The sequence below is a fragment of the Mytilus galloprovincialis genome, chromosome 5, assembly GCF_965363235.1.
Source record: "Mytilus galloprovincialis chromosome 5, xbMytGall1.hap1.1, whole genome shotgun sequence".
In the NCBI taxonomy this organism is placed as follows: domain Eukaryota; kingdom Metazoa; phylum Mollusca; class Bivalvia; order Mytilida; family Mytilidae; genus Mytilus; species Mytilus galloprovincialis.
In genome coordinates, this window is record NC_134842.1 from 62,574,391 (window position 1) to 62,646,479 (window position 72,089).

At 32.2% G+C, this 72,089-nt stretch overlaps 1 protein-coding gene and 1 long non-coding RNA gene across 2 annotated transcripts; both read right to left on the reverse strand.

Moving 5' to 3' along the window:
- Nucleotides 1-22,103: 22,103 nt before the first annotated feature.
- LOC143074632 (uncharacterized) lies at nt 22,104-27,948 on the reverse strand. The gene is made up of 3 exons (XR_012977979.1): nt 27,815-27,948; nt 26,069-26,131; nt 22,104-22,994 (listed from the first exon to the last, which is right to left on the reverse strand). It is a non-coding gene; the product is annotated as an uncharacterized LOC143074632 (long non-coding RNA).
- Nucleotides 27,949-62,173: 34,225 nt separating this feature from the next.
- On the reverse strand, nt 62,174-70,336 carry LOC143076218 (fatty acid-binding protein, heart-like). The gene is made up of 4 exons (XM_076251928.1): nt 70,067-70,336; nt 66,800-66,972; nt 63,845-63,946; nt 62,174-62,364 (listed from the first exon to the last, which is right to left on the reverse strand). The coding sequence occupies exons 1-4, from the start codon at nt 70,131-70,133 to the stop codon at nt 62,314-62,316; spliced, it is 393 nt and encodes a 130-aa protein (XP_076108043.1). The 5' UTR covers nt 70,134-70,336; the 3' UTR covers nt 62,174-62,313.
- Between the last annotated feature and the right edge of the window lie 1,753 nt (nt 70,337-72,089).

Below are 72,089 nucleotides of genomic sequence, written 5' to 3' on the forward strand. Positions count from 1 at the left end.
CTTTTATATCTTTTTCAGTAAGAACACTTTTTTTTAAAATAACTCGTCAAGAAATAAAATCTTGTTAATTGGTCAAGAACAGGCAAATCCATGTAATATTGCAGCAAGATGTTTTCTCGTTGACTTAACGTTGCACTATTGTCTCAAAGGAGATCCTCTAATATTTTATTATCCCAATTTAAATCTAGATTAGCCAGTTTCTACCTTTAACATCTTTTCTAGCATAAAGACTTTAACAAGAAAATGTCATATATATTTTCATATGTTCATCCGTATTAGAAATACGAAACAGAGTTTTCGTAAAAGAAATATCTTCTCTTGGATAACGATAATAGAAGTGTTATGGCCTTTCCAGATTGTTATGAAATAATCAAAATTTTCGAGTTTCTTTTTATCTTGCTATCAGTATAGTTAAGATTACAATGACTCAAAGAAATTTATATTTTCTATAAACATTTAATGGTATTCGAAATTTTCTTGACTAATACCTTTCACAGTAATAACAATAGAATGATGGAAAATAAAATTGCTTTTTGAACTATTTTAGCACCCATATAGCCATAGAATTTCATTACAAAGATTAATCATTGACTGCTGGACTAATTATTTAAAGCTTACTTTTGGCTGATTGCTTACATTATCGCCACCATTTCTACTCTAGTGGGTAGTTGTTTCATTTGCAATTATACCACCGGTTTTTTTTTTGTATATTTGTGTGTATTTTGACATGAACTTATGTACCTATCCAGCAAAGATGAGTTCAATATTTTAAGTTTCGGACATATGTAAAATGGATATTCCAGCAACTCTGAACCTGGTATTATATTTTTGAAATTCATTTGATTCAGATACAGATGCCGCGAGCAAAGCGCTGTCCACGCATTATGTTCCACTCTAGCTGCGTTTTTTGCTATTCCGATTGAAATACCTACTTTTACCAGGACTTGATGATGACTCATATAAACTTCATATTGTAAACATCTTAAATTTTCAAAATAGATCAAGATGAGTTTTAAACAAATAAGAACATGCACATAGACCACCGAGTTAAGGAACTATTTTTGACCTCGTCCATAAAGTTTAAATAACATTTTGTGTTATTCAATGATCGTTTATTAACACTCGCAGTTCTATTTTCATAACTATGCATAAATCATAATTAATTTCACAATTTAATGAAAAGTTCATCATTGATGAAATCGCTTTTGAAATACACTTTTTGTGTCTATGAAAACGGATTTTTTTGTTTGGTTTGCAAATTCCATGTCAAATAACGGAAGTTTACGATTGCCAATTTGGGATTATCCCAGGATGTCAAAGTTTGGAAGACCTGATACATCTGAACAAGCCATTTTATTTAGTTATCAGATACTAAAAGAGATTTCTTCTACCACAGCTTTTACTGAAATTGATGTCTAATTGTACAGTATGAATTATTTAAAGTTAGTTTATGTCAACTTTCCCGGTAGTAGAAATTTAAAAACTTCATGTAAGGTTCGAACATTGCGCCAACTCATAGGAGGCTTATATTTTGGAGTTAATAAACTCAATTAGGAGTGGCTGTGTATAAGGCATGCCAATACAGCTGGCACAACCAATCGGTCGGCGGACAAAACAATGCAACTTTATCACGAACTTAACCGTATTGTCTCTTGTAATTCTATTCTATAGCGTATAATGTAAATTTTAGAACTTTCCAATTACAAACATGAATCACGTTTTAATGAATATAATTCAAATGGTGAGACGAGAGATTAAGTACAATTTTAGTTGAACTTTTTCGGTATGTTTCTCCTCCGTACTTTTGAATATCCGTCCTATTCATTTTCTAAAAATGAGCATTTTTTTTTCACTTAGTCCAGTATTAACTATCTTTTGCATGCTGTTCTCGATTTCATTTTTCTCAATTTTGCATATGATATGACATTATCTAAAAAATCCCCAAGAAACACTATAGATGTGATATGAATGAGGGACGTAAAAAAGGTCACAGGAAATTCGGCATCATGTCGGCAATAGTGCAAGTAATGCACTGACAATATAAGAAACTAGAATATGCCGGAGTAGGTTCAAAAAGATTCCTTTAAATGTGAATGCACCATGAATCAAATTTGCAAAATAACAAATGCCATCTTGAAATCTCTCTTATTATTTTGTAGAAATTTGTGTGTTCTTCGTAATAAAATTAAGCTTTTTGTTTAAATGTATCTCCTCAATATCAGAGTAGTGATAACACCTATAACAAAACGTGTATCCACACAATTGACCCAGTTTATCAGGACTTATTTGAAGAAAACAGGTTTTCTTTATTGCGACTGTTAATTCAAATACATTACGTATTTGACGCAAATTTTGATGTGCAAAGTAAATGCATATGATTATTTCGAAAGAAGAAACTATATTTGATTTGTAACAAATGAAGTTTGCAATTACCTCATCGCCTTTAAAACAAAAGCCTTTTTCGGAAATTAATTCTTTATAGCATGATATTTTAAGATCTGATATAGATGAATGACCATTGCAATTAAACGAAAATGAAACATGAAATTGAATAAGATGCAAAGTTTACTTACTTTAGAAAGCTTTTCGATAAATTAAATCCAATATTTGTCATAAAGGCTTAAGGTTTTCCTCGGAGGTTTCAAGTGAAGAAAGTTCAGAAAATAGCACCGATAGCTAATAGAAAATTTAAAAAAAATAAAAATCTAATGTTCGTTTTTGATAAAATATATTGATAAGACTTAAAAAATATAATTCCAGATCCTTGAAGACAAAATTGTTAACAAAAACAGATATGTCATCTGTCCTCTTGATTCGAAGTACACACCATTGAGCGTAAGGATATCTTACATTTTAAAAATATATCTATTTTTAAAATTGTTTCACTGATCTCATGTATAAGAAATGTTAATAGTTTGTATAAAACATTTCTTCTTTATTAAATATTGAATTTTTATATACATAGCAGTGACAAAAAATGACTATTTATTTGTAATTTTCACGTTTTGATTGTATATTATTGTGAACATATTTGCAGATTTCTTTTGTAACAACAAACAAAAGACACAGTGTCCTATTATGTATGCATTTAGGCTAGATCTTACCAGTTTGTTGCATTTTGATGCAATTCTCGTTGATGTCATTTGCCGCCCTAACTACCTTGGCCTTTTCCCTTCCACTCTTGATATTTGTGTTATCAAATTTCGATTTCCTCAGGTGGATAGATATCGCAATCAATGGATTAATGAGATTTTTTTTTATTAATTTGTCTTTAATAATAAAAATCTATCAACCGAAACAGGAGTTATGAGTTTGAACATCGGTATACTACTGTTGTCTTTATTTTTCAACTATTTCACCTGATGATACGACCTTACATCTAATTACTGCCATGATAAAATAGTACATTGAATAATAGTATTTAAAAAGCATTTGATTCAGTCGGTTTATATTTCAAAATTCCTTAAAAAATAATGACCGTGTTAGCAGTAAAAAAAAATGCATGACAGATCATTTGATTCGTTAGTGTATCATACAATCATATGTTAATTCATTCTTTTAGTACACAACATTGTTGTCTTGATATGGTCATTTTTATAGATAGTTGGTATATTGATAACACTATGAACTTTCGAACCACTAATGACTATATTTTCTACCCCATAATTTTGGGTCATCAATGCTTCGTACTTTCCTGGTCTATTTTACATTTTTGATAACCGCTCGTTTTGCGTACTTCATTCTAAAATACAAATGAGAAGATGTGTGTGATTTCTAATTAGACCACACTTTACTAGAGACAAAATAGCATAGTTCTAGTAAACATCCATAGGTCACCGTACGGCCTTTAACATTAAGGAAAAACATTACCGCATAACCAGCTTTAACAGGCTAAAAATCATAAATGTAAAACAAACTCAAACGTCAAAAATAACGGCCTGATTGAAATATAAAACATAATGGATGAAATATACAGCAAAAAACAAAAACTGCTGAATTATAGGCTTATGGACAGACTCATACACGATATGGCAGTTATAAACCTGTTTGTGGTTTAAAATAAATCATTCACATTTTGCATTAATTTCTAAAATAATCATTTGTAAATGTAATGATGGTTGAAGATCACATACATACATTCACTATTGTTAGTGTTTTGGTCATCTTTCAGAGTTCAGTCAAATAGAATTAAGTAGACAGTAGTTTGCCGATGTTAATTAGTTAAGAACAGGCAAATGAAAGAAACCATGCTGCTAGGTGTTTTCTCGCTAACGCTACGTTGCACTACTCCCGGCACAACTGTTTGAAAGGAGATATTCTAATAACTAGTTATCCCATTTTAAATCTAGATTAACCCGTTTCTTCCGTTTACCTCTTTGCATGCATTAGTGTTGTTTCCAATAACTCGTCAACAAATTAAATTTACTTTTTAGATGTTCATCCGTATCAAAAATACGAAACAGTGTTTTCGTAAAAGAAATATCTCCTCATGAATAACGATAATAGAAGTGTTATGGCTTTTCCAGATAGTTATGAAATAATCAAAATTTTCGAGTTTCTTTTTATCTTGCTATCAGTACAGTTAAGATTACAATTTTCTATTTTCTATAAACAATAAATGATTTTAGAAATTTTCTTGACTAATACCTTCCACAATAATATTAACATTAGAATGATGGAAAATAAAATTGCTTTTGGAACTCTTTTCCCACCCATATAGCCATAGAATTTCAGTACTACGTTTTGGCTGATTGCTTACAGTATCGCCACCATTTTAAGTAGGTAGTTGTTTTATTTGCAATTATACCACATTTCTTATTTTAATATTTGTGTGTATTTTGACATGAACTTATGTAGCCATCAGGCAAAGATATGTTAAATATTTTAAGTTTTGGACATTTGTAAAAAGGATATTCCAGCAACTCTGAACCTGGTATTATATGTTTGAAATTCATTTGATTCATATACAGACGCCACGAGCAAAGGGCTGTCCACGCATTATGTTCCACTCTAGCTGCGGATTTTGCGATTCCGACTGAAGTACCAACTCTTACCATGACTTGATCATGGCGTATATAAACTTCACATTGTAAACATCTTAAATTTTCAAAATAAATCAAGATGAGTCCTAAATAATAACGTGCACATAGACCACCGAGCTAAATACTGCAAGTTACTATACTATAAATGATTGTACATCCATAAAGATTTTGTGTTATTCAATGATCGTTTATTGTCACTCACTGTTAATTTATTTACAAATTATGCATAAATTATGATATTCCACTATTTCATGAAAGGTTTATTTATGATGAAGTCGCTCTTTTTTTTTGTATCTATCAAAAAGGAATTTTTTGTTTGCTTTGCAATTTCCATATCAAATAACGGAAGTATCCTGATTATCAATTTGGGATTATCCCAGGATGTCAAAGTTTAGAAGACCTGATACATCTGAACAAGCCATTATCATTACTTATCAGATAACAAGAGTGTTTTCTTCTACAACACCTTTTACAAAAATTGATGTCCAATCGTACATTGTGAATCATTAAAAGTCCATCTATTTACACTTTCCCGGTAGTAGAAATTTCAAGACCTCATGCTGTTATATAATGCAGCTCACAAACAATAAGCTACATTAACTACTACTAAGCAAAGAGAAAAGAACTCGATCTTGAAAAATGGTATGTCCTAAGCAAAAAGACCTTTTTAATTCAATTACTTAAAATACGGTAGATATATCAGTTGGACACATTTCTAATAGCGGCTTAGTTTAGTGCACATCTTGTGCTTTATTTGAAATGGTCTGTTTATCTTTAAAAAAAATAATATACAATAGAATAGATTTGCAGTTGTTTAAGAAAAATCGTATTGAACTGAAATACTTCGTTTGTTAATGTCAATATAAACGTACGATATTCATTTCTGGGGCACAAATAAAACAACTATTTCCATAATTATTAGAATAAAAAACTAAATATATGTTTCACTATTTCCCCCTTCTATTTTCGTAAATTAGATTTGGTGAATTCTATTCTATATAATTTTTATCATATTATCGGCAGCATAACCAACATTTTCCGATTAATGGTTCATTTAGTTCAAAAATTGACGTTACAATAATAAAGAATGTTATCACAGTAAATGCGTAAATTTTTCCACTTAATAAAAAGATCTCCATGGCGATGTGAAATTAATAGTTCTAAAACAGTAATCTTTGATTAAAAACAAATTTATTCATCTTTAAATCATGTATCAAAAGTTTAATAGACCATACTTAGTACAATCACTTTCCAATAAAAGTGTTGGTTTGAGCAATAGTCTTTCAAAAGTCGTATCAGCTTTCTACTAGTATATTTTAGAGATAATATCATCGATGAGGCGTGGCTGTGTAATTGACACGTATAATGATACTCGCGCAACCAATAGGTCAGCGATCAAATCCAAATTATGAACATATCATCTTTTGCAATTGAAATATACCACTTATTATATAAGAATCATTTAAAATTATTCTGTTCTAAAATACTCAATATGATTTCCTTTATTTTAGACTGCCATAATTCGCCTTTTGATACTATCAGCAATGATTTTAAAAGTTTATAGTACTAGTGATAATATTGGAGAAATCAGAAACCGTAATATCGCAGATATCTTTCGTTCGAAAAGATCATCTCAAAATTGCATTCCATGTCATGACGATATTATTAAAGACGCCGTTTGTCCATGGATACCTAGAATAAATACAGATGACTTCAGACAACCATACGTTATTCCTGAGATGGTTTGTTCCAGTACTGTACCAAGATTTGGATTTCAGCGTGGTTTCAAATGTCAGGAAATCACAATTAATATGGATGTAAAACGTCAATCCTTTATTACGGGCAACTTTACGGCCACAAAAGAAAGAATCAGAGTGGGATGTACGCCTGTTATGGATTGCTCCTCTAGAACCAATACTTGCTGATAATATATCCACCAATAACCAACAATTCATTCAGGGAACAATTTCATATAGATTTCAAATTTATTTTTGAACAACAAGGAACCAAATAGTTTATATTTTTGATATTATCATGATATTTTGTAATGTACTTCATATATTTTGTGCAGGCTTACTTTCAAGACGTACTAAATTATAATCCTGGTACCTTTGATAACTATTTGATTACATTCTATATACGTGGCAAACAAAGTTAAACAAAAATACTCAAGCAAATTCAAAAGTTCTTCAAAATTGTCAAAATTAAACGCTATCAATCATCGGATCTTTTGAAAACAACCGCCATTTTCCTGACTTGAGAGGCATTTTCCGAATGAAATTTAGAGTTGGTTTAATAATTGGCTAAACCTCTCACTTGTATGGATTTATTTATAGTTCCGTATCAATACAGTTGTTAGAGTAAGTAAGAACTTATTTGAAGAAAACAGTTTTTTTTCTATTTATCTTAAATATAGTTGTAGATGATGTTTTGATACTCAAAGTATAATTAATATGTAAGAGATTAGGTATCAGTATGGGGGAAAACGAGAAATTATATATTTTTACCAATAAAAGTTTGCAGTAAGCAAATAAATTTTTTCACAAAAACTGCCAATATAAATTTGCTTAAAAAGAGGCGAAATAATCTTCCATAATATTTCAATATCTAATAAAAAAAGCTGTTTTTTTCGAATGTTTTTCATTTTTGATAACAAAATTATTGCTCATGCCAAATCATAAAATTGATAAATATAATTAACACCCTGGAAGACAAAAAATTGAATAAAAATGGTGAACATCTACTTCCGTCCTCTCAATACGAAGCACATCTATCATCATAATATCTTTCTTTATTTGTGTTTTTGTGCGTGTGTGTGTGTGTTTTTTTTTATATATATATTATATATATATATTCCTATTTATTATAAGCTTTTTTACTCATTATTTCACTGATCTCATGCATGTGAATTTCAAATAATTTTATTTTATTTTCACAATGCTCCAAATGTGTTTCATAAAGTCTATAAATTTATTTATTTGTAATTGTTATGTTTGTATTTGAATTTTATTGTCTCTCTCTCTATATATATTTATATTTTACAGCTATCATTTGCAATAAAAAAATTATTTATTTAATATTTGCGTCTTACATGGTTTTCCTTTATAGATGAAACGTTTTTTTCAGAGTTGTGGTTCTGTGTTACCTTTTAACATGCTCACAGGCAAACGCAAATGAGGTAGATAAGAACCACGCATCCTTATTCTGTATACATTTACTAATGTGGTACATCTTGATACACCACACGTTGATACAATTTGTCTCGCCAAATATTTAAATAGAAAATTCAACTATGATGACTAATGAATCCACGAGACATCTTCGTACGGAAATTATTATTGTACATTAAATAGGACAACTAGTATATCAACCACGGATAAACATATGTGACCTTTGATAAGTTGTGATAAGCTAACAATATTTGGATACACTTCCTATGAACTTATACAACAAAATTTACATGCTGATAACAACACAATACTACGTGTTTTTAAGCTGAACAGTTGCTTCCAGGTGTTTGACAATGAACGACAAAATTAATCATGCAATAACCCTCCATAGAATTATTTTATTCGTTTCTACTGATTGATATTTTATGAAGTCATAGATACTCCTAAAAAATGGTGCACTTCTTCACAATTCCTCATAAAAGTTCGATTATTCGTTTCCCGACAAGCTCGTAAGAGTCTTATCTGAATTGAATTACATATTCAGGCAATTATAAAGTATAGTGTGCAACCATCAGACAACAGTTGAGTTGTGTAAAGTGTTTTGGCAGTTTTTACTCTTTCCTTTTGTTTTGACTATGGTGTTTTTCTTTGATTTTATTTATTGATTGCACCTATTTATCTTTCCCCCTGTTTAAAATGTGTTTGGTAGTTTGGTAGTATCGAAATATTAACTGCAACCGGAAAAAGGATGTTAATAAATTAGAATAAATTTAGCAAAAAGTCAGTAATGAACACATCAGAAGATGATTTAAGAAGAATACTTAGTGAGAGCATGAAACTATCCGAATTTGATTTCGATGCTCCACGAAAACGTGACTCTATAATCATAGATATCGCAAGTCATACAGCCATATTAGACAGTGGCGTACGAGAAGAATGAAAAGTAGCGAGGCCCCGGACAAACTTCTGAATGTGTAAAACATAGAAAAGAGTGAATACAGTTGCCCTAAAACCATTGATCTGCTGCCTAAAATGTCAGGCAGCCCAATGCTTAAATACAGCTATATTGCTACAACCTTATAATTATTTATACGGAGAAGACTATCTACTAGTATCAAAAATCACGTAGAAAAAATCCAGTGTATATGCTGGGATTTGAATTCAAGACCTTTAGCATATCACGCCACGACACATACCACTTCACCAGGACTGGATACGAACCATTAGAAATTAAACATACTTAAAGGAAGCACGATATTTTTATAACTGGGGCGAGTTAGCAGACCTTTACTCAGTGGGGTTTAAACCCTTTTCGTTAAATAAATGAGTTGTCAGACTGATTGTTCAATTTGATTTTACACTTTTTTAAAGTTGGGCGAGTCGGTTACAAGAGTGGGGCGATTTTTTCATAAAGTGGCGATAAAGTGTGGGCCGATTGGCCAGTGGGGCGAGTTGACATGGTTTGATATCTACTCATCGTGTTAGGGGTCATAAAGGGTATACATCATATAGTAATATATAAAGTATATTATAATGGTTGTGTGGCGTTCTAAACTAGATTTTATGAATTGTATATGGGTTTTCGTCTAATCTAAAACAGCTGGGATGTAAAATAGTTATCCCATTCGGACTTGGTGTGTCAGTGTAAGATCACCCTCTGGCCTCCGGCCATCGGGATGATCTTACACTGACACACCGCGTCCTTATGGGATAACTATTAATTATTGTTGTTTTTTTTGTCATGATTTGTCGGTCTCTCTTTAACTTGTGAGTTTTGTTCTCTGTTTGTGGTATTATCCGTCTCTTATTTATCCTTCCTGAAAATAATGTGCACCCTCCCGGAGTACAATTCACACCCATATGTATTGGTTCATGTTATTCAAACTTTTGTTTACCGAGTAGTGTTTTGTGGATACTTGATTGTCTATTCGTTTTTTTCTTTAGATAATCATGTTGTCTGTCATACATTACAATCGAGTTTTTGCGTCGACGGATCTGCTTTTTAAAAGACGTTCTTCCTTTTTTTTTGGAACATTTGAAAAATGTTAATTTCTGTTAATGGCAGTTGCTATCTCATACTTCGTTTCTGAGTGTCTTGCATTTAGTGTTTCTGTTGTGTCGTTGTTCTCCTCTTATATTTCATGTGTTTCCCTCAGTTTTAGTTTGTAACACGGATTTGTTTTTTTTTCAATCGATTAATGAATTTCGAATAGCGGTTTACTTCTGTTATTTAGAACAATTTAGCAGTATCAGAAATGGAAGTCGAAGAGTTCAACAGGATTGCCCTTGTATTTTTATTTTTAGCCATGGCGTTGTCAGTATATCTTCAATCTATGAGTTTGACTCTCTCTCTGGTATCTTTCGTCCCTCTTTCAAGAAATTCTACCTGCAAAAACTTCAGAAATATAATTCTAAACCAGATTATTTTTTCTTTTTGAAGAATTGTGTAGCTATATAGAACATCAATGATCAGAGGCAGATGTTTGCAGTTCATTTTCATGCAATACTGGTCTTCAAAATTTCGACAATCCAATATAAAAGTTTTAAAATTCTGAAATATGTTTGTTATCCCTACTCTTATTTGAAACTAGGTAACAACCCTAGAATTATTTAATATTTAAGAGTCAAATTCATACTTTTAAAGATGAATTTCAAAAACTGCCTTCAGTGAATAATTGTGATATTGAATCTAATAGAAAATTGTCGTTTTTTTTTTTTTTCATTGATTTTGTTTCAATAAACAGCTTGAAAATCAAGTTGAAATTCCATGTCAAAATAATAGTAAAACTTATATAGGACAATCCCCTTCCCTTTCATGAATGTGACCCACCGAATTAGACTATTTACCGGATTTGTAATCACATAAGCAACACGACGGGTGCCACATGTGGAGCAGGATCTGCTTACCCTTCCGGAGCACCTGAGATCACCCCTAGTTTTTGGTGGGGTTCGTGTTGTTTATTCTTTAGTTTTCTATGTTGTGTCATGTGTACTATTGTTTTTCTGTTTGTCTTTTTCATTTTTAGCCATGGCGTTGTCAGTTTGTTTTAGATTTATGAGTTTGACTGTCCCTTTGGTATCTTTCGTCCCTCTTTCAATGTCATAAAAAAATATTTCACCATTTTCATTACAAACTAATAAGCAATCAGATTGTTTGTCCCACATTACCCCAATTGGTGATTGCATTCCGTCAACTTCCGACAAAAGTTTTCTGTAATGTTTTCCGTCGGGTGAAATAACGACAACAATATGCTTATACGCGTATCAAACATAAACGTTTCCTTCCCGTCTAATGCCATATAAAACGGGTTAGACAATTCGCCGTCGTCATCATTAAATTCCCAAATAAGTTTCCCGTCTAAGTCTAAACAGTTGATGCTAGGAACTACAGATCCACGTGCGTGAAACATAGGTTCATCTATAAATAATTTACCATCCTCAATTGTAAAGCTCGAAACACGTTTGATGTTCGGAAGTGAGATAGTGAGCACTATATTTCCTTCCTTTCTCATAACTTTTAGACGGTTGTCCATAGAAAGGACATAGACATCATCGTTGTTACATGCTATTCCTTCAGGTGTTACGGTGCATTTCTTAATATTTTCTTCTACTTTTGTAATAATGTTAAAAATGGCAATACGATCTGTGCTGACGTTATTGTCAGAATAAGTGATTCCAACGTGTTCTTTATCAATGACTGTTAAATTAAATGGTTTACTTGACAAATTGAAACGATCTTCACGAGTTCCGTCCATATTTTGCACAATCAAACCGTAAGAATTAAAATCAGCAATCAAAAAATCTTTGTTCATTTTACCTTTTTTGATAATAAAATTGAGAATGGAAATGGGGAATGTGCCAAAGAGACAACAACCCGACCATAGAAAAAAACAACAGCATAAGGTCACCAACAGGTCTTCAATGTAGCGAGAAATTCCCGCACCCGGAGGCGTCCTTCAACTGGCCCCTAAACAAATATATACTAGTTCAGTGATAATGAACGCCATACTAATTTCCAAATTGTACACAAGAAACTAAAATTAAAATAATACAAGACTAACAAAGGCCAGAAGCTCCTGACTTGGGACAGGCGCAAAAATGCGGTAAAAGGTAAAAGAAGACTGTCACTGATGAGTCGATGAGATGGCTTTGCTTACTTTATCTTAAAACACAAATGATTTCCAATGAGACAAGTCTTCACTAGAGACCAAGTTACATAGAAGAAAACAACTAGAGGTTACTTTACGGCCTTAATTAATCAGCAGAATCCTTACCTCATAGTCAGATAGAACAGGCCCCAAATCACAAAATATAAAACAATTCAAACGTCGAAACCAATGGCCTGATTGAAATACAAAATAATGAATGTAAACCCAATATGTTATATACAGCAACATACGAACCGCTGAATTAAAGGCTCATGGACAGACTCTTACAGAATGTGACAGGGATGAACATGTTTGCGGACGCCCAACCATACCTGTTATCTTAGACAGTGGTGTTACATCAGAGCATATGAACGAATTAAAAAATCAGACAATGAAGGGCGTAACTCGTCATATCGACAAACAACACAAAAACAAGTAACAAAAAAATTAATAAAAAAACACAGACCAGACATAGAGGGTATTGATACATCCCACAACAAAAATAGACAATTAATATAGATCTGAGGGTACTCACAGTTACAAGATCTTTTAAGAGTTTATATCAATATAGATCACTTTTACAAAACGTATGCACATCTTACATGATTACCTTTGAAAACTGTAAGAAATATTTTTTATTTCTCTCTATATATATTTATCTTCAAAACGGTTAAAAATAGTTGACACTTGAAGAATAACGATAAGTTAAAACTTAGGTATGTATGGATACTTTTCATAAGTTCTGATCACAGACGCATTTATATGTTTACCAGTGCTTTATCTTTTCCTATTGTTACAATTCAATTAAGCGAAAACAAATCCCGGTTAAAATCCTAGACGAATGGACACATATTAAAAGAGGGACGAAAGATAGCAAAGGGACAGTCAAACTCATAAATCTAAAACAAACTGACAACGCCATGGCTAAAAATGAAAAAGACAAACAGAAAAACAATAGTACACATGACACAACATAGAAAACTAAAGAATAAACAACACGAACCCCACCAAAAACTAGGGGTGATCTCAGGTGCTCCGGAAGGGTAAGCAGATCCTGCTCCACATGTGGCACCCGTCGTGTTGCTTCTGTGATTACAAATCCGGTAAATAGTCTAATTCGGTAGGTCACATTCATGAAAGGGAAGGGGATTGTAGTTACGACATAAGGAACATATCCGATATCATTTGTGAAACGGTTATTCCATAACGGTCAACCAACTCGTGATGGCGTCCGTAAAATTTACGAAGGGATGATTTCAACTTCACCATTTGGAACTCTTGGTTTAATAGCTTCCTTGTGAGCAGTAACCCTCTATCAAGAAAATCATGATAGGAAATGAAAGCACGGGAATATCGTATCAATTGGGCGATATATACCCCGTATGCAGGTGCTGCTGGAATGTTGCTACTTAGAAATGGAAAGTTCACAATTGGAAAGCTGAAATCATCTCTTTTGTCGTAAAGTTTTGTTTTCAACCGACCCTCATTGTCAATTTCTAGATGTAAGTCAAGATATGAAGCCGACTTAACTGTATCTGTAGTATCCTTTATCTCCAATTCGATGGGATAGATGCGTTCCACATAGTCACCAAATTTTGAATTGTTTAGTGAAAGAACGTCGTCTATATAGCGGAAAGTAAAGTTAAAGGATATTGCTAACTTCTTATCTTTCTTCCTAAGAAGTTCCTGCATGAAGTCAGCCTCATAATAATAAGGAAACAAGTCGGCAAGCAGAGGGGCACAGTTTGTTCCCATTGGGATGCCGACAGTCTATTAACTATCAGAGGAAAACAACGGAACAACAGAAACACTGAAACTAGACAGCAACAATAAGAACCTACATAGAAACTATTTGATAACTGCCATATTCCACACTTGGTACTGGACATTTTAAAAAGAAAAAAATGGTGGGTTACACCTGTTTTATGGCTTTCAAAAACTTCGGCTTATATGGAATTCGGGAATACAGTACAAATAAGTGGAATATCACTCAGGACAGAGAAATACATAATTTCATAAATAATATGATAAAATTGAGAATGGAAATGGGGAATGTGTCAAAGAGACAACAACCCGACCATAGAGTAGACAACAGCCAAAGGCCGCCAATGGGTCTTCAATGTAGCGAGAAACTCCCGCACCCGGATACTTCCTTCAGCTGGCCCCTAAACAATATGTGTAGTAGTTCAATGAAAATGAACGTCACACTAAACTCCGAATTATACAAATGAAACTAAAATTAAAAATGATACAAGACTAACAAAGGCCAGAGCATCCTGACTTGGGACAGGCCCAAAAATGCGGCGGGGTAAAACATGTTTTTTGAGATCTCAACCCTGGAGAAGACACACAGTCTGGAAAACCCAATTGTAACTTATAGAATATAAAGTAAAATCACAAAAATATGGAGGACTTTTTCCACGATAACAGATGTATTATAATTTTGAAAAAACTATGATAAATTAAGCAATTGCTTAAAACATGTACATTGCATAGAATATTTAATATATTATTAAATTTTGAAATAAACATCCCCAAAAAAATAGCATTTAGATATTAATTTTTAGATAATTAAAACTCATTTAAAAGTCACATTTTCACTCCTATAATTGAGATGAAAAGGCAGTAACAAAGCCAACTAAAACCTATTTAAAATTTAACCAACATCTATACCAATATCTACCTCCAATTCCATTGCATAATTATTTAATATGTTATAAACGGTTAATTCCTTTAAAAAGAAATTGAAAAAAAAGAAGAATGACGTTCTTACTTTGCTTAAAAATTAACCATTCCCGTATCATAATACTTCTAGAAACAAAACAGAACAAACTAAATTTAAGAAAAGAAATAATTTACAATTTACGTTCATTCCAAAAATGAATATTTTGTTAGTATAATGATGGTTAAAGATAATCGACATACATTCACTAATGTCAACAGTAATTTACCAATGCTAAATCTCGTTAATTGGTTTAGAACAGACATATCACGGTAAGATTGCTGCTAGGTGTTTTTTTCGCTTACTCTGTGTTAACCTCCTTCCTGCACAACTGTCTCAAAAGAGACCGTCCAATATTTTGTTTTCACAATTTAAATCTAGAATAACCAGTTTCTCCCTTTTACATCTTTTCCAGCATAAAGACTTATTTTAATAACTCGTCAACAAATAATATGTCATTTCTATTTTCATATGTCAATCCATATCAGAAATACTTAACGGTGTTTTCGCAAAAGAAATATCTCCTTTTGGATAACGAAAGTAGAAGTGTTAAGGCTTTTCCAGTTTGTTACAAATAATCAAAATTTTCGAGTTTCTTTTTATCTTGCTATCAGTACAGTAAAGATAACCATGACTTAAAGAAATTTAAATTTTCTATATACAAAAATGGTATTTAAAATTTTCTTGACTAATACCTTTCACAGTAATAACATTAGAATGATGAAAAATAAAATTGCTTTTGGAACTCTTTTCCACCCATATAGCAAAAGAATCTGAATGCAAGGTTAATGTTTGACTGCTTGATTCATTGTTTATAGCTTACTATTGGCTGATTGCTTGCATTCTCGCCGCAATTTGCACTCTAGTGGGTAGTTGTGTCATTTGCAATTAAACCACATGTTTTTACTTTTTATATATGGTTTTATTTCGACATGAACCAATGCACCTATGCGGCAGAGATGTGTAACATATCTTAAGTTTCGGGCATATGCAATAAGGATATTCCAGCAACTCTGAATCTTGAATCATATGTTTGAAATCTATTTATTCATATACAGATGCTGCACCCAAAGCGCTGTAGACGCATCATGTTCCGCTCTTGCTGCGGTTTTTGCGATTCCGATTGAGTAACGTATTTTTACCAGGACTTGACCATCTCGCATATAAATTTAACAATGTAAACATCTTTAATTTTCAAATTAGATCAAAATGAGTTTTAAACTAATGATAGTGTGCACATACTAGTAGACCACCGATCTAAATACTATCAGTTGCTATACTAAAAATAATTCTTCGTCCATAAAGATTAAATAAAATTTTGTGCTATTCAATAATCATTTACTATAACTCACTGTTAATCTTATGATATAACTATGCATAAATTATAATTAATTCAACAATTTAATAAAAGTTTGAAAACTTGTTTGGTCTATGACAAAGGAAATTTTTGTTTGCTTTGCAATTTCCATATCAAATAACGGAAGTGTCCTGATTATCAAGTTGGGATTATCCCAGGATGTCAAAGTTTGGAAGACCTGGTACATCTGAACAAGCCATTATCATAAGTTATCAGATAATAAAAGTGTTTTCTTCTACAACAGCTTTTACATAAAATGATGTCCAATCGTACAATGTGAATCATTAAAAGTCCATTTATTTAAATTTCCCGGTAGTAGAAATTTTAATACTTCATGCTGTTATATAATGCAGCTCACAAACAATAAGCTTCATTATCTACTACTTAGCAAAGAGAAAAGAGTCCGATCTTGAAAAATGGTATGTTCTTAGGAAAAAGAACTTTATAATTCAACTACTTTAAATACGTTAGATTTATCAGTTGGACACTATTCTACTAGCGCCTCAGTTTACTGCACATCTTGTGCTTTATTTGAAATGGTCTGTTCTTTTTCACACAAATTTAAATATACAGCAGAATAATTTTTCATTTGTTTAAGAAAATTCATATTGATCTGAAAGACACCATTTTTTTAATGTCTGTATAAACGTATGATATTAATTTCTGGGCACAAATAAAACACTTTCAAGCAAAGCAACTATATCCATAATTATTAGAATAAAAAACTAAATATATGTTTCACTATTTCGGGAACATAACCAAAATTTTCCAATTAATGGTCCATTTAGTTAAAAAATTGATGTTCCATTAATTTACAATGTAATCTCTGTAAATGCATAACTGTATTTTCACCCACAAAACATCTCCTTGGCTATGTGAAATTAACAATTCTTAAACAGTTATCTTTGATTGAATAAAACTTAACTAATCTTTAACGCATATATCAAAAGTTTCATAGACCAGACATAATACAATTACTTTCAAATGAAAGTGTGTGTTGGTTGTGAGCAAGAGTCTTACTGAAGTCATACCAGCTTTCTACTAGTATATTTTAGAGATAATATCCTCGATGAGGCGTGGCTGTGTATTTGACATGTATAATGATATTCAGGAAACCAGTCAGTCAGCGATCGAAACAAAATTGTCCAGGAAAGAATTTGTTTTTGAACTTATCATCTTTTGCTATTAAAATATACCACTTGTTATATAAGAATCATTTTAAATTTATATGTTATAGAATGCTAATAGTTACTATAATTTCCTTTGTTTTAGACAGCCATACTACGCCTGTTCATATTGTCAGCGATGATTTTAAAAGTTGTTAGTACCAGTAATAATATTAGAGAAATCAGAAACCGTAATATCGCAGATATCTTTCGTTCTAAAAGATCATCTCAAAATTGTATTCCATGTCACGACGTTATCATAAAAGACGCCGTGTGTCCATGGATACCTAGAATTAACACAGATGACTTCAGACAACCATACGTTATTCCTGAGATGGTTTGTTCCAGTACTGTACCAAGATTTGGATTTCAGCATGGTTTCAAATGCCAGGAAATTACAATTAATATGGATGTAAAACGGCAATCATTTATAACGAGCAACTTTACGGCCACAAAAGAAAGAATCAGAGTGGGATGTACGCCTGTTATGGATTGCTCCTCTAGAACCAGTACATGCTGATAATATATCCACCAATGAACAACAATTCATTCAGAGATTAATTTCAAATAGATTTCAATTTTTTTTGGAAACAACCGAAACCAAATAATTTATATTTTTGATATTGTCGTGATATTTTGTCATATACTTCATATATTTTGTGCAGGTTTACTTCCAATGTTTTGTTTACATTCTTTATTACGGGCGAAAAAAGTTTAACAAAAATACTAAAGCAAATTCAAAAGTTCTTCAAAATTGATAAGATATTAAACCCTATCAAATACGGATCTTATGAAAACAACTGCCATTTTCCTGACTTGAGATAGGCATTTTCCGAATAAAATTTAGAGTTGGTTTAATAATTGCCTAAACCTCTCACTTGTATGGATTTATTTATAGTTCCGAATCAATACAGTAAGAACTTATTTGAAGAAAAAATTTATTTAAAATATAGTTGTAGATGATGTTTTGATACTCAAGTATAATTTTATATGTACGCGAAAAGGTATCGATATGGGGAAAACGAGAAATTATATATGTTTACCAATAGAAATTTGCAGTAAGCAAATAACTTTTTCACAAAAACTGGCAATATAAATCTGCTGAAAAAGAGGTGAAATAATCTTCCATAAGATTTCAATATCTAATAAAAATGAACAATCTATGTTCTTCCATTTTGGAAATTGAACATGAAAAGATGGTAAAGTTGTCATCCGAAGGGTTTCTCCATAAACAATCACAAATGTGTTTCAACAGTTCCTGATATATTAATACATTTTGGTTTTACCAACTTTTAGCTGAAGGTATTCTTCAGGGTTCTTGGTGAAGAAAAAAAGCAGATGCGGGCATCGACAGATAGCGCCATTAAATAACCTGGGATCGGAACAAATGTTTTTTCGAATGTTTTTCATTTTCGATAAGTTCATAAAATTAATAAATATAATCAACACCCTGGAAGACAAAAATTTGAATAAAAGTGGTGAACATCTACTTCCGTCCTCTAAATACGAAGCATATATATCAATAATATCTTTCGTTTTTTTTGTGCATTTTTTGTGTTTTTTTTTGTGTTTTTTTTTTATATATTCATATTTATTTTAAGCTTTTTTACTCATTATTTTACTGATCTCATGCATGTGAATTTCAAATTATTTTATTTTATTTTCACAATGCGCCAAATATGTTTCATATATATATATATATATATATATAGTCTATGAATTTATTTATTTGTAATTGTTGTCTTTTATTCTCTCTCTCTCTCTATGTATATATATACTTATATTTTACAGATATCATTTGCAATAAAACAAATATCTATTTAATATTTGCTTCTTACATGGTTTTCCTTTATAGCTGAACCGTTTTTTTTTCTCAGAGTTATGGGTCTTTGGTACCTTTTAACATGCTCACAGGAAAACACAAATGAGGTAGATTAGAAAAAAAAGATCATTATTCTGTATACATTTACTAATGTGGTATATCTTGATACACCACACGTTAAAACATAGAAAATTCAACTATTATAACTTATGAATCGACGAGACATCTTCGTACGGTAATTATAATTATACACTAAATAGGACAACTAGTATGGCAACCACGCATAAACACAGGTGACCTTTGATAAGTTGCGATAAACTAACAATATTTGGATACACTTCCTAGGTACTTATAAAACACAATACCTCGTGTTTTTAAGCTGAACAGTTGCTGACCGGTGTTTGACAATAAACGAAAAAAATATATTACACAATAAAACCTCCATAGAATCATTGTATTCATTTTAATGTTGGATACCGCATGAAAGTTTAAGATACTCATAAAAATTGGTGCACTTCTCATCAATTCCTCATAAAAGTTCGATTATCCGTTTCACGACAAACTCGGTGTTTTTATTTCATGTGTGGACTTGTTAAATATGGCAAATTGTGGAATAAGAGTCTTATCTCAGTTTGAATTACATATTAAGGCAATGATAAAGTAGAATGTGCAACCAGAAGTGTTTTAACTGTTTTTGCTCTTTCTTTTTTTTTGACATTGATGTTTTTCTTTGATTTTATTCTTTCCCTGCACCTATATATCTTTTCCCCTTTTTAAAATGTGTTTAGAAGTTTAGTAGTCTCGAAATAAATTACTTAAAAAAGGATGTTATAAATTATAATACATTATAACAAATTATAATAAATTTAGCAAACAGTCAGTAATGATCACACCAGAAGATGATTTAAGAAGCATACTTTACTTAGCAATAGCATGAACCTATTCAAAAAAGCAAGAAATTCAGATTTCGATGCTCCATAAATACGTGATATAGATCGCAAGTCATACAGCCATCTTAGACAGTGGCGTACGAGAAGAATGAAAAGTATCGAGGACCCGGAAAAGCTTCTGAATATGTCAAACATGAAAAAGAGTGAGTACAATTGCCCTAGGCCCCTAAACCCTTGATCTGCTGCGTACAATTCAGGCAGTTCAATGCTTAATTATAGCTGTATTTCTACGATCCTCTTACCAAGGGATGCTTAAGTTGTCATTTCTAAATCACATTTACAGTTTTGTTTATAGTATGTGTGTTGTCATCTTCTGCGTACCATAAACAGTTGACAATACGAACAGAAAATTGAACGAGCATGTCTTAATTTTACTATTGTGGTATTCGTTTTTATATAAAAATATTTCGTCAAAATTGGCAAAAGAAGTTAATATTTACCAGACTTTTTATTGTCCGTGTCATGGTATCTTTTGAAAAAAGGACCAAATGCTTCTCTCTGCAGACGTATTGCATTCGCCACAATCAATCGTTGACCATAGTGAAATATCGATATCTTAGATAATTCTAAACCTTGTTCTTTTATTCTCGTTTATTACATTATCGAATTTAATTGCGTACCACAAAAGATGCCACGAACGCAGCAATAAATGTTCAATTGCGAATCAGATCACTCCCGATTTATTGTTGAGTTCGTAATGCCCAGCTTTTATGAAGGTTTATGAAGACTTCTGTATATCATATTATCGTTTTTCTTTTTGTCAAGACTTGTCGGTCTCTCTTTAACTTGTGAGATTTGTTCTCTGTTTGTGGTATTATCCGTCTCTTATTTATCCTTCCTGAAAACAAAATGTACACCCTCCCGGAGTACAATTCACACCCATATGTATTGGTTCATGTTATTCAAACTTTTGTTTACAGAGTAGTGTTTTGTGGATACCTGATTGTCTATTCATTTTTTTCTATAGATAATCATGTTGTCTATCTTACATTAAAATCGAGTTTTTGCGTTGGCGGATTTGTTTTTTTAAAGACGGTATATTATTCCTCCTTTTTTTTGAACATTTGAAAAAATGTTTATTTCTGTTAATGGCAGTTGTTATCTCATACTTCGTTTCTGAGTGTGTTGCATTTAGTGTTTCTGTTGTGTCGTTGTTCTCCTCTTATATTTGATGTGTTTCCCTCAGTTTTAGTTTGTAACACGGATTAGTTTTTTCTCAATCGATTTATGAATTTTGAATAGCGGTTTACTACTGTTATTTAGAACAATTTAGCAGTATCAGAAATGGTAGTGAAAGAGTTCAACAGGATTGCCTTTGACTTTTTATTTTTAGCCATGACGTTGTCAGTTCATTTTCAATCTATGAGTTTGACTCTCTCTCTCTGGTATCTTTCGTCCCTCTTTCAAGAAATTCTACCTACAAAAAGTTCAGAAATGTAATTCTAAACCAGATTATTTCCTATTTATGAAGAATCTATAGAGAACATCAATGATCAGAAGCAGATCATTTTCATGCAATACTGGTCTTCAAAATTTCGACAATCCAATATAAAAGTCTTAAAATTCGGAAATTTGTTTGTTATCCCTGCTCTTCTCTGAAACTAGATAACAACCCTAGGATCATTTTAGATTTAAGAGTCCAATTCATACTTTTAAAGATGAATTTCAAAAACTGCCTTTAGTTGACTTGTCGTGAATAATTGTGATATTGAATCTAATAGAAAAATTGCGGTTTTCTTTTGTTTTTATTGTTTTTGTTTCTTTTATATCAATAAACAGCTTGAAAATCAAGTCAAAACTTATATATGTCACTCAATGTCATAAAAAAATATTTCACCATTTTCATTACAAACTAATAAGCAATCAGATTGTTTGTCCCACATAACCCCTATTGGCGATTGCATTCCGTCAGCTTCCGACAAAAGTTTTCTGTAATGTTTTCCGTCGGGTGAAATAACGACAACAATATGCGCATATACGTCGCAAACATAAACGTTTCCTACCCCGTCTAATGCCATAGAAAACGGATTAGATATTTCGCCTTCGTCATCATTAAATTCCCAAATTAGTTTCCCGTCTAAGTCTAGACAGTTTATGCTAGGAGTTACAGACCCACGTGCGTGAAACATAGGTTCACCTATAAATAATTTACCATCATCAATTATGAGGGTCGAAACACGTTTGATATTCGGAAGTGAGATAGTGCGCACTATATTTCCTTCCTTTCTCATAACGTCTAGACGGTTGTCCATAGAAAGGACATAGACATCATCGTTGTTACATGCTATTCCTTCTGGTGTTATGATGCATTTCCCAAATTTTTCTTCTTCTTTTGTAATCGTGTTTAAAATAGCAATACGGTCTGTACTGACGTTATTGTCAGAATAAGTGATTCCAACGTGTTCTTTATCGATGACTGTTAAATTAAATGGTTTACTTGACAAATTGAAACGATCTTCACGAGTTCCGTCCATATTTTGCAAAATCAAACCATTAGAATTAAAATCAGCAATCAATAGCTTGTTGTTCATAATTATACAACAGTAAGTTATGAAATCACTCTCTGTCTGCTTTATCTTTTGACGCAATTTGGCTTTGGATGGTAACGTTGCCGAGTCTGAAAAATACACAATCCACTGAAATGTTGTGATAGTTATAATAATGCACGATATATATAGATTATTACATTGATACATGTTGATTATCGGATTTATCCAATCGAGATAGTTAAATTATCAATTTTAAAGTCCGAGCCTTGGCGAGGACTCAAAAATTTATTATTTAACTGTCGAGATTGGATAAATTCGATAATCCACGCGTTACTATGTAATAATCTGTTTCTCTAATGATTTTTCTAAAACAAAATTCCCTTCGAGTGCCTTCCACTTTCCACGAAGTTGTTAATTTCATTGACACCTGTTAGAACATTTTGATCATTTCAGGGAGCTGAGAAAGGTTATGACCCTTTGACTCAGCCAATCATCTTCTGAGATTACCGACAACCACACGTTGATTAATTTTTTTTTTTATACAATCGGTTCGGAAAGGGATATATTTCCATAGAGTTAGAGAAACTCATTAAATCATGTAGTCATTTAGGCTCGATCAGTACCTACGTGTATGATTTTGACTATGAGGCAAGATGCTAATGACAGCATGGCACTTTTTGCATTTTTGATTAAGTGAAAGTTTTGTTTTTTTTTATTTGAACTTTTGTTAGCATTAAATTGTAATAATGATGTACTCTAGAATGAAGTTTTTAACAATAAAATAAACTTTTGTAAAGTGTTTAATTAAACCATGTGTCTCACGTGCAATGACTGCTACTAATGTCCGTAAAAAAACACTTCAAATATTTATTGTCATAACATCATACATTTATAGCTTGTGATACTACATAACAAACAAAAAATAAACAATATAAACATTAATATGCATGATTAAAATGAATATTTCAAAAGACCCCTGTCCTTAGTTCTATCAGAGACATATATACACATGTGTATATATGTCTCTGGTTCTATAGACTGTTAAAAAAATTACCCGATCTTATTTACCTGTATGTGAGATCTTGGGATGAATATATATGTGATATTATCTATGATGGCGTGCATAAAGCTGAGTTCACAAACGTAACTTCTTCAAATCATTTACCTAGTCACCAGAAAACAAACGCGTAACAAAAACGCTGGACACTGCATTTATCAAAATCAACATGTTTCTTTTTTTTTCGAACAACAAAGTGCAGAAAATGTACATTCTAGAAATATAAATATTGAGAGCAGTGTAATGGAAAAGAAGTGACTACGTCGTAGGCCCTATTAAGAAAATAGCGTTAAAACGTCATTTCTTTAAATTGTAAAATGGTAGCTGGACATTAAAAAAAAAAATCAGGTATTCAGCTTGGACAATCGAATCATTCGAGTTATTTTGCAACAAAAAAATAGCAATTACATATTTTTCTAACCGATTCTTCCATTTTTGAGTCTTAATTCTTCCAAATTACTACCTCTTACACATAACGAGTTACATTCCAAACTCATCCACCATTGTCGTTTTTAATTCATTTGCGGCGAATTTCGTATAATGTCATAGTCTGAATCCGAAAAAAAAATATTTTTCGATAATGTGGGAAAATTTGATGAATTTGTACTAATTTTAGGTCAGAAACTCTATTTTTTACTTATTTAATGTTACAAGTTACATATATTTTTGCCGTTTTCTCTACGTTAGTTTCATACTTTACATATTTTATTTTTATAGCCTAATTAGTGATTTAGATTTTAATGGCTAGCATTCATCATTTTATCATAAATACAACTTCCATTTTAAGAAATGTTTCAAACATGGTTGTATTAAACATCTTTTAAAAGCGCATTTTACAGTTGCCGTCAACTTAGTGCACGCCGTCATTTAATTGTGTAAAAAACAAAATAAAATTGAGAATGGAAATTGGGATTATGTCAAAGAAACAACCCGACCAAAGAGCAGACAATAGCCGAACCCTACTCAATTTAGATAATCAAGTATCAGAAAAAACGAAAATACGAAAATGGAAATGCGTTCATAGGTATTTTTATAAATCTGTTTCAATATTATCACCTTATCATAGAAAAGCTTCCGTCCAAGTTTATAATAGAGTTGACTGAGTTATTGATGTCTAAAAAAAAAAATAACACTAATCCCACGACTGCATTTCTATATTAAGGAAGTTCACTTGTCATGTTTTGGGATTTTTGTCAGATTTTCGGAATCCTCTGGTTTTATCCATTTGAATGCTTAAAAAAGAAATTGCCCATTGACCCCTTTTTTCTTTTTATAAATCTTTTAAATAGGTAATGATAAGCCATCTGTATTAGTCTTATAAAATTTTAATTAGTTTTTAATAGTTTTTGAGAACTTAAACTTGTCAATGATAAAGCTATGAAAAGTCAAGAGATAATATTTTCCAGCCAAAATTTCAATGGCTAATATTTCGAAAACAAGCACATTGACCTATATATTGCTCTTTTGATTCTTTCTTAATCCCTTATCAATATAAACTAGTGTTTTGAAAAGTTAATTATTTTGAAACTGAGAAGCGAACTTCTTTAACCACAGAAGAGGCCTTCAAGTTTATCAATAAAATACGGAAAGCAATAAACAATATCTCAAAATTTGCTACGGATACATTTGAATACGAAGAATCTTACCGAGGTTTTACCAACACATGAAGAGCAACACGACGGGTGCAACATGTGGAGCAGGATCTAACTTTTGAGGCATTGTTTGGTATTCCATTGTTTGTCTGTTTGTCTTTTCTTTCTTAGTCATGGCGTTGTCAGTTTGTTTTCGACTAATGAGTATGAATGTCCCTCTGGTATCTGTCGCCACTCTGTTAGACCAAGATTCGTAAAATCCGACGAGGGTTTGACATAGTAATTGAGTTCTTATAAAACGACAATTAATGGTTACGTGTATGACTCACTTGAACTTAAGGTCCATGCAATTCCTTTATGTTACAATATATGACGGTTCTATGTATGCAGATCCAATTATTATTGACAATGCTGTCATGCGCATTGTCATGAAGTAAACGACGCATAATCCTGAAACGTGATAACCAGTATTCATAAGCGTTTTTTTAATAATTCATTGTTTAGATTAATTATGATTCATCTCAATTTAACGTTACATGTTCAAAATACGTACCCATGGCTTAGGATATGATAGTTAATAAAATCCAGTCGTCAGTAAGCTGTAATATCTTATTTACTGAAAAAAAAGTAAAAGAAACATATAATTTTTTATCTAATTGCAGTACCGGATGACAGATGCTACAGTGTGTCATAGCAAACTTCTGGAAAAGTACAAACATGTATACCTACATGATGTATCCGGTGGCAAATGTTAGTGTGTTACTGGGAACAACTATAGTACTACATTAGTACATGTACCTACATTCACCATCGCATGACAGATGCTAGAACTTCTAAAAAAGCAGTATCGCTGTGTTGAAGACCCATTAGTGGCCTTCAGTAGTTGTTTTTGCTCTATGGTCGGGTTGTTCTCTCTTTGATACCTTCCCCATTTCCATTCTCAATTTCATACATATATACCTTCATACTGTACCGGGTGATAGATGCTAGTGTGTCACAGGGAACTTAAAAAAAGTAAATATACCTACATGCAGCACCAGATGACCGATGTTAGTGCGTCTTAGAGAACTTTATAAAAGTACGTAATTTTTATACCTACATGCAGTACCGGGTAACAGATGCTTGTGTGTCGTGGAGAAAGTATAAACATGTATATCTTTATGTTGTACCGGGTGAACGAAGTAACTAAAGTACGTCATCTTGAACTTTACAAAAGTACACCCGCCTACATGTAGCACCGAATGACAGTTGGCACAACAACTACTAATCGTCATTTTGTCCCTATGTTCTATTTTTTTAGCCATACTGGCCGTATGAGTTTAAACCTTTTTATTATAGAGGATTGGGTAACAAGTTATTGCAACTTATATTAATCCCTTTTATCTTTGCGGGTCCGAGTGCTGCCTTTCAGCGGCAATAGCCTGCTTTTTTTCGAAATCTACAAGAGTGCCTTTCACGTGCAAGAGTTGACTCTCTCTCTTATCACGGGCAATCATTTATCGTCCCCTCCTGACGGACTATAATCGTTTCTCAAGACCATACTCGCTAATGGTTTCATGTTGGCCGTCTTTGTGGCAGGTGGGGTCGTCGGACACATTTTAAAAACTACATAAACTAATGATGATTGTTTAAGTTTTGATAAAGTTTTGTCAAATTTGGCATAGTAGTTGTTTTGCAAAAGTTAACAACGACGGACGACGGACACCAAGTGAGGAGAAAAGCTCATTTTGCCTTTTTGGTATGAGACATACATACAAGTATCCATGGTTAAATAGTGTGGTTATTTTTAGCTTTTTAAAAATGAACAAGTCTTGAATACCTACTATACCTCGCGTTTGTCTTCTGATGCTTTAAATATTATAGTTTTAGAATTTCTGACGTACATTTACATCTTATGCAGACGATAACGCCTGCTTTAACTACACAATCATAGCACACTTAATAACAACAGTAAGAAAATATAATAACATAATGAGAAAATATCAATATTATACATAATTTGAACTTTTGACATTGGGTCATTGCCAATAACCCCTCAGGTATTTGTATATACTAGTTTTTAAGCTCAATAATCACTATAATAACAACCAATAATTCATGCAAGTATGATGATACATTTTTGTACAATAATTATTCAAATAAATAAAGATTTGGTATGGACCTTTATTATATATATAATACGATATACCGCCTTAAGGTTAAATACATCAGATGTACTTTAATATTAACCCTCGACATCAATTACTAAGTTTAACATAATATCTTGTAAAATAGAAAGTAAAATACATTTGCGGCTTACCTGTGTTAAAAGGGAGTTTTCCACAGATTTATAAATATTCTTCAGTAAGCAATATTCATTGAATAGTTTATAGTTTCACCTCACTTTCACTTTTACATATTATGTATCATCGCATCATGTATCAAATGAAAGAAAGATAACTCTAGTTTCTTAAACGTACAACTTTTAAAGGAATATACCAGAATAAAAATTGCCATTACCATTATCTCGATATAAGCCGATGGTAAAGCCGTTCAGATAAAAAAAAAAAAGGTGTAACAAAAAAAGATAAACCCGAGACTAGGTTCTTAGCAAAATATTAAACTTGTCATTAAATGACATTTCCCAAATTTCCAACGAAATATTTTGTATATATTAATGGGGGGCCGGGCATACGTTTAAACAAATAGCATTGCGACAAAAAATATCGTTTTGTCATCCCTGTCAAACTTGTTTTTCGTTACCTATATTTTGTTATAAATTAGACTGTTAGTTTTCTCGTTTGATTTGATACACATTTTCATGTTCGATAATTTTATAGCTGCCTAAACTGTATAGTTTACGGCCTTTTCTCATTATTGAAGGCCGTGCGGTGACCTATAGTTGCTTTTATTTCTCTGCATGTAGATTTTGATGGTGAAATCAAAATTTGATTGGTTGAAACTATCACACGTGACGTCGAACAAAACTTCATATTCCCCTCTGAGTATCATAATCCCCTTTGAACATCATATTCCCCTCTGTAGAACGGGACCTCTTGTATGACGTTACGCGCGGTTAAAGTGCATACCATTTTGAAGGTGGATTTATCAAAATAGCGTTAGAAATGTCATTAACGTATTTAAATTTATTATATTCCAGCGTTAAAAATAAAAAGACTATCAATTCACGTTTGATCCGTAATGTTTATCAATGTTTATGCTATGTTTCATGGCATGGTATTGGTTGCAAAAATTCTATATTTTTCATTCAAATGCAATATTTTATATTTAATTGGTATATTTCTTCATTTAAATGCAATATTTTTTCATTTGAATGGCATATTTTTTCATTTAGATGCAATATGTTTTATTTAAGTGATATAATTTTTCATTTAAATGGTATAATTTTTCTTTCAAATGTTATAATTTTTCATTCAAATGGTATAATTTTCATTCAAATGCAAAATTTGTTTTTCAATTGGTATGAAAAATCATTTACATGCAATATTTTTTTATTCAATTTGTATAATAGTTTTTTTATTTATATGCAATAAATGCATTATGCGAAATTCTTTGACGTCTTAGGTCAAATTTGTAACAACGTTTGTGATAATTGTTTGGATTTCTCCCCTTTCTTTCTAAACATGTGTGACCAATAATTTAAAAAAACCGCTTTAGAATAATGCCCCTCTAACTAAATCTGGCGCTCGTATGAGTCCTGCACTTGCTGTTTTATTAAAATCTTGTGGTCCTACATTTTTTTTGTAACTAGTATTTATATTGCAAAATTTCGATGGTCACAACGTTCGGGCCACTTTTCAACAACTTCCATTGTATATAGATATATATGCAAGTACACCTTTTTTTTTGAATAGATCAGACTTTAAATAGTTTCACACTAATCATTTTTTGGGGCCCTATATGGCTTTCTGTTCGGTTTGAGCCAAGACTTCGTGTCGAAGACCGTACTTTGACCTATAATGGTTTACATTTACAAATTTTGACTTGGATGAAGAGTTTTCTCCCCGGCACTCATACCACATCTTCTTATATCCTTATACAACGTAAACTAGACGTTTATCAGACTGTTTTCTTTTTTTAAATCCTTTGCCGCGCGTTGCGACAATCTGGAAGAACAAGATTGATTTCAGTTCTAGTTGTTGATTAGCTTTGATCAAATTTCCAGTAATTACAAATACTCTTATGTCGGTGTACCCCTCTTTTCGCCTCTTTTCTATTTTTGATATTTTAATCAAAATTTTAAATATCAAAATTTCAAAAAGTGAATTGCACGTTCAGTTAAGTATTTTGAAAGTTTGATCAAATTTCTAAACTATCAAATTTAAAAATGATATTTAAAATTTTAATATTTTAATTATTTGGTTAAAATTTCAAAATTTCAAAACTTTTACACAATTTGGAATTTTGATATTTTAAAACTTTGATAAAAATTCCAAAAATCTAAAATTTCAAAACTTTTTAAAACTTTGAATTGATAAGTGTTATACGGAACCAAATGAGATATGCTTTAAAAGAGCCGTCGTGTAGTGGTTAGTGCATCGGAAAACTATTACAAGGGTTCCGGGTTCGATACCCGTTCCGGGGAGAAAATATCAGGAACTGAATTTTCTGCTCTCCCATGACATCATTTGCGAGTATTGTCTTGACGAAACAATGATAGTCCGTCGAAAGAGGACGACAAATGGCTGACCCATGTTAAGTGAGAGCCATACCTCTTCACTTAAAAAACACCCTTGTAGATTTAAAAAAAGAGTAAGCTAATGCATGCTAATGCCGCTCCAAGGCAGAACTTGCACCTGCAAAGTGGAAAGGGATTAATACATATTACAATAACTTGTTTCCCAATCCACTATAAATGAATATGCTTAAACTAACTAAGCTTCAAAGGTAAATTTAGAAAAAAATAAAATAAACGAATGTGTTCCGTAAAAACGTCTGTGTTAATGGACATCATTAACCAAAATGAATTACTCTATATCTAAAATACAATCCATATCTTAACTATAAATAGACAGTTGTCTTTGAATAAGATAGCCCTTCATTATTTTTCTATTGTTATAAAGAACTTTATAAAAGTACATATTCCTACATGAAGGACCGGTTGACAAATGCTAGTGTGTCATAGGGAACTTTACAAAAGGAAGATGTGGTATGAGTGCCAATGCGACAACTCTCCATCCAAGTAACAATTTATAAAAGTAAACCATTATAGGTCAAGGTACACCTTCAACAAGGAGCCTTGGCTCACACCAAAATGCAAGCTATAAACGGCCCCAAAAATTATTAGTGTAAAACCATTCAAACGGGAAAACCAACGGTCTAATCTATATAAAAAACAAGAAACAAGAAACGAGAAACACGTATGAACTACATAAACTGACAACAACTACTAACACCATTTTGTTCTAATATTTACTTGTCCATGAGTTTGCATTACAATATGAGGACTTATGAGCTCAATATTTATGATACATTTATAATTATGTGTATATCTGGGTTCTATAAAGTTAAACATAGGGTAAGATATAAAGAAAGCTGTGGAAATTGAGGAAAAAAATGATTGAATAATAAGGGATTTTAAATTTGCGTTCTGACACCTAAAGCAGACACAAATCTCTTGACATCGCTTATATGGTCATAGAAGGTCAACTCAATAGTTAACTAGATGGCGTCTTGGCTAAAATTCTTACGAAACGAAGCTACATTTTATTGAGACCATGTCCTGTAAATTGTTTATTTTATAATTTTGATAGTTTGGAAAAATGTTTTACATTGTTTTAAACAATATATTAGATTTGAGTCAAATCAGTGAACATGAATTTGGCAACTAGTGCCCCTTTAAGACTTAAATGTTAAATGATTCATAAAGATTCCATCATTTTGATTGAAGACTTTAATGGCGTTTCAAAGTGACGTTTTATGTTTCAAAAATAAAACGCTTTGAACACCAATGACCACCCATGCTCTCCAACGACATTTAGTCACAAAAATGCATTATTGTCTGCTCTATAGTCGGGTTGTTGTCGCTTTGACACATTCCCCATTTCCTTTCTCAATTTTATTATGATATTTAAAATAAAAACAAACGGACTGCTTGATTTAGCACGTGATTTCTTGTTTTTGTCTTGAATGTAAGTATAAGAATTTTAATTTTATTCTAATAGGTCTGCTGTTAGAGCGTTGACTGGTTCCACATTAATGTATGAAGCGCTCAATTTTGCCAATGATACAGAATGTGCTTCGGTGAACGCTTTTATACACCATAACAGACTGTCAGTTACTACAAATAGACGAGTTCAAATAGAATGTTTTAATCAGAATGAAAGTAATATATATCAATGTATATCTTATTGGATACTTCGAGCCATTTCCACACCAGTATGCTTTAAGTATCTTTCAGTGAATATCTGGACTTCATTATTAGCCGCAACTCCATGATATCTTTTTAACTTTGAAGTCAACAATGAACGGATTAATATAGATTCTATGTATTACAAATATTTATTGCATATTGAAGTCATTTTAGCGAATACATTACTGTGGAAACTATTGTCATTAAAGTAAGATCTTATAAAACATAATGCCAATTAGACAAAGCGAGAAGATAAGTCTTGTACATAGTTTTATTCGCTTTGCTTAAAGTAAAATTTTCAAAATATACAAACCAGTCAGGAAGAAAAACAAACACAAGAATAAAGATCCATCCGTAATAATATAAACAAGCCATACCATGCATATAGAACGATGCAATTTTCAACATTGAAATTAATTCGAATTGTTATGTTATCTCTTAAAAAAATACACCAGTTTATAAAGTTTAATTTTCAGAGAAAAAATTTAAAAACAATATCTTTTGTATACATATGATTAATAGGCACATATTTATATATCAAATGTTTACTTTACCTGTAGCAATAATTTCTTTCACTTGTGTCGATAAGATATGTTCCTTTTAATGGACAGTGTTACACGCATATAATGAACCCTGGGTGAACTTATGGACTTGTTAGGTTGTGACCGATCATACGAAATTACCGTTCAGTATGTCCTTTTTTATATAAAATTTCAAATAAGTCATTCATAATGTCTTCCAGAAAATGTACAGCATACGACTTAACGCTACAATGCTTAAAATTGGCTTTCTGAGCAGATTTTTTTCTTAATCAGACTTGTCCATCTGTTGTACGTTTTATGTAGTAATTTGTTCAACCGATGCTGACCATTGTGTTTGAAACCCGACGAATACGAACATGCACATCCATTGGCATGTATATTTTTATGTTCAGCATAAGAAATGTAGAATTTCACCACTTCTTGAACGTCATAGGATGTTAATTGTTTCAGTTTACGAAATATTATCGAAAGAACATCATCATATGTCATGACAAAAACTCAAAGACTGCTCATTTCGGATTTTGAATAAATCGTTAATTTAGTGCCCTCATGAAGTCAGTAATTATATGACTATGAATTTGACAATATATTACTCAAGGCAGACAATCCACTGACCGTAAAGACTTAATCTGAAGCAGTAATGTTTGCGGTTTTGATTTATTTATCAATAGTGGAGTGACGAGTGTAAAAAAAGTCGCTGAGTTGACGAGTTTAAACTACCTAAATACCTCATTAAATTGTCTCTTGATTATTTATTTTTAGAAAAATGTCGTAAATATCAAATGATTATGTGGTACAAATGACGTTAAAACCAGCCATAATTGACGTTACCAAACTTGCACTGAATACCCCACTGCTGATCCGGTAGACAAATCTCATAAATAACACCTTCTATAAATAGTTATAACGAAATTGGTAAATACAGTTACTCTTGAACCTCAAAAGTAACGTTCCTCTTGCGTGCACCTAACGTATACGGACCTATGCCGGCGTCACACATTGGCGTATAGAGAAAATTGGCAAAGTCCGTATACGTTAGTTGCGCGCCAGAGGAACGCTAAACAATCGTTAAACGCGCGTTGCATAAGTCTAAAGTACGTCGAAATGCAAAGGTATACGCTTGCATGGTGAACGCTATAACTCGAGGAAATATTTATTCAGCTTAAAAAATTTCATCTAGCTCAAGCGTTTGTCAAGCGTATACCTCTCCGCTACACGCACGTAATATATACGCTACAAGCGAGTTGAAAATGCTACAGATACGTTTGATACAAGTTAAGGTCACGTTGTATACGCTCTAGATCGTGCGACTTTAACTAAAACGTATGTAGATGTGTTAAACGTCCCAGACACGCTGAATGCACGGATTATTGTCCCAGACACGACTGGGACGCGTCTCAAATATGTTTCAAGGGCATTTTTTCCTTCGTAGCGTGCATTCCATCAACGTTAGACAAATGCCAGACATACGCTATCATACGTTAATTGAACGCCAGATAAACGCTTATGTATGCTTCTCGTACTCCCAATACACGCTTAATGCTCGTTGTGCATATACGATACAAATATGATTGACAAGTTGAAGGCATCCAAAATTACTAGCGTATTGGCAGTGTACATGATTTGTTACCACGTCCGACGTACGTCGGAGCTATACGCTGATGTGTGACGCCGGTAACACTTAATTATCTCTAAACTGGAAATCCGCTTGTATTTTCGCTACACTCAATGAACAAAGTGTAGTAGTCAGTCGAGAACAAGCTTACATTTTCTCCTAACGTCTGGTGTACGTCTGTCTATACGCCAATGTGTGACGTCGGCATCATAATTATGCCGGCGTCACACATTGGCGTTTAGACTGACGTGCACCAGACGTAAAGAGAACACTGAATATGTCCGTATACGTCAGTTGCACGCAAGAAAAACGCTTAAAATTTGCTAGACGCACGTTGCGTAAGTTTGAAGTACGTCAAATTGTAGAGGTATACGCTTGATGAACGCTATATAACTCCAGAATTTTTTTATGCAGCTATAAACTTTTCATCTAGCTCTAGCGTTTGTCAAACGTATACCTGTTTGTTAAACAAACGTACAACATACAACAAGCGCGTTGAAACACGCTAAAGATACGTTTGAGACACGTTTAGGTCACTTTGTTCATACACGCCTCAACATCGTTCGACTTTTACTTGGACTTTTACTTGGACGTATGCGGGGCGTGTTTCTAACATACGCCTGGCGTAGTTTTAGCGCTCTATGGACGTGTAAAACACAAACATGTACGCTTTTCGTATGCCCTATACACGCTTAAAGCTCGTTATGATACGATACAGATATGACTTACAGGTTAACTGCGTCCAAATTTACAAACGTATTGGGAGTGTACATGTTTTTTTATATGCTGATGTGTGACGCCAATATTAGCTATATTTGATAAACCTTTCGGAATTTTGTTCGATCTTTAATGCTCTTCAACTTCGTATTATTTTTTGATTTTTTAATCATTTTCTTCAAGGGTCACACAAGAGTCTTTGGTAGACGACACGCGCGTCTAGCGTTCAAAACTTCAATCCTGGTTTCTATAATCAGTTTATTCGTTAGTTTTGTATGTAAACATTCGACTGACATTGTTTTTCTTACGATTGTGTTGTACATGTCCATGCTTGGTGCATACTTATCCCTTTTAAATAGATTTGAAAATATCTACTAGTATGTAAAAATGTCATTCATAATGTTAAACAATGAACCAGAAGGGAAATAGTTTTAATGATATGTTGGCATTGGTGTGTGTAGCTAAGACCTACCATTGGTTTGAAAGTTAACACACAAGTCAACAAACCGTTCTAAACACTTCAGGCATTATCAACTTGCAAGCTAAAGTTTGATAATGAAAATCATCTTCCTGTCTACAATGATAATGATACACTATAATATTATATATCATATTTTATGTTGAATATTTCTTTCCTGTTCGATAGTTTCGTTTTCGGAATCTATAAAACATCTATATAGTCAGATTGGTGAATGATTTGTTTTGTTTTTTTTACAGAGAAACGATTGAAAATTGAAAACAATGACTTTTTTACTATTCATGTTTGTTTTAATTCATTTTTGGCTAAAGATGTTCTCCAATGGAAAATTTTAGAAAAAAAAATTCATGTGAGATTGTTAAATTGTAACATTAAAACTTCATAGATTTATTTCAAATTATTAATGAATCAAAATCAAAATATACCAATCAGATTATTTACGATTTAAATTTCAGACGGCTATAAACATCTTTCTAGGTAATATAAGAAAAAAAAAACATGAACTATTTAAGGCAAAGTTGAATGTAGATAAATTTGGCTTTTCTGTTTAGATCTTTTCTTTTTGTTATATAGCTCCCAACGTTACAGCGTATCAATTTACACATTCATGACTTTCAAATAATTAGACGAGATACATCCAGAAAATCTATTCTATTTAATGCAATTTATAAATTGCTTCTTCCATTTACAATCATGGGGATCAACGATGCACTAGACAATACGTATAACTTAAACATTCCCAGTCATTGACTGTCGATTCATGATAAGAATTGAATTTCAAAACTATTCCAAAAGATAACATAAATGAGATATAGAAGTTATTGTGTAGACTTCCTCGTCCTCTGATAGACATGTCCCATTTCTTGACGTTTGTACAGGGGGATAACGGCTTTCCCGGGGTTGTCATCTTCAAGTGGTAGTCTAGTTTTTAGTCAATTTACCTGTTCAAAACTTGTAAATCTAACAAGTATGTTGGACTCTATCACTTGAAATGCATAATTCCTACCCATTTCATCCTATATGACGTGTTATTAGCCAAAACGTATGCCTTTATTTCGTTTTAATACTAAAAAGAGATGCCTTGCAAGGAAAACTCCATTGATTCATCAAAAAAAAAAATTACATTACAAAAAAATGTGACTCAGGTTCTGCGTTCACCTTTTGAGCAAATTATATCCCTTCCGGTTTGGTTTTTGCTCCATTCTATGAAGTGTTGGGCAGACTGTCGTTTGTCTTTTCGTTGGGTTCTGTTTTTTCAGTAATAAAATTGGTTTCTATTCGATTTGTGGATTTGTGGGGAATTGGAATTACTGTATCGCCCAAAAAGAAACGGGAAGATTGATAAAGTTTTCCCCTCTCAACACTTTTCTTGAGAAACACTATAAAAAGTAAAGCAAATGTCCAATGCTATACCTTTTACGTTTGAAGATGATGCTTTTTAAAAAAGTTTTAATAAAAGAAAAGAAAACTATGTCATTTATACCCCTCTAAACTGAATAGTTTATTCCGAGGCCAAGGGGGAACGTGCGAGATGTTTGTGATTGGAATCTACGACAATTTTGAATAAATTAAGCAAAAAGGGTATTAATGTTATGATACCATAATCCTCAGTTATATTCAAACGGAATACCAATATAGCTTCACAAATAGTGCACACAATGCAAGTCCATAATTCAAATTCGTTCACCTAGCTATATATCACATTGTTTAATATAGATTAAAACCAAACATTTCTATGTCAAATGACATTTTATTACAAAGTAGATATAACAGATTAAAAATATTAACAATAAGATGTACTAAAATGAGTAATACAATAATATAAAATAAATTATGATTATAAATAATGCTCTATCGAGATCACTTCCTTTAGAATTCCAAATGCCAATTATTTACTGTAGGACAGCTGTACATCCTACGCGTATATCAATATTTCGCCATTGAAAATGTCCATTTAAAACAAGTTGTTTAACATGAATTTGGGCTGATATAGGAAGACAGGATAATCCGTGGGTTGGTAAAATTCTGGGCGAATCACTTTCACAGATTGCCTCTGGTATACTTCTAGGGCGTCTGTATTCATTGAAGTTTATTCTGTAGTGCCACGGACAAATGGAATTCCGGGCTATACTATTGAAACAGTTATTATCGTCACAATCAGAGGAGCGTTTTGTTCTCAATAGATTTAGCAGAACATTGTTTTCCCTACTGGTCTGTCCAAAAACTGACAACATATGAGCACACATCACTGTCATTAACATCCATAAATTTGAACTGATATCCTAAAAATAACACAAGGATTAATCTAAATGTTAACATGTCAAGATACTTACATTTAATATTTGGCTTGGAATTTAAGCATTTTTGTCTATATATCGTTCGAATCTATTGAGTAGGATATTAAGTATGTGAATTTAAGATTTCAATTTTGATTCGCTTGAGAATATCTTTGCAATTAGAGACCAAATGCATGAACTCTTTTTTTCTTTCTTTCTTTGTTTTTTGTTTTCTTTGGTTTTTTTTTTAGAGTTTGACGATTTTTTCTCTTCATGCGTCTCTGTCAACGGTATATAATTCATTCATTCATTCATATTTTGAGCCATTCTTTATTCTCGTTATACAAAATGATAATGATAATGATAACAGTAATAGTAATTGTCAGATTTACCAGAATGGTAACAACGGTTAAAAAAAACTTTAATATTTAGGGATGACCATGTTATTGATCGTTAAAAATAAACACTATTTGAACTTTTCATTTTAACAAAGTTCTACATATTTTTTTTAATGTATTTACTGCTGTATTGATTAGTCATTAACAATTCATACATGAAAGATACAAGACTTATAGTATATAACACCAGAAGGGTGTTTTCATTTCGTCTGCATACGATTTGCCATGCAGTACCTCTCGCATCAAAACTGTTGCAAGTCAAAGGTGAATGAGGTAGTAGAAGAACTTGAAATAAAAACTTTTTACTTATTGTCTAAAGGAAGAAAACGATTTTGAATGAATTTAAACGCTTTGTGAACAGCAAATATGCATAAAAAATTACTTATTACCAAAATCCGTCGTAATTTTCCACCCTGAACTATTGGTAAAAAACGTAATAAGCGCAGAATTATTTTTAAAACTAATGGACGAAAACGTAATCAAACGTTTCTAAATCCAGTCGAGATTTTTTGTAATTGTACATTGTATATTCACACAGACAAATATGAACAAAAAAAGAAGATACGAAACAGTGTTTGAAAGAGATGCCTTGCTAGGAAGACCTGATTGATTCATCATTTGTTTTAGCACTTATCTCATCGACAACATGGATGTTCTTACCATTGTGTATATTGTATGTTCGAGATCACTTATACTTTTTGGACAGAGAGGCACAATATTTATATTAAAATGCCATCCTGAATTATTAATGCTAAAGAAAAAGGGAAATAGTTCCAATAAAAATTAAATCTAAATGTTTACAATCAAGGTCTGTCATTGGTTAGGTCTTTAAATTGAAAACGCAACGGACCGTATTCAACACTTCAACCATTATCAATTGGAGAGCAAAAGATTGATGATAAAAGTCACCTTCCTATCTATATAGATAGTATTTCATTGTTGAAGCTGACATATGAAATATATTAAATATTTATTTCCTTCTCCGATAGTTTCGTTTTCGGGAGCCCTGAATTTACCTTAATATCCATTCCGGATGAGATTGTGATTTAAAATTTATTGACCCTAAATATCTGCGTATTATCTGAATGATAATAATTCTCTGATCAGACAAACAACAAATTCAAGCAAAAGGGAACATACATGTAGGTGTCAGCTCGGCTATGTGTGTTCTCTTTGTGCATTATAGATAATTGATTTGTTCAAAACCTGCTTCGTTGTCGAAAATATCATGCTAAGAGATGACGGGTAAAAAATTTAGACTGCAATGAAAAAAGGGTATGTCGGATACAGATTGTATCATGACAATGCAATGTAAATAAGAAGATGTGGTATGAGTGCCAAAGAGACAACTCTCCATCCAAGTCACAATGTATTAAAAGTTAACAATTATAGGTCGAAGTATGGCCGACCGTGCAAGACCCTCAAGGGTAGTCAAGGTAGTTAAACAACACCCTCGTATTCGTTAAAAAACGGCCATCAACACGGAGCCTTGGCTCACACCGAACAGCAAGCTTTAAAGGCCCCCAAAATAACTAGTGTAAAAGAATTCAAACTGGGAAAAACAACGTTCTAGTCTATATAGAAAACGAGAAACTAGAAACACCTATGAATCACACCAACAAACGACAACCACTGAACAACAGGCTCCTGTCTTAGTACAGGTGCATACAAATGCAGCGCGTTCGAACTAGTTTATTTGCGCCAAACCCTCTTTAGTATAAATAGAATAGAGAACCGAAACGGGGAGTGTGTCATAGAGACAACAACCAGACCAAAGAATAGAAAACAGACAAAGGCACTAATAGGCCTTTAATGCAGCGATAATATTCCGTACCTAGAGGCTTCAAGTTGTTGCTGTAATGTTTCATTACTGAAAGAATAATACTCACTCCAAAACGAGGCATCCTAAAACAGACAATGCGATGCCCACTCTTCGGCATGGATTTATAAGGTAAACATGTGACCTGAACGACACCCTATAACACTTGAGTATTGCGAATTCGAAAGAAAATTAGCTTTAAATTGATATGAACATACAAATGAGGAACCTGCGCATAAACGAACATTTTATGCTAATTGATTGATTTTTTCTTCCTTGGTATAATTTTCTGAACTGAAACCCATAATTTTAAGTAAAACTTGTGGTTCGAACAGTAAAAGTCAAAGCCTTGAAATAAGACAACTACGGAATCATCAAACCATAAAGAGAGGGAGCGTGGAACTCTCCAAATACAAGACATAGACCAAACTGTTATAAATACATCTTATACAGCCAATGCAACTTTTTTGCTCGGGTCTTATAAAGAGACGAGAGATTCCGATAAATATATCTCTATATCACAGAAGCCTTTGAGTACTGTGAATAAATATTTGTTTCTAAGGATTGCTTCAAACACGCACTGCTGATTTTTATATAATATTCCAACCTTGCATTAATATACTTAGAATTAGGATTTCATATACTCTTGAGATCTTGATATTTTATTTATCTTAGATTATTAAGAAATAATGTTAATCAGAAAAAGGCTGGTTACATTTAATATCACAGATTGTGAAATTTTAGGATATCCGACAATTACATTTTTAATTTTCATGATAAGTAGAGAAAAGCACGAAAGCACATTAGTGCCACACAATTTTTTTCTATATTTCTCCCTATGTTATAACGCAATAATTAAAAAAAAAAAGATAAAACAATTGTTTTCGTATGCGTTATAACGCAAAGTTTGGCGCTATTTCCGAAAATGTTTGCTTTATAACGCAATGTTTGCGTTATTTTTGCAAGCATTGGAAGAAACATAAAAAAATAATTGTTTATCGCTAATACAAAAGATTTAAAAAATTTTAAATACACTGTTATGGACCTCTAAGAAAGGTAAAGTTTAATTTTTATGTTTTAATTTTTAATTTTTACGTTCCAGACTTATAGAGCTTGTATTTTATTTTATTGTTGGAATAATTAAAATTTTGTGAACTCCGGATTGCCCCTTTCTCAAATTGATCGACATTTTAATGAAATTTTGTGAATCAGTAAAGACAGGTTAAGTTCGTTTTCTCGTTTACAGATCTAGATTTAAGGTACCTGATTGGTAAACAATATCTATATTTTGTGGTTTCCGGATAATAAGTGAATAACACCTTTTCTAAATTGATTTTAATTTTAATGATATGTTTTTAACGCTAGACAAAATCACGATCTCTTAGTTGTTGCGGGTGGTAATGAATGTGATCACTAGTCCACCTCTCTAGTTTCGTTGTCCGATTTTTTTTCTCATTTAACAGATATGGCCATTTTCAATGTCAAACCAAAGATATATTTTATACATGAAAACAATTTCTGTGATTATTTAGTTATGTCTTTCTATTTTGTTTTATTCTTCAGCAAACGTTTTCTTCATTTAAATGATCATTGTTTTGTTGTTTTTATAGAACAGATCAAGATTCTTAAAAAGATATGTAAATAGAAAAGTAACAGTTTCGTTACACAACGGACCTTTTGATCAATAGACAAGGATACGACAACAAAAAGTTTTCTTCGATTTCGGATTCTCTCGACAAAATTGGGAAACAGCATGATAATGATAATCTAGGGTTACAATATGAAAATATAAAAGGATATATGGGATATATGCCGATGAGAGTGCCACTAATTAACAATTTTTCTTTAATTTCAGTGTCATCATATTTTTTTTGTATCACCTGCTGTCAAATCATCTCAGGCTTCAAAGCAAAAAGTATTTGTTAATATTCGATAGAAAACAGGTACTGCGGTAGGTTTATCCTTGAAAATGAAATTACAGATAGTGCAGTATGTTTATATACGTAAAGCAACGCAATGCAGGTTAATTAAAGTAAAGCATAATTATATACCACATGCTATACTTTCAACTGACAAAATCTAACAACAATGCAAATAACATTTAAAAACGTTTGTTTCTTTTAAATTTCATTTATTTCAAGAATAAACAAGTGTTTGCGAAATTCAAATTCCAGTGGCAAGTATGTAATGCAACATTTTACTGAGTTGGTTTGGATAAAGAGCGAGGAACTTGAAGAGCCACTGCGAACAATATGTTGAGAAGTGGTAATATTTTTTCTATTGCAATAAGTCCTCTATAAACCTCTGATTTTACGTACCAATTCCAACTGGACGTGGCTGCGTATAAACGAATCAAAAACACCAAAACGAATACCGTCAAGTATTCATCTATAACTCACAGAAGATTATTTACATAAGACACGCGTGTACTATTTGTATTTGTTATTTGATTTTGTATTTGCATAGTCTATTTTATATTTTAAAATATTTTCATGCCAAATCTGATTATTTTCTAGCGTCAAAAATAAAAGCAAAACTTCACGTTTAATTGAGTCTGTGAAAAATACAGCATGATTTCAAGATTGCAAGATGTAAAACAAGACTATTTAATTTACAAGAGAACAAAATGGACGAATTAGACTTATTGACGTCCCTCTCATAAGATCGGTGTTACGTGTTTGATGACTAGATTAATAAAGATAATGAAACTTTCAAATATTCGGACATTCTTATTCAAACTGGTGCAAAATCAAAATACTTAACGTTTTATTTCTGGAACTATGAATTTCAACAGCGAAAGCAAAGTTAATGCTGAAAAGTTTAATTTAATAAAAGCCATACCACATCTCCTTCATTTTATACTAAATTATTGCACATGCATACTTATTATGTTTATAATTTAACTTCGAGTTCTCTACCCTTTGAAGTAATGACTGTTTTAAATAGGTACTATAAGGAAAAAAGGTTCTAACTCCCTCAGGCAAAGTTGACCTTACATTAATTTGGCTTTTCCGTTTATGCCCTTTTAGGTCTTATAGCTCATAACTTTACAGCGTATTTACGCATCCCTGACTTTCTAATGTGTAGGTTTGAGCGTTTCTGCATGATGAGGTAAATCCAGAAAAGCTCTGTTGCTTGTAATGTATAACTTGCTTATTTCATTTACCAGTATGGGGATCAACGATGCAATACTTATATGCATTGTCACAATTTAGACATCCCCAGTCGTTGACTGTCAATTCAAAATAAAATTTTCAAAACTGTTTCTAAAGATAAAATAAATGAGATATAAAAGTTATTATGAATATACTTCCTCTTCCTATTTTATAGATGTACCCCATTAATTGACGTTTGCACAGGGCGATACCAGCTTTCTCGGGATTGACATCTTTAAGTGGTAGGCTAGTTTGTAGTGAATTTACCTGTTCAATCTTGTAAAACTATGTTAATATATTGGACTTTATAACTTTAACAAGAGCTGTCACAATGACAGTAAACCGATTTTTTTAACATTTATTAGTGTCCTGGCATTTATCAATATCACAAGGACCAAAACTTCTAAATGGTAAAAGTTACAATCATGAATATCAAACTTGACCTCAATTTAGTCATCAGTAACACCATATTGCAATTTGAAAAGCTTTGGTTGAATGGTTCAAGAGTTAACGCACACACACAACTGGAAGCAACCGTAACTCATTTTTTTAATCTTTCAAGAACCATAACTCCTGATCGGTAAAAGTGAAAATCGTGAATATCAAACTTGACCTCCATTTTGTCATCAGTAACAATATATTAAAATTTAATAAGCACTGGTTGAACGGTTCATCAGTAAATGCACAGACACGACTGGAAACGCCATTTTTTTCAATATTTCAAGAACCGTACCTCCTGAAAAAGTGAAAATCGTCATTATCTTACTTGACCTCCATTTTGTCATCAGTAACAACATTTTAAAATTTGAAAAGCTTTGGTTCAATGGTTTATAAGTAAATGCAACGACATGACTGGAAACGCCATTTTTCAATTTTTTAAGAACCATAACTCCTGAGCGGTAAAAGTCAAAATCCTCATTATTAAACTTGAACTCCATTTTTTTGTCAGTAACAATATATCAAAATTTTAAAAGCTTTGGTTGAACGGTTTATGAGTAAATACACGAACAACATTTGGCTGCCGCCCGCCGTACATCCCCAAATCAATAACCGATATTTTCCTCGAAAATCCGGTTAAAAATTATAAGAACATACAGAAAAGAAATAGCATTGCCTTGTCGAAACACATCATGATGATAAGATTCCGTCAGATGAACATTTTTAACGAACTTAATCTTTAGGTACAATCAATGTTTCACGTTATTAAATCAAATATAAAATTTTGGATTTGCTGAGAGCTAGTGTATTTGTCATGTACTTTCTTCAATCAGATCAATTTCGTCTCTGTCGTGGTTTAAGAACAAGGCTATCTCTTTTCACCCTATATGTCGTTGTATTAGCCAGAGCGTATGCCTGTATTTTTTTTAACCCTATTGTTCATTATACGTTCATACTATCTAACAGTCTAGTAGTCTATTCACCCACACATGCACTTTAAGTTACAAATCGAATTACGAATAAAATAGGAATCTGCTGGTTCTGCTTACCCTTCCAGAGCACACGAATTCATTCCTGTTTAGGGTTTTGCTCAGTTCTATATAGTGGTTTGTAGTCTGTTATTTTTTCCTTTCGTCATGTTTCGTTTTTGTTATAGTGTTGTCAGTTGTTGTCAATTCGTTTGATGTGTTTTGTCATTTGATTTTGTCATTTGAATAGGGACTTTCCGATTGAAAATTCCTCGGAGTTCAGTATTGTTGTAATTTTACTTTTTTCTGTTTGATGTATGAAATGGAGGAATTGTAATTGCTGTATCGCCCTTAAAAAAGCTGACAGATGGATATATTTACCTCTCAACACTTTTTTTAGCCAAAACTTTAAAAATATAGTAAACTAAACATCCATTGCTATACCTTTAATGTTTTAAGATGATGCTTTGTATTTGTTTTTAATAGAACAAAAACAAAAAGAAATAATGTAATTTCATAGTTTTCCCTTTTTACTGAAAAGTGAGTTCCGAGGCTAAGGGTGTTTTCTACTATAATCATGATATGCACGTACGGGTTGTTTGCCCAAGGATTCTGCGAAGAATCTTGAATAAATGAAGTACAAAGGGTAAAAGAGGCAGACGGACCTATGCTATATTACAACGGAAACCAATATGGCTGCACAAATATTACACACAATGCAAGTCCATAACTGAAATCCGTTTGACTATATCTCACGTAATTTTTATATACATTTAATTTCAAAACGAAAAATATCTATGCCAAATAATATTTTATTAAACAGTATATATATATAACGGACTACAAATATTAACATTAAAAATTCACTCCTAAATGATAAATGCAACTATATAATACAAATGAAAATAAATAAAGTTCACTTCCATTAAGAATTCCAGACAACTATTATTCACCGTAGGACGGCCGTACATCCCACGCGAATATCAGCATTTCGCCATTGAAATTGTCCATTTAAGGCAAGCTGTTTAACATGGATTTCGGCTGATATTGGAAGACAGGATAATCCGTGGGTTGACAAAATTCTAGGCGAATCGCTATCACAGATTGCCTCTGGTATGCTTCTAGGGCGTCTGTATTCATTGAAGTTTATCCTGTAATGCCACGGACAAATTGAATTCCTGGCTATATCATTGAAACAGTTACTATCCTCATAATCAGATGAGCGTTTTGTTCTCAATAGATTTAGCAGAACATTGTTTTCCTCGTTATGTCCATAAACTGACAGCATGTGAGAAAACATTACTGTCATTAACACCCATAAGTTTGAACTGATATCCTAAAAATAACACAAGGATTAATCTAAATGTAAACATGTCAAGATACTAAAATTTGATATTTGGCTTTGAATTTAAGCATTTATACCGTACAAATCTATTGAGTAGGAAATTAACTATGTGAATCGAGATTTCAATTTTGATTTGCGTAAAAATAACCTTGCAAATAGAGCAAATGCATGGCCGTTTTTGATTGTCAAAAATAAACATTATCGAAACACATTTTATCAACGAAGCTCTACATTTAGCTTTATTACTGTTTTCATAGGCCATTAAAGCTTTATTTATCAAAGATACTAGACTTATAATTTAAGACATTAGAAGGGTGTTTAATTTGTGTATGCATAAGACTCGCCAGTGCCACTAGCACAAAAAAGTCCAAAGTCGATAATATAGTAGCAGAACATTGAAAGGAATTTCAAACATGTTTACTAAGACAATGTATTTCTGTAGGGAGACAACCATTTTGAATGATTTCAACACTTTATGAACAGCAAATTTGGATGAAAAATTATCCGTCTTGATTTTCACCCTGCACTATTGGGAAAAACGAAATAAGCAGAACATTATTTCGAAACTAAACGAATATATTCTTAATCAAACATTACTAAAACCTGTCGAGATTTGTTGTTATTGTATATTGTATATAATGAATAAAAAATATGGACAAAACAAGTAGATGCAAAGTAAAATCACAAAAATACTGAACTCAGAGGAAAATCCAATCGGAAAGTCCATAATTACATGGCAAAATCAAATGAAAAAACACATCAAAAACGAATGGACAAGAACTGTCATATTCCTGACTTGGTACAGGCATTTTGAAATGTAGAAAATGGTGGATTAAACCTGGTTTTAAAGCGCTAAACCTTTCACTTTGATGACAGTCTCATAACAGTGTTTAAAAGAGATGCCTTGCTAGGAAGACCTCATTGATTCATCATTTTGTTTTAGCAAATATAACATCGACTTAACTTGAGTTTCTTACCATTGTATATATTGTATGTTTTTGATCACTAATACCTTTTGGATAAAGAGGACACAATATTTATATCTAAATGCCATCCTTAATTATAAATGCTAAATAAAAGGGGAAATAGTGCCAATAGATATTGAACGTAATTGTATGCAATAAAGGCCTGTCATTGGTTGGATGTTCAAATTCAAAAAGCAACAGACCGTATTTAACACTATAACCATTATCAACTGGAGAGCTAAAGCTTGATGATAAAAGTCACCTTCCTATCTATAGCGATAGTATTTCATTGTAAAAGTTGAAATATGATATATACTTAAATATTTATTTCCTTCTCCGATAGTTTCGTTTTCGGGAGCCCTGAATTTACCTTAGTATCCATTTCGGATGAGATTGTAATTTAATTTTTTTATCTATTTTTTTTTAATTTGACCCTAAATAAATGCTTTTTACGTATTTTCTGAATGAAATGCTTGGATCAGTCAAACAACATTTGAGAACATACATGTAGGTGTCAGCGCGGCTATACGCAAAGTGGCATGTATGTTCAAAATGTGTTTCTTTGGCAAATACAGTATATCAAGATCATTGATCTAGAAGGGTTTATAATTTAGACTGCAATGAAAAAAAGGTATGTCGGATACAGATTGTGTCGTGCCCGTGCAATGCAAGTAAGAAGATGTGGTATGAGTGCTATAGAGACAACTCTCAATCCAAGTACCAATGTAAACAAAGTTAACAATTATAAGCATAGTATGGCCGACCGTGCTAGACCTTCATCATGTTAGTTAAGGTTGTAAAATAACACTATCGTAAACATCAACACGGAGCCTTGGATCACACAGAACAGCAAGCTTCAAAGGGCCCGAAAATGACTATTGTTAAACAATTCAAACGGGAAAACCCAAGTTATATTCTATATAGAACACGAAAAACTAAAAATACATATGAAACACACCAACAAACGACAACCACTGAACAACAGGCTTCTATATTAGTACAGAGGTTTCGAACTAGTTTATTTATGATAAACTCTCCTTCGTATGAATAGAAAAGAGAATAGAAAGGGTAGTATGTCATAGACACCACAACCAGACCAAAGAATAGAACAGCCCTAAGGCACACATGGGTCTTTAACGCAGCGAGAGACTACAAGTTGTTGCTGTTATGTTTCATTTACATAAAGAATGATAATCACTCCGTAAACCACTCTTCGGCATGTATTTATAAGGTGAACATGTGTACCTGACAACACCCTATTTCTCTTGAGTATTGTGGATTCGAAGAAAAGGTAGCTTTGAATTGATATGAGCTTACACATGAGGAACCCGCTGATAAAATTACATTTTATGCTCATTGGTTGATTGTTTCTTCTGCAACACATAATTTTAAAGTAAAACTTCACATAGTGGTTCGATAAGTGAATTCAGATACAGATTGTATCAAATAGATATATTAGGAATATGTGGTATGATTGCAAATGAGACAACTCTCCATCAAAGTCACAATTTATAAAAGTAAATCATTATAGGCCAATGTACGGTCTTTAACACGGAGCATATGCTCACACCGAACAGTATCTATAAAGGGCTCCAATGATAACAAGTGTAAAACCAACCCATCGTGAAAACCAACGATCTAATCTATATAAAATCTGTATCAAAGTCTGAAAATAAGATAACTACAGAATCCTCAAACTATAAAGAGAGGGAGCATGGTTCTCTACAAAAACGAGACTTCGACCCAATTCTCAAAAGTCGTAACTTTTATTACATCTCACACAGCCAATGCATTTTTTTCTCGGGTCCTATAAAGAGACGAGAGATTCCGGTAAATATATCTTTATATCACAGAAACCTTGAGTACTGTGTAAAAAGATTTGTTTGTCTTTAGTTCCAATGCTTGCTCCAAACATGCATTGCTGATTTTTATATAATATTCCTATATTGCATTAATATACTAAAAAATAGGATTTTATATACTCTTAAAATCTTGATATTTTATTTCTCTTAGATTATGAGAAAAATAATATTAAGGATTGTTGCTACCCTATTTCAGAATAACAAGCTTTTTTAAAAGACTGTTATAAATTGATAGTATATTAATAAAGGAATAATGAGGGTCCGTGTGCTTGTTTTCGAGATATAACTTTTCATACATATAACAATGGCATCCTTTTTCTTGAAAAACAACAATTGTACAGCATCTTCAAATACGGTTTTTTAATCTACACAATGTTTATGTAGTAAAAGTATGAAATGAAAGTAGAGGTAAACGGGGTAAAATTAGTAATGGCATTACATGTATAAAACCAGAGTATTCCGAATTTCTGGCAAAAATTCAAAATCAAGAGGAGCGAACATCATTTGTCAGAAAAAGGCTGGTTACATTTAAGATCGCAAACCGTGAAATTTTAGGCCATCCATGCATCTATCTATCCGACATTTATATTTTAATTCCCATGATAAATAGAGAAAAGTAAGAATGTATATAAGTGCCACACCATTTTTTTTTCTATTTTTCTTCTTGTGTTATATCGCAATAACTTTTGGTGAAAAAAAAGCTAAAGATCAAACAAATGTTTGCTAATGCGTTATTATCATTTTGTCAACACTGGAAGAATTATATCAAATATTTATTGCCATATATACATCAATATTAAGTTTGTGACAAATACAAAAAATGTAGATCAAATAGGTAAAATTCACATCATAATATAAATACACCACCATTTAATTACAGTAAACAGTCCAGTGTCCCCTGTCCTTAGTTCTAATGACTTTTTGATGTTTGACCCCAATTTATTTACTTGTGATGGTGTTGATGGATTGAGTATATAAATCATCTTTTATCACCAGAAAAATCTTAAAAAGAAAAGTTTAGTTCCACATTCTCAAAAAAAGTGTTCTAAGTTCCCTATTTAATATACAATATAATAAAAAAAAATATGTTACATTTAAGGCATAATCTCTGCTTTCTAGAAATATTAGCACGCTTTCCTATTTCTAAATTTAAATTATGGTCACTTATTCTTAGTTTCTTTTCATTAATTTTCTGTAAGTAAAGTTTTATGATCTAAAATCGTCTTCAAAACATAGATTTTGTTTCATGTTCTTATATAAATAAAGTTTACTTTTTTTTAACAATATTTTGCATCTTATTATGAATCAAATTTTCAAAATAGTTTTTAGAGCTTCTTTTTATATATCTTTTCGATGAATTCTTCATTTTTAGGTCTGAACTAGTATCTTGTTGCATTTGTGTTATATCTAATTAAATATAAAAAATAATTGTGTTTCGCTAAGAATATTTTTAGTTTGTAACCTGGATTTGTTTTCTCTCAATCGATTCAAGACTTTCGAACATTGGTATACTACTGTTGCCTTTATTTATAGAATAGCTTTTTAAATTGATTGAAATTTAAATAGCAAAAACCAATAATTATTTCAAGGAAGACAACAACTGCTGAAGAATGAAAAGCAAATTTGAAAGACATAAGAAAATAATCAAAGAAATTGTTTTCATGTATAAAATTTATCTTTGATTTGACATAAAAAATAGTAATACTAGTATCTGTCAAATGAAAACAATCAGACAAGGAAACTTGGGAGGTAGACTAGTTGCCAAATTTATCCCCCGCCTGCAAAAACTGAGAGAATATTTAAGACAACATTTTACTGAATTGGGTTAGATATAGAGCGAGGAACTTGAACAAACACTGCAAACATATATGTATTATTTCTGAAACTAAGAATTTAAAAAGCGAAAGCAATGTTAAAGTTTTGACAGGTTTGATTTAAATATTATCTCAGTGTTTTACTACATGATTGTACATGATTGTATACTTTGTGCTGTAAATGTAAAGAAAAGTTCCCTATGTTTTGAAAACATGACTGTTTAAAAAAAGGTCTATAAGAAATAAGTTCCAAACTCCCTCAGGCAAAGTTGACGTTCTGTTTATGTATTTTTGTCGTATAACTCCAAACGTTACATCGTATTTTTGAATCCCTAGCTTTAAATTGATAGGGTTTAGGCGTTACTGTGTGACGAGTTGTATCCATAAAAGCTCTTCGGACGCAGCCTGATAATCAACGATGCATTGAATAATATGCATTTTCAAAAAAAATATATTCCCTGTCGTTGATGGTCAATTCATAATGATAATTTCAAAAAGTTTTCTAAAGATAACGAAAATGAGATATGTAAGTAATATGTAGATACTTCCTCTTCATTATATAGGTGTAATCCATATCTTGACGTTTGCACAAGGAGATAAAAGATGGCAGAAAGATACCAAAAGGACATTCAAACTCATAGATCGAAAATAAACTGACTATGCCACGGCTAAAAAAGAAAAAAAGATTAAGAGACAAATAATAGAACACAATACACAACATAGAAAACGAAAGACTTAGCAACATGAACCCAACCTAAAACCTGGGGTGATCTCAGATGCATCGAATAGATAGAAGATATATCCGAATTGACTTCTTTAAGTGGTATGCTGGAATACATACAACAATGTAATTGAATTGATCTATTTAAACACATCATGAGGATAAAGTCCCGAAATATTGAAGGTTGATACAAACATGTTAAACGAATTGTCCTTTGGGTTGAATTGAATGTTTCACAGCACTATATTTAATAGAAGTATTTTTGATTTGTTGAGAGCTACTATAATTTCCATTTCAAGGACTTTAAAGTTTTTATTTCGTTTCTGCTGTGGTTTATGCACAAGGCTACAAAAACATACGTTTTTGGCAGATACTGCGACAAATAGGTTAAAGAAAATCATCCCTTTCGTCGTATCTGCCAAAATGTAGGGATTTGTTTTTGAAATGCTGCACATATTTAACACACAACGCAGGTCCATTATTCTAATCCATTTAACTATATTTCACATATGTTTATATAAATTTAATTTCAAAACAAAACATTTCTATGTAGAATATAATATAAATGAGGAAAACATTTCTATGTCAAATAATATTTTATTAAAAACAGATATAACGGACAAAAATATAAATAATAAGAAGGACTAAAATGATAAATGCAACAATATCAATGTAGAACATAAATTAAATGAATGTAAATAAATTTCAATCGAGATCAATTCCTTTACGAGTTCAAGACAATAATTATTCACTGTAGAACGGCAGTACATCCTACGCGTATATCAACATTTCGCCATTGAAATTGTCCATTAAAGGTAAGTTGTTTAACATAGATTTCGGCTGATATAGGAAGACAGGATAATCTATGAGTTGGTAAAATTCTAGGCGAATCACTATCACAGATTGCCTCTGGTATGCTTCTAGGGCGTCTGTATTCATTGAAGTTTATTCTGTAATGCCACGGACAAATTGAATTTCTGGCTATATTAATAAAACAGTTACTATTGTCACAGTCAGATGAGCGTTTTGTTCTCAACAAATTTAGCAGAACATTGTTTTCCGTGCTGTTCTGTCCATATACTGACAACATGTGAGAAAACATCATTGTCATAACCAACCATAAGTTTGAACTTAAATCCTGAAAAAAGAGAAAAGGTTACATCAACTGTTAAAAACTAAAATCGAACGAAAGCATTAATTTATTGACAGAATTGTTTGTATAATATTAAGAATGTAAAGACACGATTATTACTTTTATTTGCCTAAGAATAACCGTGCGACTATAAACCGTCTGCATTGAAGTTTGTTTAGAATGTGACAATTTTATATATTCATGCTTCTCTGTCGCCGTTTTATTATTTATTCCAACAAATTTGGAGCCTTTTTCTCCTTCATTTTTTTTTTTAATAATAATGATAATGATAATAAATATTTAAAAAACACCATAAGTTAGACATGAACATGTTATTGAGCGGCAAAAAAAAACATTATTGAATCTCATCTTTTCAACGAAAGATTTACATAATAGACATTACTACTGTTTCGTGTTCTATGTCATTGAACTTTTATTCATCAAAGATACTATTGTCTTATTGTGATTACACCATTAGCTAGGTGGTTTAAATTTCGTCCGAATAAGACTTACCAGTACCACTGGCATCAAAACTGTTAAAATTCATAAGTCAAACACGAAGTAGGAGAACATTGGAATTAAACATGTTTAAAGCGGACTATGTCTCGAGGGATTTTCTGATGATTTAAACGCTTTGTGAACAGCAAATTTGCATGAAAAATTCCAAAATCAGTCTGAATTGTTCACCTTGCACTATATATTATAGGAAGCTGATAAGGAATGAGTGGAAGACTATTTTTTAAACCAAATGTATATATACTTAATACTTAATCAAACATTACTAAATCGAGTCGAAATTTGTTGTTATTGTATCTAGATAGCACGAACAAATGAACAATAAAAGAAGATACCAAACAGCGTTTTTGAAAAAAGATGCATTGCTTGCATGGATTAATATTTTTTTGCGACTTAATGGGTTTCTTACCATTGTTTATATTGTAAGTTCGAGATCACTTCTAACATTTGGACAGAGAGACCTCAATATTTATATTAAAATGCCATCCTTAATTATAAATGCTAAAGAAAAAAGGGAAACAGTTTCAATAAAAGTTAAATGTAATTGTGTGCAACCATAGCCTGCCATTGGCTGGGTCTTCAAATTCCAAGAGCAACGAACCGTATTCAACACTTCAACCATTATCAATTTGAGAGCTAAAGCTTGATAATAAAAGTCACCTTCCTATCTATATAGATAGTATTTCATTGTAGAAGCTAATAATTGATATATACTAGATATTTATTTCCTGTTCCGACAGTTTCGTTTTCGGGAGCAATGAATTCACCTTATTATCCATGTAGGAAAGAAAATATTGTGATTCAAAATAGTAATTGACTTTAAATGTCTACATGTTATGATATAATTTATCTGAATGAAGTGAACTAATGGATCAATCAAACAAAATATTGAATTCAAGTTAAAAAGGGAGCAGGCATGCAAATGACATACAAATGTATACACTCGTTCTGTTCATTAGAGGTTACTTATTGAGACTTTCATTGGCAAACATGTCATGCTTTTTGATGGATTGTTGCTTTTTATGCATAATTTTTCTGAATTAAAATGGAAAAAAAGGAACAAATTCAAAACCTTATGTGGTTTTATATTTAGACTGCACTGGATAAATGTTATGTCGGAAACAGATTGAATCAAAGCCATGCAAACAAAGGTTCTTTATTCGATACCCGTTCTGGGAGAAAAATTCAGGGCGAAGATTGGCTGAACCGTGTTAAGAGAAGCAAAACAACTTGCACGTTTTAGAAATCCTTGTAGATTTTTAAAAAGAGCAGGATAATGGCGCTACAAGGCAGCACTCGCACCAGCAAAGAGGAAAATGATTAAAATAAGTTGTAATAACTTGTTTACGAATTCACTATGAATAGATATGTTTTAAGTTAAACCATGCAATGAGCAAAGTACGAATAGAATAGAGAATGGAACCGGGAATTTGTCAAAAAGACAACAACCTAACCAAAGAATAGAAAACAGCCGAAGTCCCCAATTGGTCTCCAACACAGCGAGAAAATCCCACAACGATAGACTACAAATGGTTGCTTTCATAATGTTTTATTAAGAAAGTGAACGAGATACTTTCCCCTAAACCCAAAGGGATACTCCTCTTCAGCATGGATATTTCACTATCAGACGGGAGAAATAAAAAAAGAAAACAACAACACATATGTACCTGGCAACACAAAATAATTGTTGGGTATTGTGGATTCGAGGGAAAATGAGCTTTAAATTGATATGAGCATACACATGGGTTACCGAATATTGAATGCTTATTGAATGATTGTTTCCTGCTTGCCATAATTCTCTGAACGAAAACACATAATTTTAAAGTAAACTTCACAAACGTGTTAAAAAACCACTGGAAAAATCAATGCTGGATGCAAACTGTGTCACATCGTCGAAATAAGCCAAATATAGATTCTTCAAACTATAAACGAAGAGAGCGTGGTACTCTCCAAAACAAAGCATCGCCCCAATTCTTATTTATCATATCCTTTTATATTACCAACTTGCGTTAGGATAAAGTTTATATAATCACAGTGTCTGCTTTTAGCAGTTTTATGTTTTTGATACGTTGATTTTAATGTTAACTCTTTCTGTGATATACCCAACTGCAATTGTAGCCGGCAGTCAGGTAATCTTGGCCCAGTTGTTCAAAAGTGTCGTTAGCCTTAACGATGATTAAGGTTAACGAGTCGTTAAATCTTAACTAAGTCGTTAGCTAACATATGCGTTAAAATGTGTTGTTCAAATTTTTTTAACGACAATGTTAACTAACACTGCGTTAAGAGTCGTTAAATTTTTTGTCGTTAAATTGTTACCCATAATGCACAGAAAATCTTCACTTCCTGCTACCAAGATGGCTGAATTATCTGCCAAAAAAAAAAGGTATGTGAAGTGATTAAGTTTAACACAGATTTAACGACTGCGTTAAGCGTTAAAAATTTTGAACAACACTTAACGATTATGTTAAATTTAACGACAGGCTAACGACACTTTAACGACTGCGTTAGCTTAACGACACTTTTGAACAACCGGGCCCAGATAATTAAAATATTTGTCTCCAAAGCAAAGGTATTTGTTAATGTTCGATTGAAAACATTAACACATTGCTACAGGAGGATTTTCTTTGAACACAATTTTAGATAGACTTAGTGCATTAAAAAAATTATAAATAAAGCAATGCAACTCATGTTAGCTACACGAAAATAGTATTATATACCACATACTTCCATCTAACAAAGTCCAACACCAAATATAATTAACATTCAAAAACGTTTTTTTCCTTTGCATTTCACTGTTTTCATGTATAAAAAATATGATTACATTGCTCAATGTCCCACGGCAAATATCTCATGCATTTAAAGAAGACAACAGAACAATGTAATGGAATGCTTTGGATTGAGAGCGAAGCATTGTGGCACAGAGCATATGTTGAGAAGCGGAATTATTTTGCCATTGTAATAGGTCCTTTACGAACCTCTGAGATGGTAAATGTTCAGGATTTTTTTAAGGAATAGAACCTCGGGACATGGATTGTTAGATACTACGTTCTTATTTCAACTGGGCGTGACTGTGTATGAATACATCTCAAACACCATATTAAAAAGTAAAATCACAAAAATACTGAACTCCGAGGAAAATTCAAAACGAAAAGTCCCTTATCACATGACAAAATCAAATGATAAAACACATCAAACGTATATACTGAACGAACTACAAACGTATCTATAACTGGCAGAAGATTTTTTTTTTGCAAAAAGCATGTACCATTTGAGATTTTTCAAATATCTCACTAATTTATGCATTATCAGCTGCTCATTATTATGAAATACTTCCATGCAAAATCTAATTAATTCAAGTGATCAGTGTATATTCAAAATTTGACGTACTTTATGTCTTTAGAAAACACAGCGTGATCTCAAGCTTACATGTTGCAAAACATGACTAATTAACTCAAGGAAGCTAGATATGACAAATTGACGCCATTCGTATTAAAGGTGTCAGACCACCAATCAAAAATCCCTATCTCTTCAACCAAATTTTGCAATTTTCACAGCGTTCTAAATATTTTACCTTATTAAGTTTAACTTCATAGAAACCAGGTATATTCTGAATTGTTCATATATCAGCTTTCTACATGCCAATTTTCACCATACCTTTAAAGCCTTCTAACAAAATAACTGACCTTCGAACAGAGGTACTTCAAAAATAATCCCTGGTTTTCTGGAAATCTTAAATTAGTATATGGAGCGCATTAATCCTCAATTTCTAATACACACTCATAGATAAGTAAGTTTTGGCTCAAATGGTCTAGATATATTTCTCTTTCACCAAAAGTTTCATTTCTGCAAATTTGTTGGTTAGTTTAAGTAAACATGCAAGGACATCAAAAGCACTATTTTGTGTCAGAGTAGGGCTACTTTTACGTTATAAATTGGAGGGAGTAATTGGTGGTCTGACACCTTAAATGTTGCGTTTTTGATTACTGGAGTTATGAAGTTAACATGCAAGATATGGATCTTTTAAATCCGGATCATAATCACGAAAAATAGTTTTATTTTATTTTATACGTTTCTAGAATGGTAAATCAGAATGTTACAAAAATTAGTAAATCCTGTGTTTAAATGCTCAAAACAATATAACTTCAGTAATAAAAACAGTGTGCATATTCAATAAAAAGCGAAATTGTTGACGATATTAAATTCACAGTAAAACATAGACTGGATGTGATAGTATTAAGTAAAAATAGGAAGATGTGGTATGAGTGCAATCCAAGTCACAATTTGTAAAAGTATAATTTTAGGTCTTCAGCACGTACCCAAGGCTGACAGCGTACAACAAGCTATAAAGGGCCCCAAAATGAGTAGTTTAAAACTATTCCAACAGGAAAACTAACGGTCTAACCTTTTATAAAAAACAAGAAACGAGAACCACTTATGAACCACACCATTAAAACGGTAACTAATAAACAACAGAGTCATGATTCCAAATCTATCTGATTTGGTTAACAAATATAAAACAATAAGTAAGTGTGACATATGTAATCTTTTTCAAATTTATGTATGAAAACTTCCTCATTCTTGGTTCGATCGTTTTGTGTGAATTTAATTCTTAGAGAGATATGCTCTGTAGCTTGTGAACGGAATATCTGATCAGAATGAATGATGATGTGTAAAAAATAGCCAAATGGAATGTTTTGAAAGTAGTTCCAGTTCTCCAATACTAGTATCCGCCTATAAGACGAACCTATGAGATGTAACATAATCTGAATATTTATTTAGATTGACCAGAAATTCCTCTGGAAGTGTTTTTTATTGCATTCAAAACATTTAAACTTATTGTTATAATATTTTAAATTAAAAAGGATGCTTTAGTGATCATTCAAATGCATTATATACAATTGGTCCAGTGGCAGATATTATATACTTTTCAAGACGAGAATAAGTGTTAATGAATTCTTATGTGCAAGAGGCACTGAATGTTCTTGTTCAGAAGACATATTTTAGCAGAAAGAATACAGCATTACCAGCTTTGGCCTTTAGCTGGGTAGTCGTTGCTGTAACTCCCAAATGACGCTTGTCAAACAGAGAACCAAAAAGGCTTTCATTTTGGCCTGGTTGTTTGAACTGATCAGGAAACGAACCAACCCACAATCGAGGCAAGCACGCTGCGCATCAAAACAATCGTTGTGATTAAATGAAATAGCAACAAATATATGTCTATCATTGTTACTATATGGTGCATAATGTGTTTTAGAAGTTTTAGAAGTTTACACAGTCGTGTTATGAGATTGATTTAGAACGGACATGCTCCTTGTTATTAATCATTACAGAAAACAACAGACCAATATGAACCCTACACAAACATCTACTTAGGAAGGGAGTACAAAGATGAGTTTACTAGTTAAAAATGAAATAACATAATACTTGTTTTTAAACATTATGCATGTATCACTATTAGATAAATTGTTTATTCATAGGGGCAGCCAAAATATTTATGGAGTAAAACATAATTCAAGTTGTTCCCCTTTGTATAGAAAAGTTACCGCATATTAACAAAGGGTGCTGGTGAGTGTCACGAAGAAAAAAATCTCAATTCAAACGATTTTTTTTCAATTTGAGCTTTTCTTAGTTTTAGCTAAAATGTCTAAACCCTATACATTGAGCTATAAATATTTCAAAATTTTCTTTCACCCTTTTCTTTCAATATTTTTATTATATTTACGTAACATAGTAAATAAATCTGGTTAGAACTGAGGAATTTTCGTTTACGTAGTTCATTTTATACTCCCAAGAACTTCATTATTAACTGGAAGCTAGCAAAGACAGTTTAGGAAAAAAATTAACTGCTTCTAGAAAATAACGGTATATTGGATAGACTTACAACAGTTCATATCAGGGCATAGTTAGTTAAAATTGAAGAATATGCAAACCATTTGAAGAACGAGGTTGTTATGCAACAGGGATTTATATATTAGCTGTTACCTCCGGTCGGAACGTTCAATCCATCACATGATGTAGGGAGAGCACTACACTCTAAGCTTGTTCAACATTATATATAGAGATTCTTTGAAGGACTAGTCACTGTGAGTTGCGTTTTACAAGGCAATTTACCATCTTTTTTGAGGGACAGACATAATTTCCGTAAAAATACCCCGTCTACCAACGTTCAAAGACCTAAACATATATGAGCTATTTGCCACGAGACATTTAGCAAATCAACAATCCGAAAGGATTTATTTTCATATAGTCATAAAATCATTATAGTTTTATTTTAATCTGATAAATTAAACGTGAAATAATATCATTGTTTTTATCCTACGTTTCTCAATAAATAACTCTCATAACAGTTGTTAAAAAAAACCTCCAGATCTCTTGAAAGCAAAACACCTTTTTAAACCTTTTTCTTTTTTATCCATGGAGCTGTCGGTTTATTTAGCACAATTGAAGGTTTTAGTTCTGATTTCTTTGAAGGAATTGTCAAAGTGAACAATAGGTTTGGTTTAACTTGTCTCCCATTTTTCATGTCGGAATCTTTTATAGCTGACTATATCGTATTGGTTATGCTTATTGTTACTTTATTTAGACTGCATCCGAATACTCTCAGATCTAAACTTAGTGCCTTTTTGTTTTTGGATGTATAAGTATCCTACCACGTCTTATCTTTGTTTTGTTGGATATATTTCTGCTTCGTATCCATCTGATGAGTTAAGCCCTTTTCCACTTATTTTTATAGTTTGAACTTAATATGTTGTACTGTTACATCACTATCCAAAGTTAGGGGAGGGTTGACGCATCCAAACTAGTTTAACCCCGCCATATTACGGTGTGTTTGCATGTCTCAAGACCAAGAGCCTGCGAGTCAGTGGTTGTCGTTTGTATCTTTGTTACATATTTGTGTTTTGGTTCATTATTTTGTGCATAATTTAGGCCATTATTTTTTTCGCTTGATTTCCTATATATTTCGGGGCGTTGTATAGCTGACTATGCGATATGGCCTTTGCTAATTATCAAAGGTCGTACAGTGACCTATATTTCCGAGTCATTTGGTCTCTTGTGTAGAGTTGTCTTAGCAATTATATCATATCTTCTTTTTTATACATTATGCAAAAACAAAATCGGATGGCTTTGGAATGTAGCAATCTAGCTGTATTTTTCACTTTATGCCAACGGAAGTTCGGATAACCGGAAACACCCCCACATTTGATTTGGAATTACAATGTAGCTTTTCGATTATACTTTGCGTGTACGTCTTTTGTATAGTTTGCAATGCATGTTCACTATAACCTTATTCCTAAAAACCCAAAACGTTGAGGTGCCTCGAAGACAAGACAAAAACTAACGATACACTGCCAGTAAAGCTTGTATTTAGTACTGACGAAGTCAATTTACTTCAATATTTTATTTATAGTTATGATCTGCTTCTTGGAAATTCTGTTCATGGTGTATAATCCCTACCTTCCCAAAAGGTCTTTACCGTAAGCTATTAGACCTGCAATTTGAGTCGTTATTGAATTTGTGTTACCAAGGCTTACTTTTTTCTGAGGTGATTTTAAGCAGAAACCATCACACGTCATTTGCCATACTATAAAACAATCAATCCAATAGAGAAATATGAATTCCATTAAAAAAGAACCAAACTACCTATCAGAATTTTGTGGATATCAATTATGATTATCTCAGAATCGTGAAAAGGCAACTGTGTCTTAAGTCAAGTACAAAGGTCGGACGGTTGACATCTTCTATGATATTTTGTGTTGAAAAGTGATCTTGGATAGTCTTTGTAAATCATGTCTTTTTCATACTATTGTGATATATTATGACACATTGTATAGTCACTCGTTTATTGTTGACTCATATGTCGCTGGATTGCTGTCTCATTGAAGCATTCTCTACATTTCTTGAAAATCGTATTTATCTCATAATATACGAAAGAAAAATTCGTTTGAAAATAATTCTGCAACGTACATTAAATCATCAAATAACGTTCAGCGTTTGTGAACCTTTATCTCGTTCGTTTACCGTCTCATTGATGTGTATACCTAACATTCCCCGCTACGCACCACAAACAAAATTCAATTTGCGACAGTAAAACCACCGGTTTACCCCCGCAAATCATCAAATACATTTACGGTTATCTCCTAATTTCCGTAGATTCTTACTAATTACAGATCTATAGATGTTCTCTTTTATACTACAGATGAAAACTCGTATGAAAGTTATTCAGCAATGTAATCATCAGATGACATTAGATATAAATGAATCCAGATATTTCCTTCTGGCGTATCAGTAGCCTGATCCATCAAAACTAATGCTTATTCACTCCATTACGACTGATCATATTCGTTAATTTGATTAAAAGCCAATCAACTAAAAACATAAACTAATCACTTATTAGTTTGAAGTGCTGTTTTTGAGATTTTAATTATTCCATTGAACATTGCATAATTTTTGTGCAGGGAGGAGTGTCGTTGAATTCACTCAGAGACATGCCTGGCGAGCTTGAGACTTCTTTGAGAAATGTATACGCTACTAGTATATAAGATGCAATCATTTCTCTTTTCATTTCGTCGAAGATGTGGTCAGAATTATACAAATAATGTTGAAATGTTGGCATAGGTTGAGGGCACCGTTCAGTAGTTCACTATAATTTATTCTTTTTGTCAGAACGTTTGCACTGATTGAGACAGGTTTGCTTACTTTAATTTGTTTACTTTCTAAGATCCGAAGTGAATATTAGTCAGAGAGATGAACTATCTCGAAAATACTAATGGATTCTGTTACTAAGAAAAGAAACATTCATTTGCTTAGAACAGATATTTCACTAGTGAGGAGAACAATTATTTCTCCCACCGCCAAAGAAATGTGAAATAACACAAACATTAGAGAATACCAGATCCTAATTCGAACAAATTTCAAGTCTGAAAGTGAAACGAAATTGAAATTTAAAATATTAAGTTCACAGCTCAACTATTTGATCGTTTAAGCTCGTTAAACGGGACCTGCTTTTATTTAAATATATTAGGAAATTATCTCACAGAAAATACCTTGTTTTAGGGAGACAGGAAGAAATTTAAGCCAGTCATATTCTAATACATGCATGTATGCGACTCGAGGAGAATATGGTAAAACCCAATTTGACTATAAACTTTTCAATTTAAAAATGAGACGAATACAGTTACATTTCTTTAAAGTGTAAAATGATTCCTTTTTTCCATTTTGTTAGAGTAATGTGTCGAAATAATTTCTTACTTCAAATCCAATGAATACTTTGCGCGATCGAATCCATGAATATAAATATAAGTGAGTCGACGCTATAAAAAAATTCTTGACAGTATATAATAATAAAATTATAATAAGGAGATGTGGTATGATTGAACTGGGATAACTAGTCTATATATATACCAGCAAAATCCAATCGAAGTGGATGTAGGTATATTTGAAAGTTGTCATCGGATGTGGCTAGCTTATTGTATTTAGCCCAATTGTTTTTAAATGATCATACTGTATACGTGTGGAACTTGGCTGGTATCATTAATTTACATACAAGATGTTATTATGCATTTATCTTAAAATAAACAATATGTAAGCACTCTTTAGACAGTTTATGCGTTGATCCAAGAATAATTTACAGCCGGTACTGTATCATGGTTTAATTCAAGCTTGCTAAATTCGTGTCAGTAACCAACTATGCTTTCTTGAATCTTACTGTTGCAGTTACTGATCCAAATGACATCGTCTGGAAAAAAGATTTTTTACATATTACTAAATTACTAACCATCTTTAATAATACAGATTTCAATAAATACGTGGTCATAAAAGATGTTAAACGGCTAAAAAGGGAAGAAAAGTATATTGGTACCAATGAAGCAATCAACATATCTGCTACAAAGAAAGAGAAACATGTCAAATCTAGATTTTCGGAGAAGCATCATCGCTCAACTGGAATTTGAGCATGTAAATGATACACCGTTATACCGATAATAAAGATTCTTGCAAACAAAAATATTAAAATCATCATTCGAAGGTAATGACTACTATAAGGAGACGACAGACCATTTTGGTCGAGATAATTCTGATAAGGTCGCGTGGTCCTAACGCTCCCAAAAAAAAAAAAAAAAACAAACAAAAAGGTCGAGGTTGTACATGTATACAATGCATAGTCATCGTACTACCTTCAACAATTAGCAAATCTCATTGAGGATATAGTTAATAGATTTAAACGGTCATTGGACGCCAAAATGATTAATGACTCCTAAGAGACGATAAACGATCTATTACATTGTATACGCGTCTGTCATTTCTCTATTTGTTATGCTGTTTCGCCAATAGATTGCCGATTGTCAGGCTAGTAGCATCAGACATTTGACTGAGTTGCTTCATTATGTTTTTGAAATTAATTGTAATTTCAAATGTAATCATTCGAAGTTTTGGAGAAACCAAGTATAACATATGGTAGATAACAATACGATTGTGTAACTAACCCGTGTTGTATTGCTTCAATGTAAATAAACTGACGGCACTATCTTGTTCATATTTCTAAACAATTTGAGGTTCAACGGTAATTATCCTCTAGAAGTATGTGTTAATGTTTCCTATACAGTATAAACAAATACTTTTGCTTTGAGAGTGTTTACCTTAGTCTGAGATCAATTTACTGATTAATGTGGAACGCTGCACACATGACAGACGGAAATGATTGCAAATGTTTAGTGCACGGTCAGGCGATGACCTCTCCGTACGTATCTTGGATATACAAAAACTGTCATAAGAACACACTTCTTGTTTAATATTTAGGGCAGTTACTAGTACCAAAAAACTAAATATATATTTGAATGACTGAAGCTATATGACTTGTAGCAATTAGCAGCGCATATTTGAAGCTCTGCAGGAATTGAAGTATATATTGGAAGAAATTTGGGCGAAATATGTTTACATGTACCACTTGCAATCATTTTTGACCATCAAAACAAACAAAAATATTTGTAAATAACACTAATAAATCTGGCGCGTTTTAAGATTTTGAAGATATACTGTAAAATAAAAAAATATGCTAACCGTAAATAAACATGTATCAAAACGCAGAGTATATGTATAAGTTTACCAAAAGTATTTTCGACACGATTTATCTGATTCTGATATCAATTAATATAATCAATAGAGGGCGAACGGTGACTGAACCTCATTTGTGCCATTAGTTTTGAATTAGAGCTACTTACTGAAACAAGTTCATCACCGGACACTGAACGTGTGACAATTACTTCGTTTCCGCCCTCTTTTTGTGATTCTACCATTTTATCTCCATCCATTGTTACAACACACTAGAAAAGTACAAATTAATATAGAAACATTAGTATACTAAATATATTGAAACAACAGCACTAGCGTGCTCAATAAATTAAAATCACAGAAAAAAATCGCACTCGAATAGAATTATTAATGTGTTGAAATTTTTCATTATTTCTAAGTTTTTTCAAGATTTTAAACTGCATTTTATTATTAGTGACTGTCAGTTTTCAAAAATATTAAAACAATATATTCAGTGGACCGTGAAATTGGGTCCAAAACTTTAATTTGGAATTAAAATTAGAAAGATCATATCATAGGGAACATGTGTACTAAGTTTCAAGTTGATGTAACGTTAACTTCATAAAAAGACTATCTTGACCAAAAACTTTAACCCGAACTTCGCACTATCATTTTCTATGATCAGTGGACCATGAAATTGGGGTCAAAACTATAATTTGGCATTAAAATTAGAAAGATCATATCATGGGGAACATGTGTACTAAGTTTCAAGTTGATTGGACTTAAACTTCTTCAAAAACGACATTGACCAAAAAACTTTAACCTGAAGCGAACGGACGCACGGACGGACGGAGGCACAGACCAGAAAACATAATGCCCCTCTACTATCGTAGGTGGGGCATAAAAATCCGTTAATATATCACTTTTAATCAAAAGTTTTATTTAACGTTCATTGCTGCTATTGGCGATTTATTGGAAAGTCTAATATCTTACATTTAGGTTGACAAGATTCGATCAAAAGTGCCCTTTTTCTACTTCTTTTTTTCGACAATCTATATGAGTCAATCAAAGCTATTTCGTGAGTTAATAAGTACTTTTCAACTAAAAAAGGTTTTTATAATCTTTTTAAACATTGATGAGATATAAACACAGACAAAAATAGTAAAGTTCTCTATTTACGTCTCTGGATTAAAATAAAACGTCTATCTTTGATCCACTTGTATTGCTAGAGTGCTGTCATCGTGACATTCAAGTAATATTTACTCTATTTAGTCTTAAAAGTCTTCTTATAAATAGCAAAGAAGATTTTATTATGTAATCTAGATAAGATTTTGTATCTTTATTTAGTTAAGAGTATATTTTCCATTTAATGTGTGCCTATTTCAAAAGTGTTTGATTTAGTCATACAATAAAGTACTGTCAAGTACAATCGAAAAAGACAGAACTTCCTTGAGACGGGAATAAAAACCACAGGAATAGCTGCTTACCGATAAAACGTCATTTAGCCTATCGAAACAATTATCAAGATAAACAGTCGGGTTATTTTGTAATAAATATGAGGAAAATGAATAGAAATCCATAGTAATCCCAAGATAATATTTGAAATGATAAATGTATTTCCTTATATTTGAATAATTTACAAAAATAAAGTAGATGATATTAAAATTTTTTCGAACTTCTATCTATCTCGCGAGAGGCTTACACTATATAGTATCTTTAAACCGAGAAATGATAAATTGGTGTATACGAATCAACACATACAGTGGCGGATACAGAAATTTCATAAATGGGGCCCACTGACTACCTATTAGGGGCCCGATCCAGACATGCTTCAGTGATTCCCTAAATAATGAACAATTTTTTCCCCACAAAAGGTGGGAGCACGACCCCTGCCCCACCCGTTAATCCGCCTCTGACATACCAGTAGCCTGATAGGTGTACAAGAACCGATAAACCTGTAGCCTGATAGGTGCACAAGAACCTATAAACTAGTGTCCATGCAACGATAAAGTAATTGACTGGTGTTCTTGAATAGAGTACTGACTATGCGGACCGATATTAATTTAGTAATTATAAATGTGAAAAAAATGAAATAAAGCATTTTATTGTTAGCAAAATAATCTAGCATTTTATTTGTTTGCAAAATTAATCAATATAAAAAAGAAGATGTGGTATGATTGCAAATGAAACAACTATCCTCAAGAGACCAAATGCCACATTATTAAGAACTATCAAAGGTCACCATGCAGCTTTCAAAAAGAGAAAAGCCCATACCGCATAGTCAGTCATACAAGGTATCGAAATGACAAATGTAAAATAATTCTAACGATAAAACCATTGGTCGTATTTATGTACTAGTAATATTAATTGATCTTATACATCAGTTAAGCATTCGCTTAAGGAACGTATTGAGGAACAATATATTCTAAGTCAAGAAAAAAATCAATTTATAGGAAAGAATGTAATGTTGAAAATTTGAAGGTCGTTGAAATGAAATGAATCACATTTTTTGCTCTTTTGACAGTTTTGAGGTAAGAAAAAACGAGTGTTGTTGTGGTTTACACATACTTCATCAAATGTCTTACTGGTACATCATATGAAATGTCACACAAGCTTGGAATATGTACTTATAAATTTCAAAGTTATCATCTATATAAACGTTTATTTCTGAAATCATGGACTGATTGATATATTTATTTTCTAGAGCACTGAACTGCAAGACATATTATAAAAGGTGTCAGACGTACATGTAAAGGTTGTCATACCATTCAGGAAGTATCGACAACTCAAGAAAAAAAAAGAATTATTACATGTTAGCACATGTGGATTGTATTTCTATTTAATTTTAAAAAGAATTCAGGACGATATGTTATTGAAAACGGTGGTTAAAATGATACTGGAAAAAAATCCCTAATCTAAAAGTATTTGCACCCTCCCTTTCGATAAAGCAGACAAAAATATAACACAAGAAAAAGATGACAAAGTTATTTTAGAAAGGCTTTTTAAAATGTAATCTTGATAGATGGATTTTGTTGAGTCATCAATACCCTTCGTAATCTGGTTTTATCATAGAGTATTGACAATTTGATAAGCGGTAGATTTTGGAAAAGAACCAGAAATAACACAACCTAGTATGATCAACGTACCTTTAATGGTTGACCAATTAGGGAAGTAGATTGAAATTCCTGTCCTATTGTAAAAGTACTATCTTTTACTTTGTCTCCTACTATGGTCTTTATAGTCCAACTGTCACCATTCTGTGAAATTTCCATAGTTGGCTGGTTCTTCCTGGCAACCTCACGTAGATTTTCTGGTACACCTTTAATGTAAATGCAATGTGTCATTCACATCTGTTTTAAATAATTTTTTTGTCCTCAAAATTTTGCTTATTATATTGGTAGATTGATTTTAAAAGATGTGCCAATCTATACTGCTCGATTCTTTGATCGTGGTTTTAAAAAATACCATTAAAAAAACAATAAAATTTAAAGTTCTGGTTATTTTTTAATGCCACAATTTTGTAATATCTTGGAAAAGGTAACTCGAAGAGAACAAACAGTTGGAACTATTAGTTTTTCTTGCTCTTTGTTTTAAACGTTGTGGTAGTTGGGCATTTCATAGGTTGATTGGTTTTCCATGGAAAAAATTCTTATTGGGAGAGCTCTTTTTGCATTTTTTTTCCGGCTAACATCATACATAGATATTTTTAAATGATTAGAATATTAATTTCTAAACTTCAATATTTTGATAATTTGCGACTATTTGATAGTATTCAAAGATGTCCAAAAGCTCTAAACATATTAAATAAAAGTGTTTATTGATTTAAAAAAAAAAACAACTGTTTTATATTTCAGATTTACTGAAGGGGTGATGTGGGACGGAAAATGTAGGTTTTTTTATGGAGTGCATTCTAGCCCATTTGGCTCAGATCCGAAGCTAAACACGTTTGTTTCTTTTTAAATTAAGTTGCAAATATAAAGATCAGGACTTCTGTTTCGGATACAAGACGGATCGAAAATAGTTCAAAGTTTAAAAGATGCCAATCATCCGTATATTGCATGTTATTACAAATAGTTGACTTTATACTATTTGATACTTGTACTTGTACCCGGTACTTGACTTCACGTACTCTCAAGGCACAGCGGATATATCTATCAATATTTTATCAGGAGAGTTAGTCATCGGAGATAAAACTGCTGCATTTATCTGATTAATCCGAATATGTACAAATTAGTCAAATTCAGATAACAAGGTCGTACTTAGGTTATTTTGGGTTGAAAACGAGGTTCGATAAGAATATTTCCGTCTTCTAACTGGACCAGGAACAGTAAACGTAATTTTCACCACACGTGTATTTGGGGTGTTTAATGTCGTCTTTCAATTACCCAAAACACATTAAGAAAACACAAATCAATCAGTTTTAGTTTAAACATATTTATTTATAGTGGATTGGGAAACAAGTTATTACAACTTATATAAATCCCTTTCCACTTTGCGGGTGCGAGTTCTGCCTTGTACCGGCATTAGCCTGCTCTTTTTCGAAATCTACAAGGGTGTCTTTTACGTGCGAGAGATATTGCGCTCTTTTAACACGGGTCAGCCTTTTATCGTCCCCTTCCGACGGACTATCATCGTTTCTCAATAGATATAGGAAGATGTGGTGTGAGTGCCAATGAGACAACTCTCCATACAAATAACAATTTAAAAAGTAAACCATTATAGGTTAAAGTACGGCCTTCAACACGGAGCCTTAGCTCACACCGAACAACAAGCTATAAAGGGCCCCAAAATTACTAGTGTAAAACCATTCAAACGGGAAAACCAACGGTCTAATCTATATAAACAAAACGAGAAACGAGAAACACGTATATATTACATAAACAAACGACAACTACTGTACATCAGATTCCTGACTTAGGACAGGTGCAAACATTTGCAGCGGGATTAAACGTTTTAATGGATCCAAACCTTCTCCCTTTTTCTGAAACAATAGCATAACATCACAACAAAGAAAAACATACGATAAAATATCAATTGGCAGACTTAACTCAATCAAAAAACGTATGATTAAACAATGAACGAATAAATTTGATCTGCGATATCTGAATACAAATGCACAGTTAATTAAATATCAAGACCATATACTCGCAAATGGTGTCAAGGGAGAGCCAAAAATTAAGTCCCTGACATTTTCTCCCCGGAGTGGGGATCGAACCAAGAACCAAGAACCTTTGTGTTTGTAGTCCGATGCACTTACCACTACACCACGGTTCTCAACCAGTTTCATAACAACCCGACTTTCTATTCTCAACATTAAGGGTGGACTATGGTAAAGACACATATGTCTAGGTGGACCTTTTTCACTCTGATATCATAGGAAGGCATTTTCTCAGTAGGATTCATTTTGGCGTTTGGAATACCGCTCTGAGAAATACCATGAAGTCAGATGCCTCGTGTTAGGATTTTGCCACGGTATCTGCACGTGACATAACTCATTATTGTATGCAAAAGGTCCATAGCTGACATTGGGATGAGAAAAAAATCTTTCCAAACTCAAATATAGATGATTTGAAATTATAGAAACTTGGAACAATACTTAGCTACAATGTTGGTACTTGTTGGTAGAACACTAGATATTAAGCGACCATGTCTCTCTTCTCTAGTACAAATCAAATAAACAGGAATTTGAAAACGTGGGTTCATATATATGATGGTTTGGAGGGAATTTTCATTTCTTTATCCTTAATTTTTAGGCCATTAATTCTATTCTGTTTATTTTGTGCCCATTATTCTTCATTCTTTATATTTTAGCACCTCATTATTTTCAAATGTTTTATTTTTTTGCTCAAGTTTTCTCTATTCTTTATAAATTTAATCTATTAATCTCTATTTTGTAAACCCCTATCATCACCCTCATATAACTTCAAATTCTTGTCTTGTCCTGTCATACAATGACGATGCAGGGAAGCACAAAGTACATTATCAACGTTTTTGGTTGAGCACGTAGAAAATATTTGAATGCATGTACTACCTCATAGGTTTTTAGCTGGACATTGGTATCTTCAATTATTGTATTGCAGTAAAGTAACTTTATTTGAGAGGCAAGGCGATATGATAGACACACTATAAACATTGGAGTTTTGTGCATATTTCGTGTATATACATGTACACAGTGAAACATGTAAATGTATATGCAAGGTCATGTTATATATTAGTTTTTTTTCGATTTTCCTGTTACAATCATAGGAAACGGAAACACAAAATTTATGCACTAACTTGTCCGGAGCTACTTGTGCGTTAAATTGTTGTTAGATGACTATAATAACATAAAAACAATTAAATGAAAATTAAATAAAAAAATATATATAAAATAAATAATAAGTAATTTTCTTTTTGATTCATATTTTACCTACCAGTTGCCTGCATATATTCCTCAAGTTTCTCTGCAGATACATATTTCCAGGTTCCTACTAAAGCCATTTTGTCAAGTTCTTAAAAAATCTAACACACTACGATCCGAACGTGCTGCAAGTTACCGGCAATTGCTATGATTAATAACACAATTCGATTAGCTAATATTATAATTCACGTGACTTTTTGGCTAATCTTTGAGCAGCCTTTGAACGTCAGTTTGTTGACGGATGATATTGAACTATCATCTATAACCGATAGTTATTTTCGTATTTATTGCATATTTTTACACGCTCTTATTTACGATAAACATTACTCTAATTGAGATAGAAGTACATGTTTTCCCTGAAGCAACCACATCTTAATATCAATTTTCATAATTAATCATTATTAATACAGTATCATATATCACATTCATATAATATTTACACGTAACCTTAAAACGAGGACATACTACTTTATTTTTTACCATTTTGTGTTTTAAGCGTAATAAATATCTAGCTGAACTAAATATGTTAATATTCTGGAATTTTATGTCCGGATTTGGTAAGTGTCTGAGGGCGACCAAAACAAAAAATCGCTCCGGACACAGAATGCCAAAAGGGATTATCAATAAATGAGGAGAAACACTATGATTCGTCCCATTTACTAACTTTCGTATCTTAAACAATAAACGTTTTTCATTATTTAATATAAATAAAACAAAAATAATTAGTTTTATAATTTTTTTTGGTCTTTTACAGACTTGACCACTTATTTGATACAATGCTTCACGCAATAATGATCTTATGTTTAATTTGGTAAGAGTGCTTTATATTTCAGTTTTGAACATATTTATGTTAGTAACTCGGTGCTGGATTTAGTTTCGTAATGTATTCAACGTTTTATATTTTTGAATCTTTTCAGTTTGGATTGACTGCATTTGATGAAGTTTAGACAATGAATCGTCATCTTTTGTAGGGGAAATGCTTTTTCAAAGTCCATGCGATCGTAAGCGTTATGTACAGCTGCAGTGATTTAGGTGTCCGTACAGCCGGTCGTCTTTTTTTTAACCCCATTTGTATTCACAACTGCTCCTGAGCTGCTTCACAGAATTTTGAAAACTTTTACAAAATCTAACTCACATGGTGTATCTGGCATCTCTTGTATTTCTTTACCTCTTCTTAATGATTTTGCTGGTTACACTAACCAAACGTCAGATCTACAAACTGATACTGTATTCGCTTTTCCTGCTGAACCCCTTATAATAATTTAATGAAACCTTCTCAGAATATTAACCATACAATGCCGTTGTCCATTTCCTTTTTGTTTTTCAACCCAAATTATATTTAGGTTTCCCTTACCAAAGTACGTTGTGTGTCTGTAGCTCCTCCACTCATACAAAACACCTTTCCAATGTATCAAAAATTTCTCATGGCGATCCTCCTACTTGTTTATGAAAATATTTTCCCCTTACATCCAATCAAGGCGCTCCTAAGTTGACTTCCTTCACCTGTCTTGGGTACACAAAAGGCCAACCTAATGCTGGGAAAATGAAATAGTACCGTTTTCCCTTTATGCCAGCATTCCATATTTTTATGGTCACGTGACTTTGAGGTGGCAGTTGGCTATCATACATAAATTAAAGTTCTAGCCGGATAATTTTTCTGCTTATATTGGCAAATTGTTTTTTTTAACTCCTTATAATTATTATTTGTATGCCTCCATGACCAGTTCTAACTCCAGAGTCTGCTGTTCTAATTAGAGGGTAAAGTTCATCAACTTTACAATAATAAATAATTTCGTCTCCTTTGCAAATGAGTTGATTAATCTAATTCCTGCTACATTAAAAACATCCTGTATCCTTTAATACCCTACTAAACTGTACAAATTGGCAAATAAAAATTTCTAAAATGTTTCAAGTTTATACTGATGCACTTATGATAAATTATTTGTTTAAAGGGAAATTTTTGTTGTAGTCAGGAAATAGGCCAAGGTAGAATAATGATTTGTACAAGTTATTATCTTTTTCTCAATAAAAACTGG

Coding starts and splice junctions, on each gene's coding strand:
- LOC143076218 (XM_076251928.1), bottom strand. CDS start 70,133: ATGGCTTTAGTAGGAACCTGGAAATATGTATCTGCAGAGAAACTTGAG. Junction 63,947..66,799: donor TAATTGGTCAACCATTAAAG/GTACGTTGATCA, acceptor GTACTTTTCTAG/TGTGTTGTAACAATGGATGG. Junction 62,365..63,844: donor CCGGTGATGAACTTGTTTCA/GTAAGTAGCTCT, acceptor TCTTTTTTCCAG/ACGATGTCATTTGGATCAGT.